This window comes from Lampris incognitus, chromosome 14 (genome assembly GCF_029633865.1).
Source record: "Lampris incognitus isolate fLamInc1 chromosome 14, fLamInc1.hap2, whole genome shotgun sequence".
In the NCBI taxonomy this organism is placed as follows: Eukaryota; Metazoa; Chordata; class Actinopteri; order Lampriformes; family Lampridae; genus Lampris; species Lampris incognitus.
Window position 1 is genome coordinate 34854601 of NC_079224.1, and position 61716 is coordinate 34916316.

General features: G+C 42.9%; 2 protein-coding genes across 3 annotated transcripts in view; one reads left to right on the forward strand and one right to left on the reverse strand.

The window, feature by feature from the left end:
• Positions 1-961, forward strand: part of LOC130124158 (nucleolar protein 9) — a 10131-nt gene extending 9170 nt beyond the window's left edge. For both annotated transcript variants that reach the window (XM_056293603.1, XM_056293602.1), the window contains exons 11-12: positions 491-596; positions 720-961. In XM_056293603.1, the coding sequence (XP_056149578.1) occupies positions 491-596; positions 720-874 (261 nt within the window). In that variant the 3' untranslated portion in view covers positions 875-961. The remainder of the gene's footprint in view (positions 1-490; positions 597-719) is intronic.
• Positions 962-13720: 12759 nt separating this feature from the next.
• On the reverse strand, positions 13721-60326 carry rem2 (RAS (RAD and GEM)-like GTP binding 2). The gene is made up of 4 exons (XM_056293866.1): positions 60236-60326; positions 59328-59401; positions 40258-40435; positions 13721-14043 (listed from the first exon to the last, which is right to left on the reverse strand). Exons 1-4 carry the CDS (start codon positions 60324-60326, stop codon positions 13721-13723), a joined length of 666 nt encoding a protein of 221 aa, XP_056149841.1.
• Between the last annotated feature and the right edge of the window lie 1390 nt (positions 60327-61716).

The following is a 61716-nucleotide window of genomic DNA, read 5'->3' on the forward strand; positions in this document are numbered from 1 at the left end:
TTTGGGGTTTTTTTTTTTTTTTTGAGTCCGACTTATACTCTGGTGCGACTTGTAGTTCGATAAATATGGTAGTCATGGTATTTTAGGACAGGCATCCTAGCTCCAGTCCGAATTTATGGGAGGGGAGTTGGATAAAAAGCGATGCAATACTCTATAATAGCATAGGAATCTAACTAATCAATGTAGTGGAACACAAGAGTATATATATATATATATATATATATATATATATATATACCTGCTGTATATATATAGTGCATCCCCATGACCCTGACAGCAGGATAAGCTGTTTGGATAGTGGATGGATGGACTTCTGTAGTTATTACTGTCTATGAAATTTTCTAACCATTACGCAGTTGATATTCTCATCAATCAAAGTATGGAAACAAGTGGAAAAGTTAACATTACAATCAAATGTGCTATTCTTAGTAAAGATTTGTGTTGTAACTGTATTATGGCTTGTCGCCCGTCTTAATGTCTGTCCTCTCAGGGCCAATATGTACAGATGGCCTGCTCCAGGTTGGGCAGCCGGGTGTTGGAGGCTGTATGGAAAACCGTCTCTGTCAGTCAGAGGCAAACCATAGCACTGGAACTAGGTAACTCAGTCCCCATTGCTTTGTTTTTTTTTTATTATTATTTTTAACTGGACTATTTTGTAGAGATTACTTCTAGTGTTCTTAAATGTTCACAACCTCTTTCTCGTTCTTTCTGCCTCTCAGTACCGAGTGAAACCCAGCTGAGAGCCGATCAGTATGCACGTCACGTATGGGCCAAGTTCGCCCTGTCCCACTTCATCAACAGACGATCCCAGTGGCAGGAAATACAGACCGGCCATGCCAAGAAAAGGAAGCTTTTCAGTGATATTCTCGAGTAACAAGCAAAGATTTATACACTTTTTTTTAAATCATCTTCCAATGTGACCCCCCCCCTATTAAATAATTATGAGCCAATAAAAAAACAAAATGGAGTTGGTGTTTCTTTTGTGGATCTTCATGACTGCTTAATGACTTTTCACACTCAGTCTGAATCAGAGCAAGGCTTTATTGGCCAAGTAATGTTTTATACTTACAAGGAATTTGTCTTCGGTTGTCAGAACTCACAAAGTGCTGGCCATTAACAACTAGGTGGTTGAGAGAGTGCATCATTTCAGATTCCTTGGTACTAAAGTCTCCTCCTTGAAATGGGAAGACAACTTTGCCACCAACCAGAAGAAAGCTCACCAAAGATTATTCTCAGCTTAAGAAATTTGGGGTGTCCAGGGCTGCAATGTCACAGTTCTGCAGAGCTGAAATAGAAAGTGTACTCACCTTCTCAGTAACTATGATATGGCAATTCTGCAGCCCACGACTGAGTCGTGCACACAGCTTCCAAAATAATTGGCTGTGAACTCCCCGCCATTTTAAAGGACTTTGCACACTTGGCCAGCTGCCTATTCAATCATCTCCCTTTGGGTAAATGACTGCAGTATCAAGACCAGAACATCATGTTTCCACAATATCACTTCACTTATTGAATAGGTATAGATTCCATAAGCACATGCACTTTAATTTGTCACTATAGGGGCATGCGCCATATGGTTGCATTAATTGAAAAAAAAAATGTTTTTTTCTTTTTGCCCCTTTTTCTCCCTAATTGTATCCGGCCAATTACCCTATTTTCCAAGCCATCCTGGTTGCTACTCCACCACCTCTGCCGATCCGGGGAGGGCTGCAGACTACCACGTCTCCCCCGATACATGTGGAGTCACCAGCCGTTTCTTTTCACCTGACAGTGAGGAGTTTCACCAGGGGGATGTAGCGTGTGGGAGGCTCACGCTATTCCCCCCGAACAGGTGGCCCAACCGACCAGAGGAGGCGCTAGTGCAGTGACCAGGACACACCCACATCCGGCTTCCCACCCACAGACACGGCCTATTGTCTGTAGGGATGCCTGACCAAGCCAGAGGTAACACGGGGATTCGAACCGGTGATCCCCATGTTGGTAGGCAACAGAATAGATCGCCAAGCCACCCAGACGACCGCATTAATTGAATTGTTGTAATATCATTCTAACTGTTTTTGTGGACACTCCTGGTATGTATTGTGTGGTTATGCGTTTACTGTTGTTATTGTTGAGCACACCGAAACAAGTTCCAAATCAACTGTAAAGTTGATATGGCAATAAAGTACCGAACCCTGAATCTTTATATACACACATACAGGCGGGTGACAAATGAAAGGAAAAAACTAACATAGTGTCTTAGTAAGGTGTTGGGTCACCACGAGCCTCCAGAACATCTTCAATGCTCCTTGGCCCAGCAGAGGACGTACTTTCTCCGCCAGCTCAAGAAAACCAACCTGTCTCAGGAACTGCCGATTCAGTTCTACACTGCAATAATCCAGTCTGTACTCTGCACATCCACCACTGTCTGGTTTAGTTTGGCCACCAAACAGGACAGGGACAGACTACAATGGACAGTTAGGTCCGCAGAGAAAATCATTGGTGCCAACCTGTTGTCCATTCAGGACTAATACGCCTCCAGACTCAGGAAATAGACAGGTAACGTCACTGCAGACCCATCACACCCTGGTCACAACCCGTTCCAACTCCTCCCCTCTGGTTGACGATACAGAGCACTGTACCCCAAAACGACCAGACATAAAAACAGTTTCTTTCCACGGGCTGTCATTCAAATGAACGCTTAACACTCAAATAAAGCCAACCATTTTGTATATACTGTACTGTACATTGTATGTACTGCTACACTCTGTCATGACCTCAGGTATGTTAGTAACCTGCTAACATCTATTTCAGCATCTATGCTATATTCTCTGTACCATTGCACTTTATTACCTCTTATTTCACCTGTATAAGTCAATCCTTGTGTATATATCTGAAGATTGTTGTGTTGTAGTGTTATTCTATGTTAAGTACACTGAGAGCGCCATGAAACTGGAGTCAAATTCCATGTATGTGCAAACCTACATGGCAAAAGAACATGATTCTGATAACCATGATGCTCTCATTCTCCTTGTCATAGATTCTACAAGTCTCTGAACTCTACTGGAGGGATGAACACCATTCTTCCAAAAGATATTCCCTCATTTGGTGTTTTGATGATGATGGTGGTGGAGAGCGCTGTCTAACACGCCGGTCCAAAATCTCCCATAGGTGTTCAACTGGGTTGAGATCTGTTGACTCCGAAGGCCATAGCATATGATTTACATCATTTTCATCCTCATCAAACCATTCAGTGACCCCCCTCGTGTCAGGTGGATGGGGGCACTGTCATCCTGGAAGAGACCACCCCCACCAGGATAGAAATGTCTCGTCATAGGATAAAGGTGATCACTCAGAATAACTTTGTATTGATCTGCAGTGACCCTTCCCTCTAAGCAGCCAAGTAGACCCAAACCATGCCAGGAAAATGCCCCCCCCCAAACACACATAGCATAACAGAGCCCCCAGACCCCCTCACTGTAGGGGTCAAGTATTTGGGGGTTTTGACACGGATGTACACACATACATACATACTCTACATGGCCAACAGTGTGTAGGCGGGCACACAAACATCACACCTATGTGTGCTTGTTGAACATCTCATTCCAAAACCATGGGCATTAATATTGAGTTGGTCCCCTCTCTGCTGCTATAGTAACAGCTTCCAGTCTTCCGGGAAGGCTTTTCACTAGATTTTGCAGCATGGCTGTGGGGATTCAGCCACAAGAGCCTTCGTGAGGTCAGGTACTGATGTTGAGGAGAAGGCCTGGCTCACAGTCGGAGTTCCAGTTCAACCCAAAGGTGTTGGATGGGGTTGAGGTCAGGGCTCTGTGCAGGCCAGTCAAGTTCTTTCACACCAAATTTAGCAAACCAGGTCTTTATGGACCTGACTTTGTACACTGGGACATTGTCATGCTGAAACAGGAAAGGGCCTTCCCCAAACTGCTGCCACAAAGTTGGAAGCAGACAATTCTCTAGAATGTCATGTATGCTATAGCATTAAGATTTCCCTTCACAGGAACTAAGGAGCCTAGTCCAAAACATGGAAAACAGCCCCAGACCATTATTCCTCCTCCATCAAACTTTACAGTTGGCATTTGGACAGGTAGCGCTCTCCTGCCATCCACCAAACCCAGATTCATCCGTCAGACTGCCAGATAGTGAAGTGCAATTCATCACTCCAGAGAACATGTTTCCACTGCTCCAGAGTCCAATGGCAGTGTGCTTTACACCACTCCAGGCAACTCTTGGCATTGTGCATGGTGATCTTAGGCTTGTGTGTGGCTGCTCGGCCATGGAGGCCAATTTCATGAAGCTCCAGACAAACTTGTGCTGACATTGCTTCTAGGGGCAGTTTGTAACTCGGTAGTGAGTGTTGAATGGAGGACAGGGATTTCTACTTGCTACATTTCATCACTTGGTGGTCCCGTTCTGTGGTCTTGTGTCCTAACGCTTCACGGCTGAGCTGTTGTTGCTCAGAGACATTTCCACTTCACAATAACAGATTTAAAGTTGACCAGGGCAAATCTAGCAGGGCATAAATTTAACGAACTGACATGTTGGAAAGGTGACATCCTATGACAGAGCCATGTTGAAAGTCACTGAGGTCTTCAGTACGACCCATTCTACTGCCAATGTTAGTCTATGGAAATTTGCATGACTGTGAGCTTGATTTTATGCATCTACCAGCAATGGATGTGGCCGAAGTAGCCAAATCCGCTCGTTAGGAGTGTCCACATACTTCTTGGCCATATAGTGTATGTCAAGTCAAATCAAGTTGCATTTTATATAGCGCCAACAGCAGCAATATGGAGCTGTGCAGGATGAAGGTTAATATAAATAAACAATCAATAAGTAATTACAGTTGGGCATTATGTACAACTATTGCAAATTGTATTTTCAATGCAAGATTAAGTTGACTACAGATGTAAATATAGAGCAGCACAAGATAGAGTTGAGCATAAATAATTAATTAAAGATGGTAGTTATGTACAACTTGTCTGTATGAAAAAAGTTCTATTTCATTGTTCCTGAGGGACAAAAACTAATATCTACTCTGTCAAGAGACAACACAAGCATTTTATAAGAAGATATTAAACGTCTGAGTAAGTCTGAAGTTCACCAGATTACTCACTTGGATAATAATTATATCTACAGTGTCAATGAATGTCCTCTGAATGCTTCAATAGATGTGCCAACAGTTGGGAAACTGGAGATTTCCATTTGTGTTGGGGTCTTTATACTAACATTTGTCCCTCCATGTTATGAGTCCAGTTGAAGTTACTCTTGCATGTTTCTTTTTCAGTGTCTAATGAAAAATGAACTTTTATAGTTGCTAGGGTTTTTCATCCAACCATCCTACAACAGCTGATTTTCCTGAATAGTGAAGTCAGTTTGTGTGGTGATGGGTTGGAATGAAAACTTGCATAAGCATGGTCCTCCACAGCGCACATCACTGGTATAATGTACACTATCCTATATTACCATTGGCAATGTTGTAGTACAGTAGTTGGCCAGAAGGGTGCAGTGTAACAACAAACACTCAGCCTGTCGTCATTATATGAGCCCTGCTTCTTCCGTTTTTCTTTTTCTGTCTGTATATGCAATTTTCTTTATGAGTTAAATGTGTACACTTAAAGCTTTGGTAATTTTTTTTTCATTTCTTCCACTTTGATTGGATTCTGATTTTGTTTAAGCCCACATTAATCCGTATCTTTGTGGCTTCAGATAGTCAACTTCCTCATTTTGATTTGACTCCGATTTGATTCCGACATTGCCAATCGATTTTTTCTTTTACCATTATGGATTCCTCTCAACACCCAAAGAACTGCACGTTATATTCATTTAAGAACTACTTCAAAGCAAAAGCAATCCCATCGACTCAAAGAAAGATGAATCAGTTCATCTGGATACGTTTATTGACAAGATACCTTTCATCGCTCATTTAAGAGACCTCCTGAGTGCTGACACGTCATCTGTCAATATAAATTGTATCCAGATGAACGGATTCAACTTTCTTTGATGTTCTTACCTGGATTGTTGAGCATGCATCAAGACATAATCCCATCGAGCCACACTGGCCTCCTCACTTTGTTTCGATTTGACACAGCAGTAATCCAGCTCTACATCTCCCACTAGGTCCATTTGATGGCGGGATCAATACTAATCCCATTATTGGCATTTTATCTTACCCTTGTCAGACCCCACTTACAAAACACTTGGTTTTCCTCGTGCCCTTTGACCTGAAAATTCTCCTCATTACCGAGAAGTCAGCGGCCGTTACAAGGCGTTGAGATCATAATGGATTGATTCGTCCCATTTCCCCCCCCGACATTGTGACCATTTAAGAGTCCAAGTCCAAGTCTGAGACTGATGACTTATTTGCCTATTGCATTAGGCCTCTGGGTCATCCTCCTTTGACCAAACCAGTGTGCATTACCTGCTCTTCATTTACATTAATGTTCAGTGACACAGGTCTGGCTTATTTGTCGTTTGGTTTTCGCCGCCGTGTGCATTTACAATCGCCCATGACATCGGTCGGTGTCCCTCCCTAGAGCACAGCGGGCCTTTTGTGCTCGATGGGACAAAGCAGAAGGGTGACCTTTCAGGTTCGATATGGCGTGGCTTCATGAAAAACAAATCACAAGGATTCCCCAAGGATTTAGTCAGGGCGTTTCTTTCAATGCCACACCATATCGCGGCACCACAATGAGTGGCAATTGCCGCAACCCTCCACCTGCACGGTGACCTTGCTGGCTGTTCGCCAACTAGAAATACACTCAAACCGTTAGTGGGCGTCTGGGTGGAGTGGCGGTCTGTTCCGTTGCCTACCAACACGGGGACTGCCGGTTCGAATCCCTGTGTTACCTCCGGCTTGGTCGAGCATCCCTACAGGTGGGAAGCTGGATGTGGGTATGTGTCCTGGTCGCTGCACTAGCGCCTCCTCTGGTCGATCGGCCGCCTGTTCGGAGGAGGAGGGACTGGAGAACTGGAAACTGGTGAAAGGAACAGGCGAAACTCCTCACTGTCAGGTGAAAAGAAGTGGCTGGTGACTCCACATGTATTGGAGGAGGCATGTGGTAGTCTGCAGCCCTCTCCGGATCGGCAGAGGGGGTGCAGCAGCGACCGGGACGGCTCGGAAGAGTGGGGTATTTGGCCAAATACAATTGGGGAGAAAGAGGGGGGGATACACTCAAACAACTTCCAATATTGCCTCCTGGCACCTCATCCATGAATTATTTGTGCACATAAATCAATTCTTCAACTATCCATCTATCTATGCCCGTGGCCCCACTTTGGGCATAGGCTGTGAAGAAAGGCTCTCCAGGCATCACACTCCTCGGCCAATTTCTCAAGCTGTCCTCATATATGGCCAGGCCTCGTCACGTCTGCCTCCGGGTCATGCTGCCAGGTGTTTCTTGGTCTTCAACACTCATTAAACATTGTAGCCCTCAAGTTGGTCCCACAGAGAAGTCGTAGAGTCTGAATTGAGACACCTATTGGCTCACACTGACGTCTTTGCAAGCCTGAGTGACTGCAAGTTGCAGACAATAGATGTCAGGGAAAAGGAGCCACAAATCAGGCCATCAGGCTCTCCCCCCATATGTGATACAAACTTGAGGGCTGAAGAAAATCCTACAAGTGTATAAAAACAAAATCTTGGCACAGGGACATTTCAGAAAGCCGGCTCTCGGCCTCTTAAAAAAAAGTATTCATTCGCTATGCATAGTGAACATAGAAAATGGTATTTTGGTTTCTTTGGTGTAAACATTGCCCAGTGATGGTCTGGCAGCCTGTCCAGGGTGTCCCCTCGCCTGCCAACCAATGACTGCTGGGATAGGCTCCAGCATCCCCGCGACCCTGAGAGTAGGATAAGCGGTTTGGATAATGGATGGATGGTGTAAAAGTGGCGAGTGAGGTGAGACAGCCATTCTCCAGGGCACAGCAGATGTTTATAAGCCGCCCTTGTGTCTCCGGTTGGTTCTAAAACTGTTCATTTTCCCAGACCCTCTCTGTAAACGCTCAGATGAGTCAGTGGCAGTAATGGAGTGGGAGAGAATGGAGGGATGGTGGTGGAGGTGGTCACGAAATGAGAAACGGATAGTTTCAGAGAGGATCCATATCTGATTTTCTCATTTAGCTCCTCTCTTTGGTTTCTTTGTTCAGATTTAGAATTGACAATTTTTTTCTCCACACGAGGTGCTGACTTGTATAAATGAGATGCATTTCCTTTGTGGTGTACAGAATAGAACAGAAAAGAATAAAACCAATATTTTCCGAGGGAAACTTCATACGTACTAGCCAGCATAGTATGTAATAGCCAATTTGAAGCAGATAAAATATACTAATTCATACAACTATACTGATGACAACTAAGCTATTTATTATTCCATTTATTTATTTCTCTGCGAGTGATGTCTGTAAGTACTAGAAGCTGCTGTAAACTGGAGCCAAATTCCCCGTATGCATAAGCACCCTTGGCCAATAAAGTTGACTCCGATTCTGAAATATAATTAGAATTAGCTTGTGCATCCTCAGTGGCTGGGTTAATTAGTATGTAAATCATCATCATAATTTCTGTAAGAACACCCCATCTAATGAATTATACTAACACCAACACACCTTTACAATAACTATTATACCACTAATACAATAATATACTCATAATGATAGTATTACACTGTACTATATGTATGGGTACTATAAAACTTCCCATCTGTAGTGAAACGTGACTCTCATTAAAGCAAATCACCGTCTGTCTGTGACCCCGGCAGACTCTTTATGGGCTGCCGAGGAAAACCAAGACAACTCCAAATAACCATTTCCTTTGGGGGAAAAAATGAAAAAAAATAAAGGACAATTGAAACTGCCAATGATTCTGGGACTTATCGTCTCCTTGACAACAGTCTCCAAGCAACAATTACACTTCAAGGCATTTTCTCATCCCCCCCATATCAGTCGCTCTTCCTCTCCCCCTCTCCTCTCAGCCGGTCTTCCCTCTCCATCTTAAGAATCCACCCATGTGTCCACTTCCAGCAGCCACTACCCACACCATGAGCAGAGCACATCAGCCTATGTGGCGAGCGACTGCAGGAAATAAGCTTGTTTTCTTCCTTTCTGTAAGAACACCTTTATCCCTCGCGGACGAGGCAGAATGGCCGGGAGCATGACACATGAGATTTTATCAAACTTATTCCAGACATTGCTCCTGGGAGCTTTAAGTGCTTGTCCACAGGGAAATAAAGAGCTTCTCAACGTATCTTGTTACACAAGTTTACAATAGATTACTTATTTTTTCTACGGTTTCATATTACGAGAAGGTAGTATAAATCAAATGACTATTTTTGGACGAAGTATTCTCACAGGTCCAGAGGCCTGATGCAGTTCTTTTTTTGTGGTGAAACTGACATACCCCCCCAAAAAAAGATTAACAGCTACAAAGAGTTTTTTCCACTGATTTTTATCAGTCTCAATTTAATTTTGAGGCCTCGACATGACTGACAATCAAATGAGACCATCAGCAAGAAGATTAGATAACGCTGAGATAATGATGCCAAACACTCGTCTCGGGGTCAGACTCTCTGCCAAATCTGACAAAATAATTTACGGCTCACAGACGGGGTACAAAGCCACAATTAGAGATGCAGTACATCGCTGTCTATCTTGTAAACAGCTGATTTTCCAAAACACCACATCTCTCAAATAAAGCACCAGCTAGCAGAGGATGAATGGAGATCTTTGGGGACCAGGAGCAGCGCTTATGACAAAGTCCCAATCTGTGATTTATTCAACCACATACAATTGAGGTATTGTTACACACATAATTAAGAGTTTGAGTTATAGATGGAAAATACACATCTTGTGTCTTTCTCAGCCAATCGTAATTGAAATTATTCACTGGTTTTACACTCAGTGCTCAGAAACATTACCAATGTAAACAAACCTTTTACAGCATCAGAAAACATTAGATACTCAGATTTGCTTGTCATTTAGTGTTAGTCCCACCGATCTACAAAAGACTCTGGGTCGATAAAACTGAAGCCAATAGACATTCTTCCTTAAAAAGTGAATTGCGGGCGTCTGGGTGGCGTAGTGGTCTATTCAGTTTCCTACCAACATGGGGGATTACCGGTTCAAATCTGTGTTATCTCCGGCTTGGTCGGGCGTGCCTCCAGACACATTTGGCCGTGTCTGTGGGTGGGAAGCCAGCTGGGGTTATGTGTCCTGGTCACTGCACTAGCACCTCCCCTGGTCGGTCGGGGCACCTGTTCAGGGGGGAGGGGGAACTGGGGGGAATAGAGTGATCCTCCCACGCTCTACGCCCCCCTGGCAAAACTCCTCACCGTCAGGTGAAAAGAAGCGGCTGGTGAATCCACATGTATCAAGAGGAAGCACGTGGTAGTCTGCAGCCCTCACCGGATCAGCAGAGGTGGTGGAACAGTGACCAGGATGGCTTGGAAGAGTGGGGTAATTGGCCAGATACAATTGGGGAGAAAAAGGGGCAAAAAAGAAAAAAGAAAAAAAGAAAAGTGAATTGCATCTAGGGTTTCAGCTAGCTTAACACTAGATTAGATGTGCATCAGTAAAGTTGCAAAACTACATTTAAAAAAGGATGTGGTAATACTACACACAGGCGATAGCAAAATTATACGAAATAGCAATTTAGCATATGTATATGGTTGTAATGTTATTTATAGCATTAAAAGTTGTTAATCACATGCTGAGATGTAATAGTATTAACTGCACATGGTATAAAGCACATTTATAATCATAACTTATAACTAACAATATTATGAGCAGCTTAAATGCTTAGCTAGCATAAAACACGTTGCTAGCGATGTCTGTGCACATATCTGTGTCCACTAAACTGATGTAAGGAATATCAACATTGTGTTGCTGTAGCGTTACAGATGTTATGTCATCGTCAACCCAGAGTCTATTATAAATCATTAGTTAGTCTTTGCATTAAGTCTTGTCAATCAATTTGGGAGTGACAGCAAGTTCCAATCCTGCATTTTGTATTTTGATCCCAGCGTGACCCTTTTGTTTACATTTGAATTAAGGATTGTACCTTTAAACAGTCACTCTTTCGTGAAACATTACCTATTTTGTCCACAAGGGCGTGCAAAGTGCACAAAAATCTGAAACTCCTCATAGTAGCTTTAAGAAGAAAGGCTACACAAGTGGCCTACACAGCCTTCTTCAACATCTTGTAGAAAGAAAAGCTTTGAATGGTCTGAGGAAGACACAGCTGAATATGTGAAACCAGCCAAGACGAACTCGCTTGATAATGCTGTTAAGGACAAGACAGTCATCAATGATGTCAAACTTCATTAATTTATTCGAAAGACAAGAGTATTTTGCTTAGTAGAAGGTGACAAAACAAGTGAGCATAAACCGACAGCATGTCCAAACGTTTCCAGAACGTTCCTCGTCATGAGTGAGCCCCTGTGTGGCCAGCCCCCACAGAAGTGCTACTTGAGTGTTAGCATTGTAAGCTACTAACGCAACACTCATATGATAATACCACAGGTAAAAAAAAAAAAGACATTAAAAACATGAACAAGTCACATGAAGCTTATTTTCTGAAAGTTTTTCTTGTTTGTCTTCCTCTCTAATAACCTGTTCTCTGATTCATCCTCCGTTAAAGGAGGCGAGTTTTGGGCTGCATCCGAAATCGCATACTAGCATACTATTTAGACACCAAAACATTATGAATGTCTTTAGTATGTCCGAAACCACAGTATGCATGAAATAGTATGTGAAAAACACCAGGATGTCGTACTACATCCAGAGATTTCCAGGTATGCAATCGCCAGACACTAGCTGGGATGAATATCCCACAATGCATTGTGATACTTCATGACAATGACAGACATGGAGAAGGGCATCACACAACCCAACTGGCAGACTGGTTTTAATTTAAGTATTACTTTTGCCTGTGCTAAGCAGAAAGTGGTGAAACTCTTGTTTATTTCACATTTTAAAATAAAGCTGTGGGTCGGTCATCACGCCTGTAGAAGTCTGTGTGCAGCGTACCATCATTAACCCGCCAAGAGCTGAAAGGAGGTGGCATGGCTCCATGATGAAATAGCATGTCAGAACTACCGTCGTACTTTTAGCGCACTTAGTTATAGTACACTGGAAGACAGTACAAATATGTAGTAAGTAGTATCCGATTTTGGATGCAATTTTAGTCAGTGCTGCTCCTGTCTATGGGTTACTCGCCATTTTCAGACGTTTTCCCTCCATCCATATGCTGTAAAGGGATCTTTGTGATGACTATACACAATGGATTTCATTTAATATGGCTTCGGCATCAATGCTCATTAAATTCAAATACGAATTTGTGTATTTCTCCCACCATTGGTAGTATTATCCAAAAGGTAAAAATGACCCTTTTGAAATCAGTAACTAACTCACAGAGATAACCCAGTGTCTTAGTGACTGGTCGGTAACCACAAAATTACTTTTAACAAGTTTAAAAAGGAGTTGCGTCAATTTGAAAATGGTACAGGTGGGTGCACTGGCTAGACTGTACGTTAGCTGTTGACCACGGTAAACCGGTAGTGTATAAAACAGGAGTCTATAGGGTTCACATCTTATCTCAAATCGCCTACGATAAGCGTGGAACAGCATGCTATAAAACAGGGTCTACAATAGATCTACATTAGATGCTATTGGTCTCTACGTAGTCGATGTGGTTCACCCAAGCGCGTGTTAATTTGTTACTGAATCCCTCCTTCCTATTTTACCACCAGAAGCTATCCTAACATTGCGTTTGTGACTCTTTTCATCCAATTCTCTCTCTTTTTTCCCCATCAACTAACAACTAACTGATCCATCCAAGCTAACTTGGCTAATCAGGCTCACCTCTTCATCTCTCTCAACCTTCCCAGTTTTTAATCAAGTTTTATTTGTCCTTCTCTCTCCATCTCTCTCTCCTTCAGTCTCCACCCTTCACATTTCACCCGCCTTCATCTTTGACCTCCATCTACATTTCTGCCTAATTTACTCCAGCTCTCCTCCGACCCTCAAACTCTTCTTCACATCAGTTAATTCTTTGTTTTCCTCTTTTTCCCTCCAATTCATTCATCTCTACCTCCCCGCTGTCCTCCATTTTACTCTTTCGTCTCCCCCCTTTCCCCCATCTTTATACCACCACTCCTCTCCCATCTGTCTGCCTGGCTTTTGTGTGTGTGTGTGTGTGTGTGGGGGGGGGGCTGTCACTGTATATTAAAAAAAATCCTGTTTGATACTTGGAGCAGAGCTGTATGCGAGTTCGAACTATGTTTAAAATATTGTATTCCTGCGTTCAATTTTGAAACAGGGTACGTAAATCCAATTTAATTGCAATATTTAGCATTAGACTTTATTTATTCTTCTTGGCTAAATTGGGTGATGTGAGTTTTCATAATTCTTGCCCCACTTTCATCATTCCCTTGTTATTTAATTATCTATCTATCTATCTATTTGAAATATCGGATTCCTCCATTTACTTTAAAGAAATATGTTGATACAAATTCCTGTTTAATTTCAATATTTGGTATCAATTAATTAATTAGTTAATTAATCAATGACTGCTGGATAGGCTCCAGCATCCCCGCGACCCTGAGCAGGATAAGCGGTTTGGATAATGGATGGATGGATAGTATTAATTATTGAAGTGACAGCCCTACTATATGTGCGTATGTGTGTGTGTGTGTGTATATATGTGTGTGTGTGTGTGTGTGTGTGTGTGTCACAGTGCACTGAGGTCATGGCAGGAGCGGGATTTCTGTCGAAGGATTTTGCTCCCCCGGTGGCGGCTCATCTCCCGGTAGCGGCCTCGGTCTCGGTCGCGTCCATACGAGCGCGGGACTAGACCAGCCAGGAATCGCTTGGCCCTGCTGGTCAGGCTCTCCCTGCGGCCGGCCCCTGGGTCCCCATCAGTCCAGCCGGGTCCCACACAGTCACCCCGGGCCGCCCGCACGGCGCCCTCCAGGAGCTCCGTGGTGCCGTGGTCCAGGGAGGCTGACAGCTCCAAGAAGAGACAGTCGAACATCATGGCACTGGAGTGGCCCTCTGATACAAAGACATGAGAGACAAGACAGAGACAACGAAATAAAATTCATGACAGAAAAATACAAACATAATATGGGATCTATGTTGAGTGTGGTATGACCCACCCATTTCCTGACAAAGACAAATCATTTCCTGACAAAGAATAACACAACTATCAATGATATGGACTTAGTTGTGGATGAATTAATTCTCTTTTTTTTGTTGCTAATATTGGTCCTGGTTTGGCCAAGGAGATTGCAAAAAATAGTAGTGGAGGTGATGTGGAAAGTAAAGCTATTAATGTAAATAAATCTATATTTATAAGGGGAACAGACGAAAAATAAATTATTGAAATAGTTAAAACATTTAAGAGTAAGAAATCTGCAGAATGGAATGAAATTGATATGTCTATGGTTGAAAATATTATTGAGTCAAAGTGTTCCCGATTCCTGATACAGGTTCAGATCTAATCGGACATCTTCGTTTGCACTCATGGAATTTGTGGAGGAAAAACCAACTGCAATAGAAAATAAAGAATATGCAATGGGGGTATTCCTGGATCTCAAAAAAGCATTTGATGCAGTTGACCATAACTTATTATTACAGAAATTACAGATATGGAATTAGAGGGGTAGCACTCTCTTGGTTAAGCAGTTACCTGAAGAAAATGTATCAATACGTTCAAATAAATTACTTTGACAACTGTTGGTTACTTGTGGGGTACCCCAGGGCTCAATGTTGGTACCACTGCTGTTTGTTCTGTACCTAAATAATATATGCGAGTTTTCCAAAATATTAAAAACTATATTATTTGCAGATGATACAAATTTACTTTGTTGTGGTTAAGAATTTGAAAAATCTTTTGGATACAGTGGGAAAAGAATTGAAAATGCTAAAGAATTGGTTTGACTAATAAACGAACATTGAATTTAAGTAAAGCTAAATTTATTATCTTTGGGAATTGTTAACTAATTCGAATGGGAAACATGATAAATAATGCAGAAATTGAAAGAGCATCTGAAATTAAATTTTTTGGAGTAATAATAGTAAATTATATTGGAAGCCACATATAAATTATATTAAAGCTAAAACGTCAAAGTCAATTGCAATACTATATAAAGTCAAAAATCTTCTAAATAAAACTTCGTTATAAACCTTATACTGTTCACTTATAGTTCCATATACACCTTACTGCGAAGAAGAGTGGGGAAATGCATACAAAACAAAACACTAACCCAATGTTCATCCTTCAAAAAACAGCCATAAGAGTTAAGTAAAACCAGTTATAGAGAACCACAAACCCACTCTTTACTAAATTAAAAGCACTAAAACTTAAAGATTTGGTTGACTTCAAAATGGTTCAGGTCATGTACGGAGCAAAAAAAAAAAAATTTACCTGGCTGATAGTATCCAAAAGTTGTATCAAATGAGAGAAAGCGAACATGATTTGAAGGAATTTGTATGTTCTGAAACAATTAGTGAGGATAAATGTAAACTATCATTGCTTCAGTCAAAGGAGTTAATTTATGGGACTGTAGTGAGGAAATGAAAACATCTTGAACATTTAGTAGGTTTAAACAAATGTTTAAAATTAACATCCTGAACGGGTGTGGGATGGACGATGGGGACAGACAAAAGTACAGGATACAGGATGTGGAAGTTGTTTTGGATGTGTTTTTTTGGGGGGGTTTTTTTGCCGATTGTTTTGTTCTTGCTTTGAGTGTTTTGTATTTGATTGTGTTGATTGTTTTGTTTTTGCTGTTTGAAGTTACCTTTTGAGGTCTAACATAGTGTGTGTTAAAAGCGTAGGCATTATAAGCTGCGGCTTCAGTCTAAACCCTTTTTTGTTTTCAGGCTACAGAAACCTTTAAGATGGGTTATGTTTATGTTTTGAGTTGATGTCTAAGTATCTACCTCCTTTTTGTGGTTATGTATGTATGAAATATGATTTTGTATATCCTCACCTCACCTATCTAACCTCTCGAGAGGTCGTTGGGGCACCGCTGTTGAATCTGCAACCAGTATTCACCATCTCTGTCTGTCCTTAAATGCCCTCTGTAAGCTGGCAAAGTCAAGGCCTGTCCAGTCTCTGATGTTACATAGCCATCCATTTCTTCCATCTTCCTCGTCTTCACTCACCCCTCGTGGTGCCTTGCAGGATGGTCTTGGCAAGGCCGGAACGTCTCAAGATGTAAGCATACCATTTCAGTTTTCTCTTCTTGACAATTGTCAACAAGTTTTCATGTGTTCCAACGGCGTGTGTAATTTTGTATATGCAGACCGGAAAAATACATATACATTTATATACGTTTTTTTTTATTTTCCGGTATATATAATCCAGTGTTAAGCACCGTGCAAAAACATATCATTACTTTGCAGCCAGAAAACAAGAGGCTTTGGGTGGATTAGTCTTTCCTGCAAACCGTCCCTCTGTTGGCCGATGTGTAGTGTTAAAATCACTTGGGTCAACTCGAGACGACTCGGACTTGTTTTACGTAGTGGAGAATAAAGATGCCTTTGCATAACATTTGGATTGGAGTAACAACGGCAAGTTGACAACGGAATGAGTTGGACCAATGTTGAGTCACATCCTATTTCTACGCATGCTTACTTTCCTTTTAACTGTGAGCCACTGAAACTAAAACGTTAATTTAGTAACTAAGGTTTATTCCTGTGGTGTAACAATTAAAAAGCTGGGTCAATTTTTTTTTTTTAGGGTTATGCAAGTTTCAATACTTTCTACATGTATTTTCATTTTGTCGCTCTGGTTTGTTACCCATTCTAATTCAAATCACATCTCCAGCTTTCTCCGTACACGTGTAAAGCATGACTATAATTTAATAAGTACTACAGCATATTGTCAGGGCTGGATGGTCCAGTCCCAGAGGCCATCCATGAATCAAAATTCATAAAGCATATTCAATAATAAAATGCAAGACAATAAGCTTTACTGAATTTGAGGTGGCCTCACCCAGTACTGTCGATGCAGTGCCTTATTAGTCCACGTCTGCGTCTAAATTTTTGTCTTCGTTTGTTGGCTGAGAGAGCTGGCACTGGATCGGCTCCGAGAGCTGGCACTGGACTGGCTGCGAGAGCTTGGTCTGCTGTGCTGTGGGACCAGGGACCGCGGCCTTGCCTGGAGCTGCACCCGAGGAGGCAACACCGAGGGTGGTCTGACAGGATGCAGAAGCAGGGCAGGCTAAGCTAACCTTCTAGCCCGTGCAGACCGGCAGTTCCGATAACACTGATGACAGTCTGGCGGCGGCCTCACCTGGTGTTGACTGGTGTTTTTGATGTTGTCATGTGGAGTGCAGGGGGGTGTGTCAAGGGTGTCTGGCTGGGAGAGCTGGCGCTGGATCGGCTGGGAGGGCTTGGTCTGCTTCGTCCGGTTGCCACAGGGACCAAGGACCCTGCCAGGGGTTGTGCCCAAGGAGGAAACACGGAGGGGAATCTGACAGGACGCATAATCGGAGCAGGCAAGGCTAACCGCTAGCCCATGCAGACTGGCAGTTCCGACAGTCATCCTGGCTGGCCTTTGTTCCCTTGGACAGTGATTTTTTTTTGGTTGTTGTTTGGTTTGGATATATGTGTTAGTTTGAATATGTGTGTTCTTGTAGTTCTTGAATGTGTTTTTGTCTGTATGTTGCACTGCTGTGGACTGGGGAAACTGCATTTCGTTTCACTTCATGTGCACAAGTACATGAGGTGAAATGACAAATAAAGTGTTCCTGATTCCTGAACAGTAAAATCGAATGTGACTGAAAATAAGCAATCACTCATTCATCACCGTGTAAGAAGATTTGAAGGAACATGTTAGCCAAGTGGTGTGTTCTCATAGTTCCCCATCATACTACAAAGGCAGCTTTTGGTTCAAAGAGCCTCAAATGGTTTCCAGTAAAATACATCCAACATAACCGCCTTCAATTTTGATATGTTTGTCCAAGGTTACATAACATTTACCAGTTGTGGATATTAACTCCCTTAGGAAATGTGATGGGAACTGGGAGGATTGGTGTGACTTGTACATCGCAGGAAAACTAAACAATGTTGGCCAAGAGGATGGCACAACACAGGAGAGCTAACATGTCAGGCCAGGACTCTGCAGTCTACACCCATCTACAGGCCAGTGGCCACTCTCTCAAGGATGAGGGTGTGCACATCCTTGATAGGGAGGGAACACTGGTTTGAATAGTGTATTCAACTTTATCAGCGTGCATGTCATTTGATACTCTTTAGTAATGCAGTCTCAGTACTTTGCTTGTGACGAAAGCTGGATTGAAATTTATCAAAAATGTTATGACCCTCAGTCAGCTGCAGGATTTTGTCAGATGCAAGTGAGCAGCCCTCATAACAAGGGGAGTGAAATTAATGTTGGATTCTTTTATTGTCTAATTCCTCCGTTTGTCTATCAACTTCATGACAACCTGTTCTCTCTGTAGACCTCTGGTGTGAGAGAGAGAGAGAGAGAGAGAGAGAGAGAGAGAAAGAGAGACTTATCCTGTCTCCTTTTCCTTATCAGTTAACTGTGTTTATGAGCTGTTGGCATAGAGAGGCCATAATGACTGCGCACACACACACACACACACACACACACGCGCGCACACACACCCATTCTTTGTGTGATTTCCTGACTGAATGTTAATTCCTGAAATCCGTTTCTTATTGTCATCATAAAGCTGCAATTAGTTAAGAGGAATTTTTCATTTGTCATCATACATTAAGATGATGATGACACTCATGGGTTTTACTCTGGTGATACCGTTTTGGATGTTTTTTTTTTTCTCAGAGAAGAGTCGTTGAGAAAATGTGAGACGGGGCCCATGGAGACTTCATAAAACAAACACGCAGACGTAAATATGGGACAGAACGTGACTCGGTGAGCAGGGCAGAGGGTTTGACAGGACATGAATCATTGGGACAGAAACGTTAGATTGTGAAAACAGCAACATGGCGATGCATATCAAAGTGAAAGATAGACAGTTTTGACTCTTGATTTATAATCACCATTTTGATGTGGGGGAACTATGCCAGGCATGCATGAAGTGTGCACTTTTTTCACTCATGCTTGGACTTCAAAAACACTGGACACACTGGAAGTATGTGCGTGTGTGTGTGTGCGCATGAAAGAAAGAGAGAGTGAGAGAGAGAACACGGACAAATGCAAATACAAAAAAAAAGAATAACTGATTGAGGATTTGGACCCCTAGATATTTGATAGTGCAGCTGTGGTGCCACAAGTTCAACAGCATCTAAACTGAAAATCTGAGTTGCCAAATGAACGTCCCATCTGGGACCTTTGAAGTCACTCGCCAGCGAGACCCACTGCTTCCTCTTTGCATTAGAGAGCCAGTTAGTGGTTGTTGTTCAAAAGGAATCGGCGATACGTGCCATGATCCACGCCTGCCTGCCTGCGCGTGTGTGAGATTGTATATATATATATATGTGTGTGTGTGTGTGTGTGTGTGTGTGTGTGTGTGTGTGTGTGTGAAAATGTGTGTGTGTGTGTGTGTGTGTGTGTGTATATATATATAATCCAGTGTGTCAAGCAAATTCTTTATGAAACAGTACAAGCCTGTTTCATGCCATAAGCAATCAGCTGTCAATAAAGCTAGGAGTAGCTTTATTGATTATTATGCACACTCAGGACTACTGGCCACACACTCATCAAATTAATAATAATAATAATAATAATAAATGAAACTTATATAGCGCTTTTCTAAAATTCAAGTCGCTTTACAATAGACGGCGGTGAAACGAGACAACAGATAAACATAACAGACATACAGGGGTGTGTCTTACAAAACTTACACACATCCATTCTCAGAGACAAAGTAGACATACAGATATGCGAGTAATGCACGCAAGCACGTTGCTCATTTGTTCTCATGTGCAGCATTTCTTAATTACAATGAAATGCCTAATAAATGAGTTAGCTAAATAGTTTGCTGATTGCAGTCATTTAAATTCTTGTCAAATGAACTTGATTTCCAGCTCTGTTTCCTGTTTATCTGCTTCTCTGATAGCTAATTTCTTGTGAAACCACTTCATCCAGATGATTCACACCCTCCATGATGACATGAAAGGCTGTGTCTGTTTCCGTGGAACCCTTTCCCAGCCTTTCCCCATGGATCGTAATAATAATACTACATTTTATTTGTGGGCGCCTTTCAGAGCACTCAAGGAGACCTTACAGAACACAGTAAAAAACAAACAGCACTGTATTAGACAGCATAAAATCAAAACAAAGCAGGGTAGACAAAAAATGAATACAACAGATAAGTATAAAATCAACATCTGCACAAAACTCAGTGAAGCGTGGATAAGACTGAATACGCCAGTTTGAAAAGGTACATTTTGAGATGGGATTTGAAGGTTGAAAGAGAGTCAATTTTGTGAATTTCTTGTGGGAGAGAGTTCCATAGGCGGGGGGCAGAATGACTGAAGGCTCTAGTCCCCCCATGGTAGTCAAGCGGGCCAATGGTGTAGTGAGTTGGCGAACAGAAGAGGATCCGAGTGTGTGGGAGGGCGTGTGGCTATGGAGGAGTTTGGAAAGATATGAAAGAGCCAAGTTATTAAGGGCCTTAAAGGTGTGGAGCAGGATCTTGAAATCAGTACGGCATTTAACAGGGAACCAATTGCGTTGCTGAAGAACAAGAGTGATATGATCTATGGAAGGAGTTCTGGTAATGATACTGGCAGCTGGATTGTGGACCAATTGAAGCTTATGAAGACACTTGAGGGAAGACCAAAGAGGATAAAATTACAGTAGTCAATACATGATGTAACCAGGGTGTGAGTGAGTATGGTTGTGCTTTTAGGTGCAAGTGACGGCCGAAGACGATTAATATTGTGTAGGTGGAAGTATGCAGACCGAATAACATTGTTGATGTTGGCTTCAAAAGATAATGTGCTGTCCAGGATGACACCCAAACTCTTAACCTGAGGTGATGGGGGAATTGTCAATAGTCAGACAAAAGCTATCAGCTTGGCCAAAGTAGATTTAGTGACAACTAGGAGGACCTCAGTTTTATCACTATTAAGTTTGAGGAAGTGGTATGAAAACCAAGATTTAATTTCTAATATGCAGTCAGAAAGGGAAGTGGGAGGAAGAGTGGAGGTAGGTTTGTGAATAGATAGCCAATTGTCAGCCGCGTAGCAGTGACATTGAACGCCAAATTTCATGAAAATGTGGCCAAGAGGTAGTAGATAAATAATAAATAGGAGGGGTCGCAATACAGAGCCCTGGGGAACACCGGTAGTAACAGGAGAGGACCGAGATCTCAAATCTTTAAGTTGGACAAATTGAGTGCGGCCAGAGAGATATGATCTAAACCAGTCAAGGGGGGGGGGGGCAGTTAATCCAATGGAAGCTAATTTTTCTAGGAGGATGTTGTGCGAGATGATATCAAAGGCTGCACTCAGATCAAGGAGGACAAGTATGGTTAACAGCCCAGAGTCAGCTGCCATCAAAAGATCATTAGTGATTTTCACCAAGGCTGTCTCCATACTGTGCATGGAGCGAAAAGCCAGACTGGTATTGTTCAAACAGATTGTTGTTAGTCAAGTGAGCATGTACCTGAGATGCAACTGTTCTTTCAAGTGTTTTAGAAAGAAATGGTTAATTTGTGATTGGGCGAAAATTATTCCAATTTTTGGGGTCTGCACCAGGCTTCTTGAGTATTGGAGTTATTGCAGCTGTTTTGAGAGATGAGGGAACAAGGCCAGAGGTAAGGGAGGAATGTATATCAGTTATTAAAGAGGATAGAGAAGGTAGTCAGGCTTTTACTAAATGAATAGGAAGGGGGTCTAATTGACAGGCAGATGATCTGGATCTGTGAATAAGACCAGATATTTCTGCAACAGTTGGGAGTTTATAACTAGATAGTGAAGAAGAGAGGGGAACATAGAAGGGTGAATAAGATGAACTGTATGCAGTATTGTTTGATGAGGTCAATTGCTGATGAATATTTTCAATTTTGGCATTAAAAAAGGTCCTGAAGACATTACACTGAGCAACTGAATGAGGTGCAAGAGCGTCTGGTGGCTGTAAAATATTGTTTACCATGGAAAACAGGGTTCTAGCATTCCCTTCGCCTGATCTAATTAAATTTGCATAATAAGATGATTTAGCTGTGGACAGAGCCTCCTTATTATGAAGTATGTGATCATTATACATGTCTTTATGAACAAGGCCAGTTTTCGTGTAAAGGCGTTCCAGGCGACGGCCTTTAACTTTAAGCTGGCGTAGTGCAAGTGTAAACCAAGGGGCAGAGTGGGTAAAGGAAACAGAATGGGTTTTTAAAAGGAGCAAGATCATTTAAAAGACTATAAAGGTCATCGTTGTAATGAGAGACCAGTTCGTCTGGGGTGGACAAATTGTCTTTGTTGGGGAGGTTATCAATTTCACTAGTGAGAGCAGATAAATCAATATTCTTAATATTATGGAATGAGATAGAGTGTGACAAATTTGTTTTGGATACTGTTAAATTAACATCGCAAGACACTAATTTGTGGTTGGAAATGGGCAAATCAGATGCACTGCAGTTAAGGAGTTACACCAGAGCAGCAAATCAGATTAAGTATGTGTCCTTTGGCGTGTGTAGGAAAATCAATATATTGCTGAAATCCAAAACTGTCCAAGCATCATGTAAAATCCCTTGTGAGAATATTGTGGACATTGTCCATGTGTATATTAAAATCACCCAGCAATATTACATTGGGGGATAAAGAACATAAGAAGGTTAGAAAAACAGAAAGTTCATTTAAGAAATTGTTATTGGGCTTCGTTGGTCGATAAACAGTGGCTAGAATGGTAGGATTTGGCCCATTGAATTGTAGGGCAATGAGCTCAAATGAAACATGCACAGTTATGGAAGACACTTTCCACTGTGAAGTATTGCAACCCCCCCCCCCCCCCCCGCTGGTGTCATGGGATTTGCAGGTGTACACAAACCCAGGAGGAATAGTTTGATTAAACTGTGAAAAGTCATTTGGTTGTTGCCACATCTCAGTCAAGCATAGGAAATCAAACTTACAATCATTCAGTAGATCATGAAGTAGGAGTCCCTTGCTGGTTAGCGAGCGAATGTTAAATAACCCGATGGAGAGGTTATTTTTTCCAGTTTTGATGCTAGCCGATCTGGCTGGGTTAGCTAGTGCACTGTGGTCGACAGTCCGTCGGGATTTTCTTGAGGGACAAGGAAAGGAAGACCAGAAGGAACGGACTGGTTTTGTGTCATCGAAGTTGATGCTTCCGTGGGATCCACGGTGAATGTATTTCCGATGAAAATGACGAACGATATCTTGGTGAAGTTGCAGTGCTGGTGGTGGCTCAGAGAGGTGGGGTCATAGTCGAAAAAGTTCCATTGACATGTGTTGAAGTAGCAGTGTTACTGGATGGAGTATCAAAGACAAAGTAGTCCAGGTGAAATTAATCCATATAAACAGCCCACTGATCCACATTATTCCCAGTGTTGTACCAAACGTAGGCTCCGAAGTAGAATGAGAGTCGCTGGGGGGGGCGAGGAATCCAGTAGACAGGTATAAAACAATTGGTAGCCAAAAACACACGGGATTGTCAGATGAAAACAAGCAAACGTTTCAGAAATTGTCAGCAGAATGAGCTACTATTAATTTGGCTAAAGGAACAGTAGAGTCAACGACAGAGCAAAAATTAGCAGAGATCCAGCGGGCAGCAGCGGCTAGTTTCGCCAGCATTCACCCAACAGGAAATTATGATTTTACCATCGACGCTTGTTCTCCAATCTTCACCATACCTTTTGGTATTTGAAGTGCGGTGAACGATAAGCAAGGCTCAGCATTTTCGGTTTTTACCGATTTTCACCGAAAAATACTCAGATTTTTTAAAAGAAGCAGATCAGTTTAAACTGATTTTCACCCGGATTTTATGTTTCCACAGACCCAGAAGTTGTTCCTGTTTGTGTGAGGTTATGTAACAGTGAAATTCGGCATGCTGGATGGCTTTGAAAAATAAAAACTGAAAACGCTGAGCCTTGAAGATAAGAAAGATAAGAAAAAGAGATTAACCTAAAATAAATTAGTGGTTACTATAGTAGTTTTTGGTGGTTCTTGAATATATATATACTGTAAATATCATAATTAATTAATCTGTTCAGATCTTTATTGTTCAACTTTATTGTTCAGCCTTATATTTGCATTTTTGATCTTGACCTCGTGTAATAGCCCTGTACTGTAGGCTAATGTTAGTTATTCTAACTAGCTTAGCTAGCTAGCTAGCTCCTGTCCTGTTTTTCGCAATTTTTGCAAAGAAGAATTATGATGGATGCAAACATAGTGGACCGGAGCCTACGGGAATCTTTTCACACTTTCTCATATGAGGAAAAACTAGGAGTGAAGACACAGGAGAGACCAAAGTCCCCTATCAAGATGGTGCAGAGAGTGGGCTCGATAAGTTGAAGTTTTAAGTGTTCTAGGTATGACAAGGTGGAGTAGCTAAGAGGGATTGTGCTAATAAACCGCTTGTATTGCTGGCCTTGCGTGATGTGTAAGTGTGCTGCTGCAGGAGATGGGTGTTCTTCAAAGTTTGCAAGAGATGGATTTGAGGATCTACAAAATTTTGACAGATCTGTTAAGCTTCATGAAAAAAAAAAAAAATCAAAGGAGCATATCAGTGCAGCCGTGCAATCTAGTCTGTTGGGGAAATGTGAGAATTGATACTCGCAAAGCATAATGACACGGTCTGGAAAAACCGTGACATTCTGAAAAGGTTGATTAATTCGGTGTCATTATTGGGTCATCAGCAGCAGGCATTTAGGGGGCATGATGAGAGTGAAAAGTCCGATAATAAAGGAAACTACAGAGAGACGGTAGAAGTGTTTTTCCACTATGATGATGTTCTGGCTGCTCATTTGAGATCATCCACTGTGTTTTCTAGGATGTCTAAGACCATACAAAATGATCTGATTGAAGTCATTGCTGCTACCGTTCAGGAGATAAAAAGTGAGATTGCCGCTGTGCTTTTTTTTTTTTTAAGTTGCTTCACCAAAAATTTTGGTCAGCAGCCGCCACTGCATCCATGGTATGAATATGTGTGTGAATGGGTGAATGTGAGGCATACACTGTAAAGCACTTTGAGTGGTCGGTAGACTAGAAAAGAGCTATATAAATGCAGCCCATTTACCATTTACTTGCTTTCAAGCCAAATATATGCAACCTCAACATTGTTTGAATGCTTTAATAGATATTTGTTTATATTGAATGTTAACATTTTGTATGTTGTAATACTGCACGGAATAAAAAAATAATTTGATTTTAAAGACACGGAGATGGACAGAAGAGTTTCTTTTTATATATATATATGCAATTTATGTATTTTGATTATCTGGTCCTGAATAATGATTTGGGAGCTCCAGCGGAGGTTTTTGTATAAGCCCTCAGGCTTCCTACTTTTCCTGCATACATAATACAGTTTCCTTTTTTTAATCCTTTCTTAACTTGAGCAAATAAATAAACCTGCACCTCAAATAAACTTGAGAGAGACAGAGAGCGAAAAAGTGAGAGAGCGAGAGAGAGACAAAGAGAGCGAGAGACAGCAAGACAGAGACAGAGAGAGAGAGAGACAACGAGACAGAGACAATGAGACAGAGAGAGAGAGAGAATGATGTCTGGATAGGGTTACGTTAAATACCATAGTACTCTCTGTCCTTTGAGGAATTAAATCAGATTTCTTGGCCCTGGCTCAAAATGATAAAAGCGGTTTATATGTCAATGTGACATTTGCAGATAAAGTCAGAGACTGCAAACGTGTGGCTGTGATGGTGTGGTTTGTTTACTGCTGCTTCTCAATACGCAGACAAGCAGACAGATCATCCAGAAACAGAGGCTGTAATGGCACTGCTGGCACAAGATTCAATATTTCACGGATATCCTTGATGTTTTATGAATATCTGTTTACTGTGTGGCCTTTTTTTTGCTGCCTGAGTAGGAAACAATTCAGGTCACACTTTTATCTGCACACTCATGCTAAAATATACATACTAAAATAATATGCAAAGTCCTATACATGTAAGGGGTGGTCATGTGTGGTGTGTTCAATAAATGAAAAATCTTATTGCATGTTGCTGATATTTCTTCTTCTTTATTTGGCTGCTCCTGTTAGGGGTCGCCACAGTGGACCATCCATTTCCATTTCTTCCTGTCCTCTGCATCTTCCTCTGTCATGCCAACCACCTGCATGTCTTCTCTCACCCACATCCATAAACCTCCTCTTTGGCCTTCCTCTTTTCCTCTTCCCTGGCAGCTCCATCTTCAGCATCCTTCTCCCAATATACCCAGCATCTCTCCTCCGCACATGTCCAAACCATCTCAATCGGTCTTTCGGACTTGTGCTGTTTCCAAGGGCAACGCGACGCCGGGCACCATCTTCCAAGGATCAGAGGCATTGTTTACAAATTAGCTAGCACTTTAGCCACTGACTTAGCCGTATATTAGTATTACATTTGCCTTTACCCTTGCCTCACAGATGTTTAAAGAACTTGATCGATTTGCGTCTCACTGCTGCAACCCAGACCATCCTACATCTCTTGGTTAAGTCCTCTACGTTCTTTCCTTTGTTTGTCTTCCAAGAAGGGAAAGAAAAAAAGTGTAACCCATTCTTGAGTTTAATACCGGAGCGATCGTGGGATTTGCTGTGGTAATTCTTCACACAACAGGAACACCCAACCATCTCACCTGCATGCACTAGCTAATCTAATGTATATATGTATATGTATATGTATATATATATATATATATATATACATACATACACACACCTAACCTAAAATCTTACCAAAGAAAATCTGTGATATTAACATTAATTTGAAAAAATATTCGACATACTAATAGATTTAGTAAGAAAAATCTGTGCTAACAGCTAAAAACAATGATTAATGTTACTTGGAAGATGGCGGCGTGTGACATCATGATCGAAAGACCGATCTTGCCTCTTGCTTTGTCTCCAAACCGTCCAACCTGAGCTGTCCCTCTAATATATTTGTTCCTAATCCTGTCCTTCGTCATCACTCCCAATGAAAAGCTTAGCATCCTCAACTCTGCCACTTCCAGCTCCGCCTCCCATCTTTTCATCAGTGCCACTGTCTCCAAACCATATAACATAGCTGGTCTCAAAACCATTTTGTAAACATTCCCTTTAAGTCTTGCTGGTACCCTTTTGTCACAAATCACTCCTTACACTCTTCTCCACCCACTCCACCCTGCCTGCACTCTCTTCTTCACCTCTCTTCCACACTCCCCGGTACTTTGAACAGTTGACCGCAAGTATTTAAACTCATATGCCTTCATCACCTCCACTCCTTGCATCCTCACCATTCCACTGTCCTCCCTCTCATTCACGCATATGTACTCTTGTCTTGCTCCTACTTACTTTCATTCCTCTTCTCTCCAGCGCACACCTCCACCTCTCCAGGCTCTCCTCAACCTGCACCCTACTCTCACTACAGATCACAATGTCATCTGCCAACATCATAGTCCATGGAGACTCCTGCCTGATCTCGTCCGTCAACCTGTCCATCCATCACCAGATATGTTGCTGATATTGAACCAGAAATTGTTGGTGGTGTTGATATGATGACCATCTGTAGTGTAGTCACTATAGCAGATCAACAGAATGGAACAGGCAGCTCTATCCATAGGCGAAATCTAAATAGTTCTCTGTAACATGGGCCGAAAAGGATTATAAATGATATCTGAAACTCTGTAAGGACTTGATGGAAATATTCACATGGCTTAATAAAAACACCCAGAAACTGCTTGACCGCCGTCACATGGTTTCTGAGAGAGTGTCCCTGGAGACTCAACCTGGCAACCCAAAATGTATTTTCATTAATGCATTATGAATTATTACTGATTCATCACATATCAAAAAATAAGTTAAGTAGTGAGAAATCATCAATCAGTCCTTGACAAAGTATACCTTATTGTAAAGTGGTCCCAAGTACAAGGCTTGCTATCATTGATCCTTTTCTCAAGTGCCAATTATCAGAAACAAATCCCAGATAATTATTGATACACTGTTCTGGCAAATTCCAATTGAAAATGCCAGATATGGCTTTAGACCAGGGTGCAAACCTATTAAATAGTCTATAATAAGATTAAAGGTAATACTCGCAATCATACAAGAATAGAAACTAAATCTCATATAAAATGCTCCACAAATGGAGCGCGCTGCTTGTTTTGGTTAAATATAAATGAAACAAGTCGTTTGCTGTTTTATGCAAACCCATCAATCCGTTGTACTACATTACAAAAGCAAATGAATAACAGGACATCGACAATTTTCATTTTACTGCAATTCTAATACCCCCGCCCCCCCATATTTTCTCTGTATAACAACGTGCTGGTCGATATTCAACAAATTTATATTTGATGACATCCCTACACATCTGTACATCCATACTGCAGTTCCATACAGCATAAGGCTGGTGTAAAGATGTTATCCTGTTTTTTATGTTGCCCCATGTAGAAAGCAATAACCAGAACAGATCTGGGCCCCATAGGTAAGAAATAACCACATAAAGGAAGAGTTGCATTTGAGCCGAGTGTGACAATCCAGCCAATACAGTGTAACCTGAAATGAGGTACAAAAAAAACACAAATCCCCAACCATATCAACAGGGCTTATCCTAACACCAATAACAGCTTACTGAGGAGAGAGGAGGAAGAGGAGGAGGTGAGAGCAGAGGGCATGAAGAGGAGGTCAGAGAAGAATGCTGTGTCAGCATGGAGCCGGGGGGATCAACACAGACATGAGATCACTGACGGGTCCAGACAGGACGTCGTGTCGGGCCGAGGAGGCGCAGTCAAAGGGCACCAGCTCCTGGATGACATCCTGCATGAGTCAGCAGGACCTCACCCACTCAAGACTCCTCTGACCAGGAGGAAGGAGACAACAGGTGCAGAGCGAGGACTCCCATTTAAAAGATTTTTTTTTTCCAAACTCACATCAAAATACAGCACACGTAATCAACCTTTACCGAGCTCAGCTGCTTTACTTTAGGAAACGTTATGTCATCATCACCATCATCATGTACCCCACTTAAGTAAATAAACTATGCAGAGCAGACAGTGACCACCGGTCACTATAGTGAAAAAAGTTAAAAAAAGCAAATAAAAAAAAAAGTGTTAATGACTGCACTTTTACCATGAAGTGAGTTGATAGGTTATGAAAGGGGAGATGTGCAGTGTCATGTATTTGCTGTAAGTGGTCACATGACCAGCATTATTAAATCTGCATGAGCCCACAACACAGCATGGCTGAATCCAAGTCCCAAAAACAGCCTGATAAAGCATGTTCCCTTTTAGATAGGACCTTTTTTTCCCCTCCCTTTTCTCCCTAATTGCACCCGACCAATTACCCCACTCTTCTGAGCCATCCCAGTCGCTGCTCCACCCCCTCTGCCGTTCCGGGGAAGGCTGCAGACTACCTACCACATGTCTCCTCCGATACATGTGGAGTCACCAGCCGCTTCTTTTCACCTGACAGTGAGAAGTTTCACCAGAGGGACGTAGCGCGTGGGAGGATCACGCTATTCCCCCCCCCCTTCCCCCTCCCCCCCGAAGAGGCGCCCCGACTGACCAGAGGAGGCGCTAGTGCAGTGACCAGGACACATACCCACATCCGGCTTCCCACCTGCAGACACAGCCAATGGGGTCTGTAGGGATGCCCGACAAAGCCGGCGGTAACATGGGGATTTGAACCAGGATCCCCATGTTGGTAGGCAATAGAATAGACCACTACACAACTTGGACAGTCTAATGACTGCACTTTTACCATGAAGTAAATTGATAGGTTATGAAAGGGGAGATTTGCAGTGTCATGTGTTTGCTTTAAGTGGTCACATGACCAGCGTTGTTAAATCTGCATGAGCCCACAAGACAACAAGGCTGCATCCAAGTCCCAAAATCAAATGGGGCCTTTATTTATTTATTTATTTTGTGCATACGGTCTTTATGGTGTCTTGTATTGCTGTATCAATATAGTTTTGCAAATATTTACTTTGCGTGTTCACAACATCAGTATAAACTTTTTAATGGTCACCATGATGACCAATGGGATAGCATAGTTTGAAGACACTCAGGGCTCTTGTTTGCAGTTTCTGTCTTTCTTATTTTTACTTTAGTTTGACTATGAGTCAGGTGTGCAGGATCTGGGTGACCCCAAAGAAGTTTCCTCTAATATCTAATAATATCTGGTCCATGGCTGAAAGTCCATTTTTCTTGTTTAACTTACACCAAATGAGGAACAGTGAACGTGTGAGCTTTCATGGACCTGAATAGAAATGAAAATACTGAAAACAAAACTCAAGCAGAATAAAGCTGGATTTGGTAAAACCGTAAGCTTGTTCAGTTTTATTTAGAAATAGTGGCATGTCAACACGTTTGGTCTGATTATTATTTCACACAGTCTGTTCACCATTAAGCCCGATGCAGAGATGAGCTGCATTGGGTTTAATCTACATTCTAGAGCTAAGACCAACTGTAGCGTTGCGTGCCGGTGACAAACGGAGATGGAGACGAGGATTTCGGTTCATCAGCAAAACAACTACACAACTTTATTTCTAAACAGAATTCAACTAAACCTACTGCGGTTGAGAGACGCTCCCAAAATAATAAAGCAGCATCAGTTGGCTGTTCCAGTTCTAACCCGATGAAAATGCTCTCAGTCCATTAATGATATTAGCATATTTTCCTTAATTCAATGTGTTTGATTGACGTGCTTTCACTCCTGGGTTGAACAGACACAAAAAGAGAGGGCGGGGGAGAGAGAGAGAGAGGATAAGGGAGAGACCGCGAGAGAGAGACCGCGAGAGAGGATAAGGCAGAGACAGCGCGAGAGAGCGAGACAGACAGGATAAGGGCAAGACAGAGCGAGAGAGAGACATTCAAAGATGACAGGGAGGACACCAGGTGAACATAGGGCAAAAAAGCAAAAGATGCTAAAGGTGACGTGACAGGCAGGACGGGAGGAGTACAGGAAGGAGGAGCGGAAGGAAACCGAAAGAGGATGACAGAGACAGAACGAAGAGCGATAATGTAGACTAAGCAGAGAAAGCCAGGGAGCATAATAATCAAATGCACCGTGGAGCAAAGCCTCACCCACACCCAGCCACTGATAAATATGTTGACAGTTTTAACAGCGTGTGCATGTGTGTGTGTGTGTGAGAGAGAGATATGTTCAGAATGAGAGCTATAGGAAACTTAAGAGGACAGAAAGAAAGAACAGAGACAGAGGGAGAGAGAGAGAGAGGTAAATTTATGAAGAGGCAGAGAAAAAACTTAAGAGGACAGAAAGAGAGAGGGAGAGATTGAGGTGGGTCCATAATATATGTTAGATATTTTGACAGTGATACAATTTTGTGTGTGTGTGTTTGAGAGAGAGAGAGAGAGAGAGAGAGAGAGAGGGGGCAGTGTATTTGTAGATAGAGATAGGAGAGTTAAGAAGATGGGGAGGGAGGGAGGGAGGGGGAGAGAGAGAGAGAGAGAGAGAGAAAGAGAGCAAGAGAGGAGCGATAGATACATATACAGAAAAAAGACAAAAAATAAGCTATCACAGAGAGAGGGAGAAAAAGATAAAGAATGATAGAGGTGGAGATATCTAGAGATAGAGGCAGAGACAGGACAGTGAAGAGTTAAGAGGATAGAGAGCGAGAGAGAAATGAAATGAGGGGTGTAAGTGAGAGATTGCGGAGTAAAAATGTCACTGCAGACACCATAAATAGACTTTATGACCCCGGCTATCGTAGCAGAGAGTGTGTTAGGAGGATGTAAACGATCGTCCGGCGAGTCAACTTCCTCCGCCGGGCTCAGATATCCGCATCAAGAGCAACCCCATCTGATGCCTCGGTAATTGAGATGCAAATTTCCATGCTGCTGACCACACTGCTCCTCTCTGGCCTTTGATGAGAGGAGAACATGCCCAGCACTACTGCAGCTTCTCTCCTTCTCTTACCATATCTCATTATCTATCTACTTTTTTCTTCTCTTCCCAAATTTTCCACTCCCTGCCTCAGTAAAACATGCAACACAAACCGACCATGTTAGAATGAGACACAACAGAAAAATAAAATAAACCTGATACTATCAGATTTTTTACATTAATGGATAAGTGAATTATATGACGGAGGAGGACAGAGAAAGACTCAGCTTTCTCGGTATGCTTCGAGTGAGAAAAAAGAAATGATCTCAAAATTAATATCTACAGTATAAAGACATCACTACCGACAACTACACTAATCACAAAATCCAAATTGTTTTATTTTTATCAACCGCACATTTCCAACTGAATAGCTAACATTACATTTTTTTCTTTAATCATAACTGACTGGATGCTTAACACTGATTTTGTAAAATAGATGCTAACACCGGTTCAAGTTAGCTCGTCTGAATCATGCTTTGATTTAACCGACAACCCAGAAAAGCAAACTGACAGTTCGGAAACACTTAAACATTTTTATCTAAAGATTGATTTGTTTGAGCAGGTCAAAGGTGATTGAGAACGTCTTCCTTACATCTCTGTCGATGGTGTTTCTGTGAAATCCTACCTGGAATGAAACCACATGGGCAATACCAAGTGACAGAATAGTGATGGGGGTGGGCGGGGAATATATTTTGTAATTTATTTTTTTTTACCAATGATGATAACGTCAAAAAAAAGAAAAAAGACAAGCAAAACTTTTGGGGGGGGGGATTCCCCTTTTTTCTCCCCAATTGTACTTGGCCAACTACCCCACTCTTCTGAGCCATCTGGTCACTGCTCCACCCTCTGCCGATCCAGAGAGGGCTGTAGACTACCACACGTCTCCTCCGATACATATGGAGTTGCCAGCCACTTCTTTTCACCTGACAGTGAGGAGTTTTGCCAGGGGGACGTAGCGCATGGGAGGATCACACTATTCCCCCCAGTTCCCCCTCCTCCCTGAACAGGCACCCCAACCGACCAGAGGAGGCGCTAGTGCAGCGACCAGGACACATACCCACATCGGGGTTCCCACCTGCAGACATGACCAATTATGTCTGTAGGGATGCCTGACCAAGCCGGAGGCAACACGGGGATTCGAACCGGCAATCCCCATGTTGGTAGGCAATGTAATAGACTGCCATGCCACCCGGACACACAATTTTTTTTAAAAAATTTTTCAAATGCAAAACTTTTATCGTCTTTGATTATGACATCAAAACGTTTTATGTTTATTCTGCACAGATGGTGCAGCTAAATGTCAGACTGAAATTTCAGCTTGTGAGTGAGTTAGAAACAAGATTCATGGAGGTCCTTTGCATCTAAGAAGGTATTCTATGTAATATTAGGGTTGCACAATTACTCTTATGTTGATCACGATTTCAAAAAGCAAAAGGAATCATCAGCCAATCAGACCACTTCCTGTCCAGTGAATTCAGGCCGGTGTCATAACGGACCCCATAGTAAAACAAACTGCTGCACTAAGTCCTGCTTTCCTTCTTCTACCAGGCTATTAAACGCTGATAGTAGTCATTTTAAATGACTGTTACATTCTTTTAAACTCATTTATTTACATGAACCATAACAAATGTATTTTATTTACCGCTGCTTGTGGTTTGGATGTTTCCTTGTATGTTGATCTGTTGTCTCTGATATAAAAACCACCTTGAGTTGTGTGGATGGGCTGTGTAAGCTGCATATGAATCGCCCTTTTTGGGATCAATAAAGTTGTCTGAACTGAACTGAATATTGGCTTCCACAATTAATTAATTAATTGTGTCTGGCGGTGACTTTTTACACTGGGTTTAACTTGCTCTGGTGTGGAGAAAGTGTTATTTTGAGTTGAAGATTTGTACATTTGAATATTTATTTACTTAATACATTGTGAATGTGAAGGCAATTTTCTGGTGATTTAAGATGCTCAAGTGTACTAAAAGTAGATTAATAATCACGATAAGTACTTGTGATCACAATATTAAGCAAAATAAAATGAAGGCACTTTATTTTGTCATTGTACAAGTTACAACGAAATTTGTCTTCTGCATTTAACCCATCCTATTGTATAGGAGCAGTGAACAGCTGCAGCGCCTAGGGACCAACTCCAGTTCTTCTTTCCGTTGCCTTGCTCAGGGGCACAGACAGGAGTTTTAACCCTAACATGCATGTCTTTTTGATGGTGGGAGGAAACCAAAGCACCTGGAGGAAACCCACGCAGGCACGGGGAGAACATGCAAACCCCACACAGAAAGGACCTGGGACCTGGGTTCGAACCCAGGACCTTCTTCCTGTGAGGCAACAGTGCTAACCACTGGGCCACCGTGTCACCAAAATAATCTTGATTATCACTTTAGCCATGATTGTGCAACCCTATGTAAAACTTGTGTTCGCTTTTTTTTTGCCTTTTAGTGAAGCACTACTTTCTTCCTCTAGTGTCCCTATGTAGAGCCTCCATTTATCACTATGCACTTAAGCTCTACCTATACCTCTCTTCCTCGCTCTCTCTCATTCTCTCTCTCCTGTCACTATTGTTATCAGACACCAGCACACATGTAAGTCTTACATACACCAGTCGATAATGGGGAGGAGAGACGGGACCATGCATGTGCACCTGCGATTGCAGGCTTGTATTCCTCTTTCCATCCTGTGTGTTTGTGCACATACTGGAAAGGCACACATACGTAAAGACAGCGATGGCAGTAGCCCCCCTGTGAGAAGGAGATAATGCAAACAGGTATACTATAATCACAAAACAACAGAGACAGACAGAGAGGGTGAAAGTGAAGAACTGACAGATGTGTTACTACTGTATGTCCACCCATGAAATGCGAGACTTGTTTGTTTATGCTGGATGGATGTGACAGCGGGTGACTCTGGCAGACTACCGTGTAGACAGATATAGCGAAAGTTGACTTTAGATACCATTGGTAAAGGATCTGCAGGTAACATACATAAGCAAGTCTCATGTCTTGACAGTGAAGTCCACGCCAAGTCCCAAGTCGGTTAAGTCTCAAGTCCCAAGTTACACTAATAAGGTTGAGTCAAGTCAAAAGTCCTTATAACTTTAATTTTCAAGTTCCAAACAGGTGTTTGTATGTTTTTAATCAAATTAAATTTCATTTCGATTTGCTAAACTAACTAAATCACATTAAAATGGGCAATAGGAAAAAGAACTTGAGTTGGTCCCTGGGCGCTGAACCACAGCTGCCCACTGCTCCTATAAAATAGGATGGGTTAAATGCAGAAGACAAATAATTACCTTCTTCTTCTTTGGGATTTTATTTTATATTGTATTTTATGCGATTATAATTTATGATTTTTGGCAACATGGCCAAAATTTAAAGGACCAGTGTGTAGGATTTAGTGGCATCTAGCAGTGAGGTTGCAAATTGCAACCAACTGAATACACCTACACCCCCCCCCCCCCCAACCTGGTGCCAACTGGCCTCCATTCAGGACTTGTACACCTCCAGACTCAGGAAACATCACTGCAGATCCATCACACCCTGGTCTCAACCCGTTCCAACTCCTCCCCTCTGGTAGGCGCTACAGAGCACTGTACCACAGAACAACCAGATATAAAAAGTTTCTTTCCGTGGGCTGTCATTCAAATGAACGCTTAACACTGTCAAATAAATCCAACCATTTTGAACATACTGTACTGTACATTGTACTAGGCCTGTCAGATAGCATTTGAAATTCGAATGTACATTCGAATTATGGTAATAATATTCGAATTTGAATATGAAAATATGAAATTCGATTTTTTGTAATATATTTTTTTAATATATTTTTTCCCCCTTATTAATATTATTATTATTAATGCACACACGTTTAAATGGAAATAAATGATGGTTTCGTGAAACGTATTTTATGAAAATAAGCATAGCCTACATCCGTAGTAAAACCGGAAATTAAAAAGCTCTTGTCAGTTCCCACGCCGAGCGGGCGGGCTCATAGCACACAGGAAATGGCGGAATCCGAGAAGAACGTTGGCTGTGACCCAAGCGCTAGCACTAGCACTAGCACATCTCCTGCGAGAGTCATTCATACTCCACAACATCTGAGAAGTTACGTATGGAAATTCTTTGGGTTTTGGGCTGTTAATGGGAAAATCGAAGAGAGAATATATCCACACCTCGGGAAGATGGCTCAGAGATACCTCGCCGTGCCAGGGACATCCGTGCGCTCTGAGCGTGTCTTTTCTGATGCGGGAAACATAGTCACCAAAAAAAGGAGCGCTCTCGAGTCTGAACACGTGGACGCTTTGGTTTTTCTCGCAAACCACTATTAGCACAACTTCTTATACTACTACAGTGAGTAGGACTCTTGATTTTATTTTTTTAAGCCCCGTGGGTCATGGATAATTTACTATGCCTATGTTACTTACGGTAAATTCGTTAACACCATCTGGCCTTTTCCTAGCCAGATTTATTTTACTTGTATGTTACTTAGAGTAGGCCCTAGTTAACATCATCTGGCCTTTTCCTAGTCAGATTTATTTTATGTTTAGGGGTGCTCAACAACAGTTTTTGGACTAATATGAGCGGACAATGTGCTGGAGTTGTATGTTGTCATAAATATGCTGTTAATAAAAACACGGGCTACAATAGACTTACTCTCTCTGTATTGATTTTTGGGGGTGATATGCAAATTCAAGGTATTCGAATGCCATTCGAACCTCAGTGTGTAATATTCGTTATTCGTTCGAGGCCTATTTTTGGCATTCGTTCACAGCTCTATGTACGTATACTGGTACACTGTCATGTCCATCTTCCTCATGCATGTATGCAAGTAACCTGCTAACCTCTATTTCAGCACCTCTGATATATTCTCTGCACCACTGCACGTTATTGCCTCTTATTTCGTCTGTTTTTAGTCAATGATTGTGTACATATCTGAAGAACGCTGTGTTGTAGTGTTATTATTCTTTGTTAAGTACACTAAGAGAGCCACAAAATGGTAGTCAAATTCAATTTATGTGCAAACCTACATGGCCAACAAACATGATTCTGGATTTTGGGGGTCCGAGTGGCATAGCTGTCTATTCCGCTGCCTACCAACATGGGGATCTCCGGTTCGAATCCCTGTGTCACCACAGGCTTGGTCGGGCGTCCCTACAGACACGATTGGCCGTGTCTGCGAGCAGAAAGCCAGATGTGGGTATGTGTCCTGGTCGCTACACTAGTGCCTCCTCTGGTCAGTCAGGGTGCCTGTTTGGGGGGAGGGGGAACTGGGGGGAATAGCGTGATCCTCCCATGCACTACGTCCCCTGGTGAAATTCCTCACTGTCAGGTGAAAAGAAGTGGCTGGAAACTCCACATGTATCGGAGGAGGCCTCCCCGGATCAGCAGAGGGGGTGGAGCAACGACTGGGATGGCTCGGAATAGTGGGGTAATTGGCCGGATACAATTGGAGAGAAAATTTACAAAAAAAAAAACAAACCACGATTCTGGATTCTGATAAACATGATTCTGACTGACGTTGCATTGACTGGAGTCCACACCTCTGGTGGACAGAAATTAAAATCCAGGTCATAATATACTGTGACATGCCTCCCTCTTGATAAACTCCCTTAACTGGTCTATACTGGCTCTGAAACAATGGTGAGAGACACAAAGAGAGGCGGACTGAACGCTTTCTTTATCAAACTCAAACAGTTTAATAAAACTACACCAGTAAACGCGGTGCGACCCGTGTTTAATAGAGCGATTTTCACGCTCTGGCTCATGGAAATTATGTAAAGCGTTGCACAATTTCCACTTCAGTGAGTTTGTATGCCCAGAACGCTGTTTTAAAGTTTTTCCGACATGCCAGAGTGGCTTGTGGGTAAACAGGCCTTGAAGTCAGCAGCGCTACGTCTGATCTGGACAATATGAAATCATTCATTGTGCCGTGAACGTCCATGTCACAACCCTACTTATTGTGTAGTTATCTGTTCATGATAACGAATGAAAGATTTCCCCTCATGTAAGGACACAGTCACAATAGTGTTCGTCCTTGGTTATTGTCTGCAAACGAGAGATATAGACACAAAACTGCTGACTGAAGACAAACTGCTGAAGGGTTTTAGTGGAATAACTGAAGTCTCAAGGGCATAAATACAGTAAAACACAATGGAAGAGAAATGGATAATCCGAAATGAGCAAGGATCGATGAACTAGTAAATGGAGACGATTAAGGGGCGTTCAACAGTGTGTGTATATATATATATATATATACATACACACACACACACACACACACACACACACACACACACACACACACACACACACACACACACACACACGTGTATATATATATATATATATATATATATATATACACACACATACGTATATATAAAACACACAGATACTCTGCAAACACAACATCTGAACAAGTCTGAAAGTATTAAAATGACCCAAATATCTCATCTTTTTTGCTTATTTGCTCATCAACAACTGACTTTGTACGATAATTTAATTATTTAAAAGGTGATAAAGATAGTCTTACTTTTGACATGGCAGAGTTTTGCAGTGTAAGGGTTTAGAATTTACCATTTCAAAACAATCCGAATACACAACTTATAGCATAAGCTTCAACAACGGCTGTTCGATATGACGATATATATCATGTGACGATATATATCGTCTATTGTTTCATATTAAGCTCTATCGTTTATTTCGTTGTGTCACAAATCACACTATTTATGGAAATATTTTTCGTCATTTGGGTGACCCTTTCCGCTCTTTCCACAGCACAGATGCAGGCAGGAAATTTGCATGAAGGCAATACAAACAAACATGGAGGACAGTGAACATAATGCAGAACGGTGTAATTCCGAACAGAAGTACCAGCCAGGACAAAATGAGGAGCTTGTACCTAAAAGAGGGGCTACTTTGATCGTATGGATGTGGTTTGGGTATGAAAAGTCTGACACGGGCCAGAAAACCGTACTTTGCAAAATATGCCGCACGCCGGTCCCCACCACAGACTCAAAACACCACTAGCCTCTTTTGCCACCTACGCAAGAATCATGTCAATTTGTGCAAAGGTTCTAAATAAAAGGAGAAAAATAATCAATATGAGTATCTTTTATTTGTCGAGTATCAAACTGTAATAAGAAATAGGCCTTTCCATGTGGTCATTTTATATGAACTATTTATTCACTGAAATAAATATACAGAAAATGTACTATATCGTGATATGTATCGTTATCATGATAAGAATGACCTATATCGTGATATGTATTGCTATCGTGATATGAATGACATATATCGTGATATGTATCGTTATCGTGACATGTATCATTACCATGATATGAATGACCTATATCGTGATATGTACCATTATTGTGACATGTATCGTTATTGCGATATGAATTACCTATATTGTGATATATATCATTATCGTGATACGAATGACCTATATCGTGATATGTATCGTTCCCATGACATGTATCGTTACTGTGATATGAATGACCTATATCGTGATATGTACTGCAATCGTGATATGAATGAGATATATAGTGATATGTATCGTTATCGTGACATGTATCGTTACCGTGATACAAATGACCTATATTGTGACATGTATCGTTATCGTGATATGAATGACCTATGTCGTGATATGTATCATTATCGTGATATAAATGACCTATAGTGATATGTATCGTTATCATGATATGAATGACTTAGATCATGATATGTATCATTATTGTGATATGAATGACCTAGATCGTGATATGTATCATTATCGTGATATAAATTACCTATATCATCGTTATCATGATATGAATGACCTAGATCGTGATATGTATCATTATCGTGATATGGATGACCTATATCATGATATGAGATTTTGGTGATATTGTACAGCCCTAGCTTCAATATCTCAATTTCCATGATAACAAGCAAACGACAGTTAGGAGAGCAAATCATCGCCAAAATGCCACGACATGTTCTTGTGAGAGAGGCACTAGAAAATAAACAACAGCTAAGGAGCCAAGAGATAATGAAGGCATTTTATAAAACCAAATGAAATTCACTCATATCCATATTGTCAGTAGCTTGACATTTAGTCATCAGTGATACTCTTACGGTACATGCATCTGTGTGTGTGTGTGTGTGTGTGTGTGTGTGTGTGTGTGTGTGTGTGTGTGTGTGTGTGTGTGTGTGTGTGTGTGTGTGTATAAAAACCTATGCTTGGGTAAATTACAGGTATGAATTAGAGATCATCGTCCCCACCCCCCTTCTTACCCTCTGTGCTGATTTCCCGCGAGCGGACAAGGTCGCTCTTGTTGCCCACCAGGATAATTGGTGTGTGAGGCTGAGACTCCCTGAGGAGCAAGCGGAGCTGGGCAGTGCGGTGGAAACTCCTCCTGTCAGTCACGGAGAAGACCAGGATACACACATCACACTGCAGTGTGGATAGGTCCTGTAAACAAACAAACACACACTTCTTACAACAGGTTCTCATTTTGTGAAAAAAAAAAAAAATCATACTCGGGTCTCTCAATAACAAGCCTTTGTCTTAAGTCAGATTTGTTTTCATAGACCTAAATCACAATTAAGTCCCAGAGGACACCCAAAATAAATAAAACTTAATGACTGAACAATGAATGAACACAGGCAAGAGTGAGAGAGAACCTCTGCAGCTAGCAGACTTTTAAATGTCTCTCCCAACTTTGGCCACCAAAATCCCAAAAATGCCTCAATTAACCAATGTGCCTCTTATTGGACCCTGAGCTCGAAGTTTACTCTTTATCTCTTTCTCTCTCTCACCGTTTTTCCCATCCCAGCCACTTCCTTTTTTTCCTGTCTCGTGCTCGGTTGATCGCACAAACAGTGGGCTGCACTGTCAATTGCAATCCAATTTTAAATTAAAGTTTGTGGCCTGCAGTGGTCGTGAGGATTAGGTTTGCACTATTGTGTCACACAAAATTGCAGCAAGCGACGTTCTGTACTGCAGCATTCAAAACTTTCTGTACTGAAGTGATCAAAACGTTGCATTTATATTGAGAAAGTCCACCCTAAAACAAGACACGCGGTGTCTGGCATCTGGAGGTAAATTCGACTCCAGATACGACGACTCAACCGGAGCCGAGAAAACACAGCATCACGACTGCCGCGTCTGCCATTTCATCACCTAAAACAAATAGGACTCTTAATAAGGAACATAAAGAATATTTATTTCTCAGCCAAATGGATTTTGTTTGTTGTGCTGCCAACAGTCTTGAGTAAAATTATGCAGTCTGTGACCTTCAGCATCGCTTACTGTGCATTAATCAGAGCCAGAAAATGATGTGAGCGATATGAGAGACAAATAGTCCCGTCTCTCCCATTTCAAGCTTTAGGAGGTATGAAATCATAAACAAATATTCTGACTTGAGCATCAGTGAGATGAAAAAATTAAACCTCAACTTTACCAGAATCAGAATCAACTTAACTGGCCAAGTGTGTCTGCACACAAGGAATTGGACTCCAGTTCACAGCAGCTTCTAGCACTTGCAGAGATCACTCACTCACTCACTCACTCACTAACACACACACACACACACACACACACACACACACAAAAGAAAACAAAACAACAAAGAAAAAAAAAGAAGAAATAAATGGAACAGGACACTGGAGGCACGCATGTATGCACTACAGGTATGTCACTACTATAGAGAGTTTGGTTATGGTGGAGTAATCAACAACCTGTGCCCATATGTTACACCACATTGCTTATATACTATATTGCCCATACACTATGCCATATACCATACCACCACAACCCATCATGCCCATATACAATGCTATATACTCCCACTATATCATCTTATGTACTAGAAGTATACACTATACATTCACCTACCATCCACCTCACAACTACATACTATACTATATACCTATATTACAACCACAACAATAACAGCAATAATTTGTAACCATTACCTAACCTTAACACCACTACTACATAAACATTTATTTTTGCATATGAATTGCAAGACATTTTCAAGGTGTGTACATGCAACGACCACGGATGACTAGAATCGCTAGCCCTTGGCTAACAGGTTGGACCCTTTAGTTGACTGGTTAGCGCGGTGGCCCATGGTGCGGGTGACCTGGGTTCCCATTCCAGCTGCCCCTGAATTTGCTACATTGGTGTCAGGAGTAGGATGGTGAGATCGTGAGGCCACCCGAAGCATGTGCGCCCAGAGGCATGAGGGAGCGCATATGCTGAAGCGCGGGCAATCAGGGTAAACTGGTTTTGAACTGCTCCACCAGCAGAAGTTGCCACAACTCTTGAAAGCCACCTGTCAAACCACCTGTCAAATACAACCTCCTGTTGCCTAGCAAAGTTTCACTTGATTTTCACTGCAGAGACCTGAACTTCTGCCGGTAGGCTTCTAGCACCACTTCATGGGCTGCCAGAACCACCTTCCTCACAGTACCATAGTCTCTGCTGTCAGAAGCATCTAATGCCGCATAAGCTTCCTGGGCTCTGTCCTCAAGCACACTCTGGATAAACAATGTCCACCTGTTCTCAGGCCATTCCAGCTCTTTGGCAATTTTCTCAAAAGCATCAAAGAAAGAACCCATATAATACCGATTAAATTTTGGCATGGGGCTCAAACAGCTGGAAACATCAAAACAAGCTTCGTGCTTACGTTGTAAGCCACTGCTGTTCACTTTAAGCTTCTCCTGCTCTAATGTCAGCATTGCTAACTCAAGCTGAAGCAGCTGCTCCCTCCCCCCTCTCTCGCTAGCTCGCTCTGCTCTCTTTCATGTACGTGATCTTTTAGGTGCAACATTGAAATCAGGGTCTCCACAATGTCTACCTCACAATATTAAGCTACTGCAAGTAAATCTTCTTTTTTTAAGCTTACGCAACTCCTTGCGCCCAAAATCACTCCCACAAAACTCCTCTACGTTGAACGTTGCCATGGTTATTGTTATCAAATTATCTCGAAAATCGGCTAACCAAAAGGGACAAGACTCTCACAAAATTACCTCTAAGGTAACGATTACCAAATAGCCTTACCAACAAAACGTATAACCTGCAACAAGAGGTAGCTCATAAATCGCTATATTCCCAGAAATTGATATGAACAGACCGCACAGAGCACTCACGACGTTACTCGAAGACCACAAACTGATACACTGCAGTACACACCAGCAAAACACCTGCCACCATTAGCCAAGTAGCTATCAGCTAACAAGCCAAACCAACCTGTTACCAACCTGTAGACCTGCATTCCCGTTTTTAATATCAACAGACACGATAAATGCATTCCATAACTTCCCTTCTAGCTAGCTTAGTTTTACATACACACGCAAACATCTGTTTGAAGTGAGAAGTTGGCATCGTGCAGCTATTCTGCACGTAGCTGTATGTCCGTGGCCTACTTCTAAACCTGGCAACATGCGGCTTTTCCCGAGCTGAATCCAACTCAATCGCGCCTCTTCTCACAAACAGACTGTTTGGACGTAACTCGCTAACTGACGTCTAATCGCTAACCGGTTTTATCGAACATATGCATTCATCTTTAAATAAATCGCGGACGAGGGCTCCAAATTATGTTACGGACTAGTCGGGTCTAGGGGTTAACTGTTCAACACGCAATACTAGTCCTTACCTGGAGTGCGTAGAAAAGATGGAAATGAGGGAAGAAAGAAAGAACGACTGATTTCCAAGACTAGAGAAATAGCCGGGAGGTGGGCTAGCTTACCGAGGTAGCAGGCTAGCAGTTAGCAGGTCCCTCCGACAAGGCCTCGGCCGTGGGTCTCCGCTCCCGTAAACGGCGGACTCAGTCTTGGTATTTTAGTTCAGTTTAGGCTGATGATGGATAGAGCCTCAAAAACAAAAGAAAGTTGGTTTTCTTCGAAGTCCTTGAGCTAGAATGGTCTGAACCTGTAGTGTCCTGAACAGCGTTTTCAAAGTGGCGTATCCTGAAGCGTTTACGCAAACCGCCGCCATTATCTAACTCCAGGGGCTGCACCGGCACCTCACAGTGACGTCATATTATAAACGCTGCTTAACCACGCCTCCAATCATTCCTCAATGAGAACCAGTCCAAGTATGTAAGAAGAGGGGGAAAAGGCAGCTATAACCCCTATCACTTCTAACAGTGGGACACGTACAGACAAAATCTTTCTTTTATGATGCCCCTTTTAACAGTTCAGTATGTGGACACCTCATTTGTCGATTAAAAAACACTGGGGACATCCGGGTAGCGTGTTGATCTATTCTGTTGCCTACCAACACGGGGATCACCGGTTCGAATCCCCGTGTTACTTCCAGCTTGGTTGGGCGTCCCTACAGACGGGTGGGAAGCCGGATGTGGGTATGTGTCCTGGTCGCTGCACTAACGCCTCCTCTGGTCGGTCGGGGTTACTGTTTGGGGGAGAGGGGGAATTGGGGGGAATAGCGTGATCCTCCCATGCGCTACGTCTTCCTGGCAAAACTCCTCACTGTCAGGTGAAAAGACGTGGCTGGCGACTCCACATGTATCGGAGGAGGCCTCCCCGGATCAGCAGAGGGGGTGGAGCAGCGACCGAGACGATTCGCTACTTGTTTTGATGCTTACGGTGTCCCCACTGTCCTTTCTAATATTATAGTAGTTTGTTGTCTTACAAAATGTTATTGATATCTTTTCTTTTGTCTTTTTCCATATTTGGCATTGAGGTAATCCAAAAAGTAACTAAAAGTAACCAGATTACATTACTTTAATATTGTGATACTTAAGAGTAAGTTACTGAATACATTTTCAACAGGTAATTTGTAATTGTAAGTGAATACATTTATTAAGCAAATGTATCAACCCTGTTCACCAGTCACATGCTTTCTGAGAGAACGTCTATGGGGACGCTTTCATATTGATAAAATGTAGGTTCCCAACCTGGCAACCCAAAAAACCTTTTTTATTAATTTAATGTATTATTTTATTTTATAAATACGCATATTTATTAATTTTATTAATTTATTAACCTTTTTATTTATTTATTTTATAACGTCTTATTGTTGATTTATCACCCGTTAAATTATTTTAAAAAAGAAATTAGAAATTTAAACAAGGAAAAAGCAAGTCTTTGATCTTATGGTTTAGTTTTGTGATTATTTGTCTAACATTTTTTTCTAGTAATTCAACACCACCTATTAGTAATCTAACATTTTTTTTGTAATTCTACAACCATTATACACTCACTGGCCACTTTATTAGGTACACCTTGCTAGTACCGGGTTGGACCCCCTTTTGCCTTCAGAACTGCCTTAATCCTTTGTGGCATAGATTCAACAAGGTACTGGAAACATTCCTCAGAGAGTTTGGTCCATATTGACATGATAGCATCACGCAGTTGCTGCAGATTTGTCGGCTGCACATCCATGATGCGAATCTCCCGGTCCACCACATCCCAAAGGTGCTCTATTGGATTGAGATCTGGTGACTGTGGAGGCCATTTGAGTACAGTGAACTCATTGTCATGTTCAAGAAACCAGTCCGAGATGATTCGAGCTTTATGACATGGCGCGTTATCCTGCTGGAAGTAGCCATCAGAAGATGGGAACACTGTGGTCATAAAGGGATGGACATGGTCAGCAACAATACTCAGGTAGGCTGTGGCGTTGACACGATGCTCAATTGGTACTAAGGGGCCCAAAGTGTGCCAAGAAAATATCCCCCACACCATTACACCACCACCACCAGCCTGAACCGTTGATACAAGGCAGGATGGATCCATGCTTTCATGTTGTTGACGCCAAATTCTGACCCTACCATCCGAATGTCACAGCAGAAATCAAGACTCATCAGACCAGGCAACGTTTCTCCAATCTTCTATTGTCCAATTTTGGTGAGCCTGTGCGAATTGTAGCCTCAGTTTCCTGTTCTTAGCTGACAGGAGTGGCACCCGGTGTGGTCTTCTGCTGCTGTAGCCCATCTGCCTCAAGGTTCGACATGTTGTGCGTTCAGAGATGCTCTTCTGCATACCTCGGTTGTAATGAGTGGTTATTTGAATTACTGTTGCCTTTCTATCAGCTCGAACCAGTCTGGCCATTCTCCTCTGACCTCTGGCATCAACAAGGCATTTTCACCCACAGAACTGCCACTCACTGGATATTTTCTCTTTTTCGGACCATTCTCTGTAAACCCTAGAGATGGTTGTGCGTGAAAATCCCAGTAGATCAGAAGTTTCTGAAATACTCAGACCAGCCCGTCTGGCACCAACAACCATGCCACGTTCAAAGTCACTTAAATCACCTTTCTTCCCCATTCTGATGCTCGGTTTGAACTGCAGCAGATCGTCTTGACCATGTCTACATGCCTAAATGCATTGAGTTGCTGCCATGTGATTGGCTGATTAGAAATTTGCGTTCACGAGCAGTTGGACAGGTGTGCCTAATAAAGTGGCCGGTGAGTGTACATTTGACTGTATTAAGAATTTATTTTATTAAAATATTCATTCACCACAATGTCCACAGAAGATTTAGATGCATGGAATTTTTAAAAATCGATAGCAGCGTTCATTATATGTAGTCCTTTTCCTTGATTAAGATAAATCACACCGCTCCATTAACTCAGCTGGGATGGAAATGGCAATTTTACAAAGGATTTCTTTTAATCATTTTCTTTATCGAGGGGGAATTGCATCCTCCATCAAATCTACTCCTGACTCACACCCTCCCCAACCGCCATCAGGGAAAGACAATGCCATTACTTTAAAAGAACAAGGGAGTTAATGTCAGAGGAAAAGAGAAGAAAATACAAAAAAAAAATGACAAGAAAAATACATTTCTTCTAACAGCTCAACCTAACAACAGCTTTTGACTCCATCTTTGTTTATCTGTATATAAGCTGTGTGTGTGTGTGTGTGTGTGTGTGTGTGTGTGTGTGTGTGTGTGTGTGTGTGTGTGTGTGTGTGTGTGTGTGTGTGTGTGTGTGTGTGTGTGTGTGTGTGTGTGTTTGTGTTGGTGCTCTACATCCACAGCCCTGAAGGTGAATTCCAGCCCTCTGAAAAATTCACATTCTCTCAGGCAGCAGCCAACATGGGACGGGTTCAAACCCCCGGAGCAGGAGATTCATGCCGAGCACCTGGCACTGTGCAGCCCGTCCCTTCACTGGCACGCGGAAAGAGAGGAAGAAAGAACGGAGGGAGACAAGAGCAGGAGGAGTGAGCGACTGGCATGGAAGTGAACCCCAGCCACCTGTCACCGTCTGATCGAAGGACTGCGTAAGGAGGAGCAGGAGGGACAGAAAGAAGGATGAGCAGAGAGACACTAATCTTTGCCAGCTTTGGTGAAGGAACATGGAGAGGATATCAATTGATTGGGAGTGTGACGGCGTGGAAACTGACCGAGTAAATGCACCTTTCCATCCAAATAAAAAAAAAAAAAAAAAAAGAGGCATGGAGCCCAGCATCGCCCTCTCCCCCCCTCTCTTGCTAGGCAGCTCACTGAGTGCAGGCCATCTGTCAATATTTACTCCTCCCTGACACATACATGGGGAAAGACACACGCCAGTGATGCATGGGTCAGGGGTTTTTAATACCTGCACCCACCCGGCCCGCTATGAGAGCCAATTTGCACTGCCCGACACGCTGAAATATGTTAATTAACCACCTTCAAACCTCCAAATTAAGCCTAGGCTGCAGCAAAGTGAACAGTGCTGCACTATTTAGTTTTTGGGCTGTTTGCCCAGCATAACACACTGATTGCAAGGCATTAACCTGTTGTCTCTCAGCCTACACCCAGACACTGGCTGGGTGTAGGATGCTAAATAAACACACACATTGTTCCAAACCCTGCTCTTTATTGTTGAATACCGGCAAAACAAGCAACCCTCAACGCATTAAAAAACACACACTGACCAAAACCACAATCACAAATTGTTGAGCTGCTTGCCTGCATGCAAGGAAAGGCAAATTTATCTGTATAGCACATTTACACATCAAGGCAATTCAAAGTGCTTTTGTGTGTGTGTGTGTGTGTGTGTGTGTGTGTGTGTGTGTGTGTGTGTGTGTGTGTGTGTGTGTGAGAGAGAGAGAAAGAGAAAGAGAGTGAGAGTGACAGAGAGAGAGAGAGTGACAGAGAGCGGGGATATTAATTTTCACAAATTAATTTTAAAAAAAACAACAATCGGCAGAGGCATGTGGCAGTCGGCAGCCCTCCCTGGATCAGCAGAGGGGGTGGAGCAGCGACTGGGACGGCTCAGAAGAGTGAGGTAATTGGCCGGATACAAATGGGGGGAAAAATAGGGAACCCCCCCCCCAAAAAAAAGTTGATTCTGATTCTGGTTAAATTTAGGTTAATTTTTAATCTCGCTGACGCAAAAAAAAAAAGAAGTATATTAACATGTAGTCACATGACCACACACACACACACACACACACACACACACACACACACACACAAGGACGCGATGCCAAATCAGCGGGAATGAACACGATCACAAATCCTTTGTTGGACAATTTCTATGAAATGAAAGAAAAAGTCATTGTCATTGTCATGTCCTGGACTGACTACTACTACTACTACTACTACTACTACTACTACAACCACTACTACTACAACCACTACTACTACTACTATTTTCGGCTGCTCCCGTTAGGGGTCACCACAGTGGATCATCCGTTTCCATTTCTTCCTGTCTTCTGCATCTTCCTGTCACACCAGCCACCTGCATGTCTTCCCTCACCACATCCATAAACTTCCTCTTTGGCCTTCCTCCTTTCCTCTTCCCTGGCAGCTCCATATTCAGCATTTAAATTTAGGGACATTATGTTTATGGCTGGTGTTGGTGCTTGGCGAGACAGGCACATGGCACCCGGATTTAAAAGTCAATTTCTACTCTTCCCAGAACCCCAACATGCAACAGACCTAGGTGCACCAGGACCCCCGAAAAGCCCCCTATGGCTTGTCAATGGATGGCCAGAGCCTCATAATAACTGTGAGACCCCTTGATAATATATTGATCTGTGTCCAAAACGATACATACCTGGACTGACTGATTAGTAAAAAGACAGAAAATAGCATTAAGCCCTCTTTTCTGTGTGTGTGTGTGTGTGTGTGTGTGTGTGTGTGTGTGTGTGTGTGTGTGTGTATGTGTGTGTGTGCGTGCGCATGTGTATGTATGTATGTATGTGTGTGTGTTTGTGCGTGTGTGTGTGTGTATGTCTGTGTATGGGGTGTGTGTGTATGTCTGTGTGTGTGTATGTCTGTGTATGGTGTGTGTGTATATGTATGTGTGTGTATGTGTGTGTATGTGGTGTGTATGTATGTGTGTGTGTATGTCTGTGTATGGGGTGTGTGTGTGTATGTCTGTGTATGTGTGTGCATGAGGGGTATGTGTGCATGTGTGTGTGTGTGGGGGGGGTGTATGTGTGTATGATGTGATCGTGTGTGTATATATGTATGTGTGTGTGTATGGGGTGTGTATGTATGTGTGTGTGTATGTCTGTGTATGGTGTGTGTGTATGTCTGTGTATGGTGTGTGTGTGTGTATGTCTGTGTATGGTGTATGTGTGTGTGTGTATATGTATGTATGTGCGTGTGTGTATGGGGTGTGTATGTATGTGTGTGTGTATGTCTGTGTATGGGGTGTGTGTGTGTATGTCTGTGTATGCATGAGGGGTTGTGTGCATGTGTGTGTGTGTGTGTGGAGGGGGGGTGTATGTGTGTGTGTGCCTGTTCCTCATTGACTGGAACATGAACTGATAAAATCTTTGGGCAGCACAGTAATTTGTTCTGCAGAGGAAGATACACAAGGTCACAACAAAGAAGCTTACATGTCAAACACCTCCCCATCTGCTTTGACCAAATGCCCCCCGAAATACACATTAATTCACACTGTCACACAATAATACTTCCAAGTGACCATTTGGCTACACATTAATACACACTGTCACACAATAATACTTCCAAATGACCATTTGGCTTGACCAACAACTAATCCTAACTACGTTGTCATGGGTATACAGATCTCTCTCTCTCACTCTTTCTCTCTCTGCTTCTCTCTCTCTCTGTCTGTCTGTCTGTCTGTCTGTCTGTCTGTCTCTTTCTCTGTCTCGCTCTCTGTCTCGTTCTCTCTGTCTCGCTCCGTCTCTCTCTCTCTGTCTCGCTCTTTCCCTCTCTCTCTCTGAAGCCAGAGTAAACAGGAAGGAGCGGAGATATGCAGGTGGGAGAAGACCTCCTAACTGGCAGTCAAGTTAAACGGATAATAGGATGAAAAGGCTTTAGTGCAGACGCAAAGCCGGGTTGGTGGGCATGCTCTCTCTCTCTCCCTCTCTCTCTCGCGCACACATTCTTTCGTTCTCTCTTTTCTGGCTCTGTATAGACAACACTCCCACAAGGAAACATATTACTGAGGCCATCTGGACTGTGCTAGCCAGGCCACCCCCCCCCCACCCACACAAACTTACAGACACATGCTGACCTTACAGCAAATGACCATATCATGGACCAAATAACTGACCTCATGCCCAGCGCGCATACACACACACACACACACACGCATCTTCTGAAGTCAGAGCAAAACACTGAACTGCTCGCCGCTCTGCAGCCGAGCCTCCACGTCCGCTATGAGGATGCATGAAGACACATACGATATTCTATTTTGTTCGATTTATCCGCGTGTATCCTGCATGTCCTGTTTCTACATATATCAGGTGTCCCATTACAATCAATATGCTGTTCTGCATCTTATGCCAGCTGACAGTTTTCTGCTTGGGTAGACGCAACACCCCAGACAAATACAGCGATTACCTGCCTCTTTACTTCATCCCGTCAGCAGAGAGCAGAGCAAACATCTCTGCAAGAGGATCTGCAAAACCTGAAAGGTGCAGTAAGCCGTCTGGTCTGAGGTGCAAAACTGAACCCTCATAACGTCTCTCAGATGTCTCAGGAAAAAAAAACTTCACTCTTAGGATGATGTCAAAAGACGACATCTGGGCATCTGGGTAGCACAGCGGTCTATTTCGTTGCCTAGCAACATGGGGAGCGCCAGTTCGAATCCCTGTGTTACCTGCGGCTTGGCCGGGTGTGCCTACAGACACAACTGGCCGTGTCTGCAGGTGGGAAGCCGGATGTGGGTATGTGTCCTGGTTGCTGCACTAGCGCCTCCTCTGGTCGGTCGGGCGCCTGTTCGTGGGGGAGGGGGAACTGGGGGGAATAGCGTGATCCTCCCACGCGCTACGTCCCCCTGGTGAAACTCCTCACTGTCAGGTGAAAAGAAGCGGCTGGTGACTCCACATGTATCGGAGGAGGCATGTGGTAGTCTGCAGCCCTCCCGGGATCGGCAGAGGAGGTGTAGCAATGACCGGGACGGCTCGGGAGAGTGGGGTAATTGGCCAGATACAATTGGGGAGAAAAAGGGGGAAAAATTCCCCCCCCCCAAATAAATAGATAAATAAATAAAGATGACATGTTTTTCAGTCTATCTTCTGTTCTTTCCTTTCTTTCATCCATAATCTAGCAACAAGGTTGTGAGGTCACAGTTATCTCCCCTGACAGTTATCCCCCCCCCGACAGTTATCTCCCCCACAGTTATCTCCCCCAAATGACATCCTGCATGTGTTTAACATGGCTGAAACACCAGCAGCAAAGCTTCTGTCTGACTGCTGAGCACTAAATTATGCTGCATTTCAGCCAAATATACTAATGGTGACAGCGTACATCTACTATACGAGTAACACATACAGTCGCACAAGCACACACACACCAACTTGTTTTGAAATAGTTCTGGGCTGAAAATAAAAGTGATGCACTGACCCACATTTTTCTGGATCTGGGTGCACCTCAACGTCCCCACTATGAATATTTTAATCTCAACTTATCAAATAGTAATGAACACCCCCAATATGTAGACTGGCTGGGACACCTGCCAGAAAATGACAAATGCACACACACACACACACACACACACACACACACACACACACACACACACACACACACACACACACACACACAGATAATGAAACACACAGGTAATCACAGATAATGAAACACACATAATGAAAGACACACAGCTAATGAAACACACACACAGATAATGAAACACACAAAGATAATTGAACATACACACAGATATAATGAAAGACAAACACACAAAGATAATGAAACACACACAGATAATGAAAGACACACACACACATAATGAAAGGCACACACAGATAATGAAACACGCATACAGATAATGAAACACACACGTACACACATACAGATAATTAAACACACACGTACACACACATGTACACATACAAACAATGAAACACACACACTCACACGCATGTGCGCACACACACGATAACACACATACAGATAATGAAACACACACACACACACACACACACACACACACACACACACGTCAAGCCCACGGTACACACAGGTGTGACTAACTTGAAGGTTACACACAGCGGAGGAAAAAGGGAGGAAGTGCTGCTGGCTGTCTGTAACCTACATCTCTCCGTCCTTCTATATATGGAAAAGGATGGGCTGTTTAAAGTGACGTTATGTACAGTATCAAACAGCCAATGAAGGCAGCGGAGGACGGTGTAGTGGTGCCAGGTCAAGGCCGAACACGCGGCTGTGTCTATTTTGGGAAAGTAGATGACTTATTTAAACTGTTGTCCGCCCTAACGTCAACAGCGTTCACAACGTCTCCGGGTCTGGCTGAAGAGAGGAGGCACATCTGAGAATAAGTATAATGTGCGCGCACACACACACACACACACACAGGAAGTTTCAATATATATGATGCACACACATGTGCAAATGCACACAGACACACACACAGACGAGGAACACACTGTCTCCTATGATGCCAGACCGTGGGTGTGTTAATGTCCATGTGGCTCTGTGCCGTTACGTTATTGGCTATTAGTGTGTAGATGTCTGTGCCCATAGGTGTACTTACTGTTCACTGCTCAAAAACAACAAAAAGAATGGTGTGTGTGTGTGTGTGTGTGTGTGTGTGTGTGTGTGTGTGTGTGTGTGTGTGTGTGTGTGTGTGTGTGTGTCTGTAGTGTGAGGCCTGCCTCAGTTGGGTGACTGCTAATGCACCTTGGCCGTGCACCAACCCATCACAACACAGCAAATTATGGCCCAAAGTTGGTCTGCAGAGGTGAATCAGCTATGATTCCAGACAAGAGCTGCTTGGGGGGAAAAGTGTGGCGTCTGCATGATACAGTTTTCCTCTTATCCTGCTTTCTGGCCAGTTTCCATCGTGAGGGAGCAATGAGGCAAAAACGGTGTTGGCCAGAGAAGGGCCTGAGCCCTGCAGCCAGCTGCTTCAGAGGCCCACTCCTCTAACATCCTCTGATGCATGATTAAATGTGTGTGTGTGTGTGTGTGTGTGTGTGTGTGTGTGTGTGTGTGTGTGTGTGTGTTCTTGTTCAGCTATACTTGTGAGGACCAATTTGTGTTTTCAACCATCGGGCTCTGGTCACACCAAAAATTTGGCGGAGTGAATTTTTTTCACGTGCCCTTTTTGGTACCAGAAGCTTAGCGACCAACAAACACACAATTAAATCAATGAAACATGGTTATATCATCTACTCCTGCTTCACACCTGACTAGAAATCATGCTGTATATAATTTGTGTAGCAATTCATAGCCTGGCAAAGCACAAGCTTATGAAACTGGATGATGTGACGCTTCTAAAATGATACCTTCCTCCATTTTGGACTCTCTCTAGCAACTGTCCTGTCAGAGGTCAACACAATCAAAGTTTTTCTCTCTCTCCCTTTTTTTGTTGTTGGATTTTCCCACCTTTTTCTCCCCAATTGTACCCATCCAATTACCCCACTCACCCGAGCCATCCCGGTCATCTCCACTCCCTCTGCCAATCCAGGGAGGGCTGCAGACTACCACGTCTCCTCCGATACATGTGGAGTCGCCAGCCACTTTTCACCTGACAGTAAGTAGTTTCACCAGGGGGACGTAGCGCGCGCAGGAAGATCAAGCAACTCCCCCCAGTTCCCCCTTCCCCCTGAACAGGCGCCCTGACCGACCAGATGAGGCGCTAGTGCAGCGACCGGGACACATACCCACATCCGGCTTCCCACCTGCAGTCATGGTCAGTTGTGTTTGTAGGGACACCTGACCAAGCCGGAGGTAACACGAGGATTCGAACTGGCAATCCCCATGTTGGTAGGCAACGGAATAGACTGCTTCACTACCTGGATGCCCCCTAAATAAGTTTGTCTATTGGATAACAGCGACAAATTCACATGCCAACATTCACCAAAGGAGAAATCCACATTAAGTCATTGCGCAAATGTACTTTGCTACCGAAAGCAAATCCACATGATTCCATTCAGATGAACCGATTCTACTCTGAAATACCACTGTTGTGAATGCTGGTGTCACCAGTGCCTAAGAGTGAGGACATTTTTGCAAAGTACTGATATTTTTGCTGGTCCTCGCTCCTTCCTGGGTCTATTTTAGGGTTCGGACTTGGGGTTAGGGTTAGAATTAGGATTAGGTTAAGGTTAGGGTTAGACATGTAGTTCTAATGGTTAACATTAGAGTTAAGGGCTAGGGAATGAATGAAGTCAGTGAGGGGTCCTCACAAGTACAGGACTGCATTGGAATTGGGATCCGCGGGACCCAACACAAATCTCGCAGGAGCGGTCGGTTTTAATTTTGCTGTGGGCAGTCAAAAAATAAACTGCAGGTCCCGAGATTTAGCTAGCGCTAACAAGAATGATGGCGTCAACAAATGAAGTTGAAAAGAAACCCAAAGTTGGACATTACAATACAAAAAAAAACAAGGCAGTCTGATATTTGGAAAATGTTCTCAGCTATGACAGACAAAGATGGGAAAGAACTGGACTTTGTTAGCTGCGACAAATGTGCAAAAGTGTTAATGTACAACGGGCACAAGTCCGGCACCTCTGGATTGAGGTGACATACCTGCCCTGTTTTCCCCAGTCAGAGTAAGCTGTCTTTCAAAGATAAAGCATGTCTCCCTGCACATACTGAACAAGATATAATTGAGAATGTGTCGCACTTTGCTGTAGAGACATTTGGCCGTATGATTTTGTCACCGGGAAAGGCTTTGTTCACATAGTTCAAGATGTTGTTAATGTAGTCGCTAAATATGGCACATTTGATGTAAAAGATGTTTTGCCTCACCCAACCACTGTATCCAGACGTGTGGAGGGGAGAGCTCAAGCACCACAGGCGTCAGCGGCAACAGAGATAAAGCCCATCATCGAAACATATGGATGTGCCATCACAACAGATATATGGACTGAGGATTACCACAAAACATCACTCATATCCAGCACAATCCATTACACAAACAATGATTTCGGTCTCGTTTCAAGGGTGTCGTTTGCAGCTTCCTTCGAAGATGGTGTGTCAAAACCAGGAGAAAAGATCAGGAACCTGCTGCTTGGGAAACTCCGTGCATTTCGAACAGACGCATCACTGCTAGATGGCCGTGTTGTGTTTGTCAGTGATTGTGGCGCCAACATAGTTGCTGCCCTTATTCATTCATTCATTCATTCATTCATTCATTCATTCATCATCAGCCACTTCTCCAGGGTGGAGTCGCGGTGGCAGCAAGCTAAGTAGGGCACTCCAAACGTCCCTCTCCGCAGCAACGCCCGCCAACTCCTCCTTGGGGATACCAAGATGTTCCCAGGCCAGATTGGACATGTAGTCCCTCCAGCAAGTTCTGGGTCTACCACGGGGCCTCCTCCCAGTTGGCCGTGCCCGGAAAACCTCCAAAGGAAGGCACCCAAGGAGGCATCCTAATCAGATGCCTGAACCACTTCAACTGGCTGCCTTTGACGCGAAGGAGCAGTGGCTCTACTCCGAGCTCCCTCCGGATGTCCGAGCTCCTCACTGTATCTCTAAGGCTGAGCCCAGACACCCTACGGAGGAAACTAATGTCAGCCGCTTGTATCTGCGATCTCACCCTTTTGGTCACTACCCAAAGCTCATGACCATGGGTGAGGGTTGGAACGAAGATTGACTGGTAAATTAAGAGCTTGGCCTTCCAGCTCAGCTCCTTCTTCACCACAATGGTCTGGTACAACATCCATATTACTGCTGATGGTGCACCAATCCCCCTGTCAATCTCCCACTCCATCCTACCCTCACTTGTGAACAAGACCCTGAGATACTTGAACTCCTTCACTTGAGGCAACAACTCAACCCCAGCCCTTATTTATTTCTATTTTTTATCAGCTGAATAAAAAACTTTGTTGCAAAGCAGTCAATTCATTCTTTGATTGCATTTAATGGTGCAATATTTTTGATAGTACATTAAAGTGTCATGTATGAATGCAGAGGAGGAGAACAGAAGAGAGGAGCGCTACTCCTGATCAGTGCGTTAAAAGACACTGGGAAATATAAAACAACCTCAGCAAAACAAACAACATAGGTTCTAAAATAATAAGTCAAATAAACAGTTTAATTTTGCCCTAGAATAGGTGTACTTATTGCGCTGGAAGATATGTAATTATTGTGCTAGCATCAATGTAACTATGCACTAGAACGTAATTTCGCTCCGTTCTTACCGACAGGTATGCATCCCTTTATTAATAGTACACTGTAAAATAATGTGTTTTCCCTGCAGGATGGGAGAAGACACAAAATCAATGGAATTCTACTGTGCAGGCCTGAATGGTCAGAATGTATGTGGCAGCGGGCCGGAGCGGACAAGCACACTGCGAACGGTAATGGTCAGAAATCCAGTGGGAGCAGGAAGTAATGGCCAGAAATCCAATGGGAGCGGGCAGGAGCAGGATTAAGAAAACAGTCCCGCGCAGGGCTCTACTCACAAATATAGAAATATATATGTGTGTGTGTGTGTGTGTGTGTGTGTGTTTGTGTGTGTGTGTGTGTGTGTGTGTGTGTGTGCAGGCGTGTGCACAGGGTTGTTGCTGCAGAAGCGAGGGTATCGGCCGGGTTGCCCCACAGAAAACATTGCCAGCTAGCTGCAGGGCTGTACGCCTGCCTCTGGGGACTGCAGCAGACTGAATGTGTGCCATGACACACTTCTCTCACCACTGCTGCGCTGGTCCAAAGCCGTGCCGTGTGATTGGCAGCTTGACAGGAAGGGATATGTACATGACAATCTGATGATTTGTGAGTGTGTAAATAAATAGGGAATGTGATTAGCGCATGAGTGTGTGTGTATACACGTTACTGTCCATGTGAGGGAGAAAAATTAATCTAAAATATATTCCGATACTGCTCTGTTGTTTTTCTTTTAGTTTGTTTACACTGAACAGTCTATATCGTTTCACCATGTTTCCCCTTGTTTTAATTTTGTAATTAGTGAAGCACTAGCCTTGTAAGGTGATATAATATAGATAAACCTATTGTCATTATTAGAGATATAGCTGAGGTATAGTCTAAATCAAGGTATGAAGCTAAGCATGTAGATGTAGTGATGGATAGAATGGGACATTTCCCAGTCCTCATTCTCTCCCCTTGGCTAACCACTTTGGAGTCTTTCCAAGCCTCCCGCGGGTCTGCTTCTTGCTTCCATTGCCCCAATACCACTCCTCGTAAAAACAAATGCAATTAACTTTCGGTGAGATTTAACCAAGTCAGAAAAGGGCCAGCACTTGGGGAGGCGAGAGAGCGATGCAAACAAGCACAAGAGAGGAAGAGACGGGCCTGGAGAGGAAAGAACTTGAGAGAGAGAGTGTGTGTGTGTGTGTGTGTGTGAAGAGGATGGCAGCCGCAGGGTGGTTATACCAGGCAGAATCGATGAGAGAGGAAAAAGCCCCCCCCCTCCAAAAAAAAAAGATGAGTGAGAATCAAGTTAAGTGAGGATGTGAAGAAGTGCTATCAAATCAAAGATTGCCTTCAGAGGAGGCCCCTGGTGCTGAATGCAGCTGCATGTGAATAATTGAACCTTTAGGGGAGCGCCCCTGAAGGATGAGTGGACATCTGGAGTAGGGGATACAAAGTATCTCTGATGCACCCTTCAAAAAGCACACTAATGAGAGTACACTCCCCGATTCCATCAGATACCAACAAACAGCCAATTATTACGCTACGCTTCTTGGTTTTGTCCTCAGTTGTCGGTTGCACAGAAAAACCTTCAACAAGCTGTTTTTTTCCTCCTCTCTGCTGCTGCACAGTGCTGATAAAGTATTAAGAATTTCCACCTCAGACTTGTGCTTTCACCCCATTCAAGCCTCTATTAACCCAACCACCAACATGAATTGGAGCAAATTAGGTGAGAATGTGAGTCATTTCCACTTTTCCAGGTGAGTGGACTTCAATGCTGCTCTGCCAGACTGTAAGCGGTGTGTAGGCTACCAACACACACACACACACACACACACACACACACACACACACACACACACACACTATACTTGGACCGAAATCAGCAATGAGATTTCACTCATCTCTAAAAACAATGAACAAGGATGAATAAAACATTCAAACAACATTTTTTATTTGTTCATAACAAATTATGTTTTTTTTATATCTTTAGCCATAACTCTTCTCAATTGTCTCAAGACCTGTGAGGGAGTGGTCTAGTCCTCATTAATATTCACAAGCTGACCTTTGAGTGACAAGTGCAAGCAGGGATTGGTGATAAGGGTGGGCGGGGTTTCATATTTTAATGACTTGATCTGATTGGCTGTATGTAAATGAGTGTGTCCGATTACATCACTAGTATCGCAAAAAAAAGATCAGCTGACAGACGCTGAAATAGCTGAGCTATTTTTTCACAAGGCGCAAAATAGAAAAACAATGTAGATAGATGCAGGGGTGGGCAATCAGCGTGATCCTCCCACGCGTCACATCCCCCTGGTGAAACTCCTCACTGTCAGGTGAAAAGAAGCGGCTGGTGACTCCACGTGTGTCAGAGGAGGCATGTGGTAGTCTGCAGCCCTCCCCGGATCAGCAGAGGGGGTGGAGCAGCGACCGGGACGGCTCGGATGAGTGGGGTAATTGGCCAAGTACAATTGGGGAGGGGGGTCCAAAAGAAGAAAAAATACTAGTTTCTTTTTCGATCCGATTCTGATATAAGAGTATAAAGAGAAGCATACTTACCTAACCCCTTCATGCACCTCACACACACTTATGTACACACAGGTATGCACGCGCACACACAAATTACAACCCTACAAAGACATCCATGCATTCGCTTCAAGGTCACGTGTCACACAGAGAAATCCAATGAACGGCTATTCTCCTTTCCTCGAGCATAAGTGATATGAGTGACTGAATCAGCACGAGCTGAAAGGGCCTCAAACAGGAACAAGTGAGCGAAGCACAAACACAATAAAGGAGCCGGTGTCGGCGGCGGCGAGGCGGGTGAATGAAGCTAAGAGGTATGGCGGTGGCGGTAGCTCACCTGCTTCCAGTTGTCGTAAATCAGGATTTTGCTGTCTTCATCGTCGACCGTCACCGTGCGCTCGTAGCCTTCGCCTGGGGACAAATAACCGATGTCAAACAAGGAAGCACACACGCCAGCATTAGCATCAGCATACAGTATTTATGAGTACCTGGTAGCGCATGAATTCACAAGTACAGCTGACACAAGAAACAGCGTGAAAGAAGTTCAGATATTAAATGCCCTTTGTACGCTATAAATATCGTACCATATGGCGCGTAGCACGTAGTGTTTGGTGTGCCGTTTCAGCTCGGCGTAACCTCCGCCATGACAACGTGACGCACACGCTCCCTTTAGGCGGAAGTACTTTCAGAAATGTCTTATTCTGCTCATTTATGATGCATGAATGTCAGCCAGAGCACTTACTACATAAGCAGTCATGAATACTGAATGTAGTCGCTCGGCGGCAGGTCTGCTTTAAATTGAGAATAGCTGTCGCGTCATTGACAGTGATTTATTGATTGGCGGGTTGGATGGCCAAGGACGAGCACCGATTACTCCCGCTGTTCCGATGTGCTTGGTGACAGACAGGCCTGAGCCCAGGAGAGCGGAGCTCAAGGCTGTGGTTCAGGAACAGATCGGATTTTTTTTAAAGCTGATCCATATTTTTATACCCACCGCTCATTCGTAAACAGGTTTCATTTCTATTTTAGTAGTCACCCGTCCTTCACTTTATACTGGACATGCAGCTTTGTCTTGCTGTCTACAGTCCAATGGGGGGGGGGGGGATCCACAATCTTCATTTGGTGCAACAACAAAAAAAGCTCCACAGTTCAACCACAGCTGAAACAATGTTTCAGCAGTTTATAGTAGCAAAGCTGAGTGCGCATTTTAAAAATGTAAAGTTATTTTATTGATAATTTTCTCACTGTGTTTGCTGTGCCGCAGCAGAGTGACAAACACTGTAAAGTTGTAAAAATGACCATTCAAAACCACCATGCTAAACTGCTGTAGCACCATGCTGCTTTTGGCTGAACCATGAAGCGTTTGTCTTTTTTTACACTTGGAAACTTGGAGACACGCTTGAGTTGTGTGTCCGGTATGAAGAAAGGGATGGCTGTATGTCAAAATGAAACCCGCCTAAGTAGTACATGATAGGTGGGTATAAAATAGGGATAGACGTAAAAAAAATCTGAACATTCCTCTAAAGGATAATGATCTAAACCTGCAACAATATGGTTTCCAGTAGTAACGGATCGCTCTCAGCTTAATTTGCGGCCTCTATAGGACCCGACATAATCAGAAGAGACCATCAGCGAGAAAATCTGATATTGCCATGTAATGAATCCAAACGCTCATCTCCGAGTCAGATAATCTGCAAATCTAATCAAACGGTTTACGGCCCACAGATGGGGTGCAAAGCCACGATAAGAGACACATTACCTCGTCGATGAATAAATTACGAACAGCTGTTTTTCCAAAGCACCGCTACGTCTCGCATTCTTCTCCTCAAAACTGCTGCACGAGCAACCAGACGGTGAACGGGGAGGCGACGCTTATGCGAAATGAAGCACTACCGCTTTTGTCCACAAGGGTGCGCAAAGTCAACAAGAATCCAAAACTCCTCTCTAAGTTCCTGACCTATCGCTAGAAAAAGGGTATGTGAATCCTCTTTTAGGGTGTTTTTTTTTTCTATCTGGAGCTGCAGTGGACTGGAAAAGATTAATTTGATTGATTAGTGTGCCCCTGCACCAGTTGTGACTATTAGTGATCCAAATTTAAAGGCCAGAACATGGATGACTGTCGAGGTTTCTCAATGCATATGAAAAGCATATGTGAATATATGCACACATTTGGGCTGTACAATACTGAAAAAAATGAACACTATGATTATGTATTGCAATATTAAAGAATAAAAGGAATTACATAATTTCTCCAGATATATACAGGTTTTGAAATTTCAAAGCTCTGTTTGTAAATAATCTATCACTCTAGCAACGATTTGAGTGATTTCAGAGGGAGAAATAAAGCAGTTGTCTAACAAGTCATTAAATCAGGCTAAATTTTGTCAGATGCACTAGATACAGTGGTCACCAACCCTGCTGCTGGAGAGCTACGATCCTGCCGGTTTTTGCACCAATCCTACATCTGATTCTACAACTTACCTACTTACTAAGACCTTGATTAATTGAATCAGATGTGTTAAATTAGGGTTGGAGTGAAAACCAGCAGGACGGTAGCTCTCCATGAGCAGGGTTGGTGACCGATATTTTTCATCATAAGTAATCATACAAAAGCAGACCATGCTAGACCCCCCCCGCAAGCATTAAGAGTTTTAGTCAAACATGACTAATGAACTCAGTTTGCCTTATATTGCATCGTTTGTGATGTGACGATTGCACATGTACAT

Bases quoted from the DNA above. Each gene is read 5' to 3' on its own strand.
- rem2 (XM_056293866.1), bottom strand. From the start codon at position 60,326: ATGGTGCTACAGCAGTTTAGCATGGTGGTTTTGAATGGTCATTTTTAC. The intron at 59,402-60,235 runs GTGAGAAAATTA...ATTTGTCCCCAG, and splicing joins GCTGCGGCACAGCAAACACA to GCGAAGGCTACGAGCGCACG. The intron at 40,436-59,327 runs GTGAGCTACCGC...GTTTGTTTACAG, and splicing joins TTTACGACAACTGGAAGCAG to GACCTATCCACACTGCAGTG.